Source organism: Tachypleus tridentatus, chromosome 7 (assembly GCF_004210375.1).
Source record: "Tachypleus tridentatus isolate NWPU-2018 chromosome 7, ASM421037v1, whole genome shotgun sequence".
NCBI lineage: Eukaryota > Metazoa > Arthropoda > Merostomata > Xiphosura > Limulidae > Tachypleus > Tachypleus tridentatus.
In genome coordinates this window covers 9392181-9464269 of record NC_134831.1, presented here as the reverse complement: position 1 = coordinate 9464269, position 72089 = coordinate 9392181, and the positions used below count along the sequence as shown (strand labels likewise).

Here is a 72089-nt window from a genome sequence, read left to right as displayed (position 1 = left end):
ATAGAAGTGCTTAAGTCAATAAGTAAAAGAAGTAAATAGAAAGATCGGTTTCATCAATCACAAAATAAAAAAACTTAATTAACGTAATGGTCGAGATGTTCGTAGAACAGCCTGAAAAAAGGTAGAAGTTCCATGCTGATAATAACGGCAATATTTTAAATGTTATTTAACAGTACGTACAGCAACGTTGCAATTAGAGAGATTACGTAATTGTATGTTTTGTTATAGCAAAGCCAGAGAGGGCCATGTGCTGTGTCCACAGAGGGGAATTACAGAACTTACAACATGAACTAAAGAAAAAAATAAACATAATTACAGACTTCGGTAAACTTAACTGCACAACTTGTAACTTGATACACACGTAAACTATCTCAGTTCCTGAAAAAAAATTGTTATATATAAACAAACTATTCACGGCGTAAGCACATTATGTATGTATATATATATATATATATACGAACTATAGTTGCAGTTGTAAACACAATATGCATACGCGAAATGTAGTTGCAGCCGTAAAAACTACACACACACACACACACGAACCTTTTTATTTTGTAAGGTTTACATAACTATTTTACTACTTGACATAAGTTGATTTAATTTGTTTAAATATCTCGTCAGCCCGTTTACGGAAGCAGACACTCTGTTTGTTTATTGCTATGTTCTGTAGAAACTAGCGAGTGCGTTTAAGATCTCTGTACAGGTATGTTCTTAAGAGCAAAGATGCACTTCGATGCACGCTGATAAACCTTGCTTTAGATACTTTCAATTGATTGCATTCTCGAACCAGGTGGTAACCCACGAACAAAGCAGAGAAAGAGTTATTATATTTATATAAGAGACGAAGAAAACTCAGCTTTGACGTTAGTATGTGATTTGAGATATCTTTATTAAGGTGCATAAAATTCCAGATGGTGAATTAAAGCTAGTCCTTTTGAGATGTGAGTGTTTAATGAAAACCGTCTTGTGTTAACCATCTCTGTAATGAGATAAAACTTGAAAAGTTAAAGTAATCAAACTTCTTGAATTTGTGGATGAAGAAAGTCACGGTCTTTCTTTGATGTTCATATGATATTAAGAGAAAGGACTTAAAAATCATGAATAGGTACATAGAGTAAGAGCTTCTACGTGTCTCAACTGTAGAATCTACATTGTCTAGTTCTGCTCATAACCGTCTTCTTAAATATAAAAAAAATATTTTGTTCAACAAACAGTGGACAATGATAAAGTGTTTGCGAGACCAATAGTGTGTTTATTGTTGTATTAAAGAGTAGACAATGATAAAATGTTTGTGAGGCCAACAGTGAGTGTGCTTATTGTTGTGCTAAAGAGTAGACAACGATAAAATGTTTGTGAGGCCAACAGTGTGTTCATTGTTTTGTTAAGCACTAGACAACGATAGTGTTTTTGAGACCAACAGTGTGTTCATTGTTCAGTTAAAAAGTAGAGAATGATAAAGTGTTTGTGAGACAAACAGCATATTTATTGTCCTGGTCAACAGTGGACATTGATAAAGTGTCTGTCGGAACAACAGCATGTTTTTTGTCCTGGTCAACAGTAATGAAATGCCTGTCAGAACAACAGCATGTTTTTTGTCCTGGTCAACAGTAATGAAATGCCTGTCGGAACAACAGCATGTTTTTTGTCCTGGTCAACAGTGATGAAGTGCCTGTCGGAACAACAGCATGTTTATTGTCTTGGTCAACAGTGGACAATGTGGAAGTGCCTGTCTGAACAACAGCATGTTCATTTTCTTGGTTAACAGTGATGAAGTGTCAGTCGGAACAACAGAATGTTTATTGATAGTAGACAGTCATATAATTTATTTAATAATGATAAACTTTTATTATTTGGAAGAGATATGTATGTAGTATTATATATTGTAACCATTTTAACCTGAGAAAGTTGTTACTTTACCAGAACTGTCTACAGGTAGTGATATAGATGTGGGACGTTTCGTGCTTCAACAACTACATCTCGCAGCGTGTTTTGTATATATCTTAAACCTTTATGGCTATAATTAACTAGATGCTTTGATTTGATGTTTTTATCGCAGTCCTTTCTTTGCGATTTTGTTTATTCATTTGGCTTCATATGGATGTAACTATTTAATTTCACTAAAATAGCGCGTGACGTACATTGATAAAACAACATATTTGTTTGGATTTTTTTTTTTTTATATTTCCTTTAAGCTAGTGAATAAACGTTGGTCTGTAAAATTTCGAACATGTTAATTAATAATGTTGCATGAATGAAGGTTGATTTGAATAGTGTTATTATTTGAAGTACTTTTGTGTGGGTTCGTTGTCATACGAGGCTGAAAAGACGAACGAGTAACTCTACTAGAAATGTTAAGTACACTGTACACTGTAAAATAGCTGAGGTAGTGTAGGAAAGTACTGTACACTGTAAAGTAGCCGAGGTAGTGTAGGAAAGTACTGTACACTGTAAAATAGCCGAGGTAGTTTTGAAAAGTACTTTACACTGTAAAGTAGCCGAGGTAGTGTAGGAAAGTACTATACACTGTAAAGTAGCTGAGGTAGTGTAGGAAAGTACTGTACACTGTAAAGTAGCCGATGTAGTGTAGGAAAGTACTGTACACTGTAAAGTAGCTGAGGTAGTGTAGGAAAGTACTGTACACTGTAAAGTAGCTGAGGTAGTGTAGGAAAGTACTGTGCACTGTAAAGTAGCTGAGGTAGTGTAGGGAAGCACCTGTACACTGTAAAGTAGCTGAGGTAGTGTAGGAGGAGCACTGTACACTGTAAAGTAGCTGAGGTAGTGTAGGAGAGAATTACTGTACACTGTAAAACAGCTCGAGGTAGTGCAGGAGAAGTACTGTACACTGTAAAGTAGCCGAGGTAGTGTAGGAGAGCACTGTACACTGTAAAGTAGCTGAGGTAGTGTAAAAAGTACTGTACACTGTAAAGTAGCCGAGGTAGTGTAGGAAAGCACCTGTACTGTACCGTAAAGTAGCCGAGGTAGTGAGGAGCACTGTACACTGTAAAAGTAGCCGAGGTAGTGTAGGAGCACTGTACACCTGTAAAGTAGCCGAGGTAGTGTAGGAAAGCACCGTACACTGTAAAGTAGCCGAGGTAGTGTAGGAAAGTGCTGTACACTGTAAAGCAGCCGAGGTAGTGTAGGAAAGTACTGTACACCGTAAAATAGCCGAGGTAGTGCAGGAGAGTATTGTACACTGTAAAACAGTCGAGGTAGTGTAGGGAAGCACCGTACACTGTAAAGCAGCCGAGGTAGTGTAGGAAAGCACCGTACACTGTAAAACAGCCGAGGTAGTTTTGAAAGCACTACATTAACTGTAAAGCAGTCGAGGTAGTGCAGGAAAGCACTGTACAACTGTAAAGTAGCCGAGGTAGTGTAGGAAAGCACCTGCAACAACTGTAAAAGTAGCCGAGGTAGTGTAGGGAAGCACCGTACACTGTAAAGTAGCCGAGGTAGTGTAGGAGCACTGCGCATGCACTGTAAAGTAGCTGAGGTAGTGTAGGGAAGTGCCGTACACTGTAAAGTAGCTGAGGTAGTGTAGGAAAGCAACTGTACACATTGTAAAGTAGCCGAGGTAGTGTAGGAGAAGCACTGTACACTGTAAAGTAGCTGAGGTAGTGTAGGAGAAAGTACCGTACACTGTAAAAGCAGCTGAGGTGTGTGTGGGAAGAGCACTGTGCAACTGTAAAGAAGCTGAGGTAGTGTAGGAAAGCACTGTACACTGTAAAGCAGCTGAGGTAGTGTAGGAAAGCACCTGTACACTGTAAAAGCAGCTGAGGTAGTGTAGGAAAGCACTGTACACTGTAAAGAAGCTGAGGTAGTGTAGGAAAGGTGCTGTACACTGTAAAGTAGCTGAGGTAGTGTAGGAAAGTACTGTACACTGTAAAGAAGCTGAGGTAGTGTAGGAAAGTGCTGTACACTGTAAAGTAGCCGAGGTAGTGTAGGAAAGTACTGTACACTGTAAAGTAGCCGAGGTAGTGTAGGAAAGTACTGTACACTGTAAAGTAGCCGAGGTAGTGTAGGAAAGTACTGTACACTGTAAAATAGCCGAGGTAGTGTAGGAAAGTACTGTACACTGTAAAGTAGCCGAGGTAGTGTAGGAAAATACTGTACACTGTAAAGTAGCTGAGGTAGTGTAGGAAAATACTGTATACTGTAAAGTAGCTGAGGTAGTGTTAACTGACACTTAACTTATAATAAAAAGATATATTTATTCAAAATGATATTGTTAACTGAAACTCACTTTGTTAAGGTTGCTTGGTAACGTTTGATTTTTCTAAAGTGAAGTAATGAGAATTTTTAAAATTTAAAAAAGCAACACAACATTCGTCATTTATAGAATGTAATATTGAAATATGAAGAAAATACTCATTGTCCCATTTCCATTGATCAGTTTTGATTTAGGATTGGCTATTTCTGAATCTAAGAACCTTTGTTCTGATCTTTTAGCACAGACGTGTTCTAAGGTGCTGTTCGATTTGGAAACAGTAATTCAAATTTGTAAAGAACAGAATTTTTTCTGGAAATGGTTGGCCAAGCGCATGTGAACTCCATTATCTGCACTTATTCCATGCGATTTTGGTTAACACATCCTTTACAAGAGTTTGGAAGTATAAGTAATCACATCTATTTGCAATAAGATCATCTTTTTATCTGCTGTTGCCCATAAGTCGCTCACTGCAGCTGTAATTGCAGATTCCTCGAGCGTTGAATTTCGGGCGAAGAAGGATTTACAGAGTTCACATGAGACAATATTTTTTTCTATTTATTACCTGTCCTGAAGTGTATAGTTGACGACTAAGGCTGGGTTTCACTATACCTAGATGAAGGTGAGGTTTAACTAGACGAATAAGGTTCGGTTTGACTACACCTGGATAAAGGTAAGGTTTGACCAGACGACTTAGGCTGGGTTTCGCTACACCTAGATGAAGGTGAGGTTTAACTAGACGAATAAGGCTCGGTTTGACTACACCTGGATAAGGCAGGGTTTGACTAGATGGACAATGATAGGTCTAACATCATCGTGTGTAGAAGATGATAGGTCTAACATAATCGTGTGTAGAGAGAGGGTGGTGGATTTAACATCATATCGTGTTGGTGAGGTTAATAACATGGCATGAGTTTCGATTGTATCTTTTTTAAGATACCTATCATTACCTTATTCCAACAACTTTGTTACAAATCTCTTTTTATTACGATCTAGAGTATAGAGCAAAAATAGAATTTTATCGATGAATTGGAGTATTAAACAGAACAGAAGCACGTTAATAACATAATATAGTAACAAACCTTCATTATGTTCCCTTTTCTAACACTAATGTTCATGATTTAGCAGTATGGTATTTTTAATCAAATCACCAGCCTTCATACTTATCGAGTTCCAGCTCGATTAGTGTTGAAGAGATCTCTACTCACATGAGTTACGTTTCCTCACTGCTCTCTGCTGTAGGCTAGTATCACCAATTTTCCTGCATGTTCCAAGGATGAAAGTCTGTGTCAGAAACAATTCACCCCAAGTATTGAATAATTCTCTCAAACTGCCATTATGGAAGATGACAAAAATTAGAGGGCTCGGTAGATTAATATATGCGTATATAAAGATTCTAAGATACATATACTTAATCTGTTATTGATTACCATTCGTTGGTTGAGATTCATTTTCAACATTATTATCTTAATTTTCTTTAAGTTAAGGTATAATAAATTAAAAACTGTTGTTAGGTAATAAATTGTGTAAACTTTGTTAAACAATATCCTAAGATAAACTTTGGTACATAATGTGCAAAAATAAACCTTGTCAAACAATATGATAACAAAAACGTTTCAAAATATTATGGTATTGTATATTGTATATTTTGTTGAACAATAGATTAAGAAAAATTTTGGCATTATTCAGTATTAGGAGAAAAGGAAACCAGGCAACTCTATAGAGTATATTTACAAAGGTGACGTTAGTTTGTTTGTTTTGAATTTCGCATAAAAGCTATCTGCACTCTAAGGTAACGTTGGCACCATTCAGTATGAAGAGAAAAGGACAGCAGGAATCGTTTTGAAGCCAATGTTGATAATGTCTTATATCATAACAGACCAACTCTCTGGACATACTTGGTGTGACTAAGGGTTGGTCTACACTTCTTCATGGACTAGATCATCATCCATTAGACTGAAAACAAGCCCAACGTGGTGTTTATTATGTTGTCATAATAGTATAAAGTTCACGTTCACCGTCGCGATTATGATGAAACAGAAATGGGTCAAGTTCCAAATAAGAGTAAATGTTTGTCTTCTGTGTGAAGTGAGACTTTTCTGTTGAAAGATTGTGTTTTCACACATTTCTTCACTGGATATATCCTTGGTGCCATGTTGTGAAATTTCTTCTAACCATTTGTCCACTGACAATCAATGTCCAGTTGTGGCTGCGGACATTTGATTCATCTGGGAACTTGTACCCTACGGTTGAAACGAACTAGAATAAACGGATAGAGTTTGTATGTTTATGTCAAGACAATAGGCTGAACTGTCCAGATGTCAGAGCAACCATGCCATTGGTTTAGAAGTCACACGTTATACCACCCAAACTCTGAGACACTTGGAACCAGTGAACGACAGTGAACTCTGATTAGCTGTATCGTTGCTTTAAAAACAGGTCCACATTTTGTTAACGGCCCTTAAAGATTACAGCCTTTTATGTCCGGTTGATGATTCTCCGTGTAAGTACACCAATCAAAAGTTTTGTCTGAAACCAAAGCATGGATAATGAATGGTTTCTAGAATAACGAACTCTTGTGACATGCTTCAACCGAAACCGTGTTCTGTCAAGTACAAATGAAACTTACATTTCAAGTCAGATGTCCGATTATCAAGGGACTGAATTTCATAATAAAGACATATTTCAACAGCATTTGTTTTACTAATCAAATTATGAATTTCAATTATATTAGAGATATAGGCATTTATTTGTTAATATATATCAATGAAGATGTCTTCACAACTGGAAAGTTAAGTCATGATATACTCTACTTGTTATCCGAGGCTGGGAAGTGGAGTGAAGTTTATCAGATTCATCTATCGGTGCGTTATAAGAGTGACAACCTGTTCTACTGTTTCGGTAAGAGAAGCGTCTTAAAGCAGTAGGTGTTACTTACTGAAGAAGTGGGTCTTCCTGACCTTGCTGTTTGATCCATCTGTGTTGTTCGGATGAGCAGAGACGTGGAAGCAATCGATATTAAAGGAATTAAAAAAGACAAGAAAATCGACTTTTAGGACTTCAAATGAAAATTGCCAGATGCGTATAAATGTTATCTACTTTTTGTATCGATATGATCCAAGAAAAGATTTGCCAAATGGAAAAATTGAGTATAGCCATTTTCTAACGTCAGACAATTGCTGTCTTTATCTCTAATAATATTCTGACGTCAAACAGTTGCTACATTTCAAACACATCTTTATCTCTAATAATTTTTAACGTCAAATAGTTGCTACCATAGAAACACATGCTTATCTCAAACAATTTTCTGACGTCAAACAGTTACTACGTTACAAGCGCATGTTTACCTTTAACAATTTTCTGACGTCAAACAGTTGCTACGTTACAAGCGCATGTTTACCTCTAACAATTTTCTGACGTCAAACAGTTGCTACGTTACAAGCGCATGTTTACCTCTAACAATTTTCTGACGTCAAACAGTTGCTACGTTACAAGCGCATGTTTACCTCACAATTTTCTGACGTCAAACAGTTGTTATGTTTCACTAACTACGACTTGTAAATCTCTTTATTTTTATACTAACTCGTTCTTACACTAAATATAAACAGGAACTGATTTCACTATATTATAAGATAGTTTCAGTTAAGTTAAGAAACTTTTTCTTGTCAAATTAAAATATGTGTGGTGTGTTCGAGTTCACACACTAGTAATCTAACTTTAGTCTTGGATTAAATATTATGTGAAATATGTTACTTGGTAGATCAATTGTTTATGTTGATATTAAATATTTCTTTTATTTTCACCAAAGGAATAATATATATTTTTTAATTTCATTAAGCTGTGTTGAAGAGATGAAGAATACATAGGGTTTGTAAATCACATATTATATTTTCAATTTTATCTTTGGTTAAAAAGAAAAGAAATCTATAGCATCGTTATTATCGGAGTTGTGTCAATCTTATAATATAGAAAATAACAGTCATTTAGCTGAAAGAGTGAAATATGAAAGTACACATCTATAGAGAAAAATTATACGAGAGCGCTCTGCGCTAGCCGTCCCTAGTTAGAGCAGTGGAAGGAAACTAGTCATCACCACCCACCGCCAATTTTTGGGCGACTCTTTTGCTCTTTTACCAACGAATAGTGGGATTTACCGTAAATTTATAATGCCCTTCAGCTAAAAGGGTGAAAATGATCAGCTATAGAAGTGTATTGTGTACTGGTCAGCTATAGAAGTGTATTGTGTACTGGTCAGCTACGGAAGTGTATTGTGTACTGGTCAGCTACGGAAGTGTATTGTGATTGTCATCTTCGTTACTTATAAGCTGGCTGTTTCGGTTTGATTGCTGATTTATTAGCTGATTGATTAAAGTTTTACAATGTTTCTTATATATTATTAATACTGTGTAATGTTAGAATAAGTAGGGTTTTGTTTTCTCTTTATATCCGTAATCGATATAAGACTGTTTTCATTGTGCCCATAAAAGTTTTTTCATACTTGTAATGGTTTTCCCAATACAGTGTTTAGAATAATGATTTATTATAAATCTTTGAGAACGGTAAGAATATAGAGAATATTTCTCTGAGCCCGTTTCTTTAATATCACGAGAAAGATCTTAAATGATAAACCTAAATACCATATATTATCGATCAGTGTTAGGTGATATCGAAAAGTTCGATAACAAATTCCAGTTTATCTGACAGTAAACTGTAGTTTTTTTGTTGTTTATCTTACAAATGACACATTCAATAGTTGTCACAACAAATTATACTTTTTTGTTCCAAACCAGTTTAGACAACGCCTAATAATTTATAATTTATATACAAGTAGAACGTAGCTTTTGAATATCCAAACATTGTTTTTATTTTAAGTAGTTTCACAAACATGACCCCCCCAAAAAAAAAGAAAACCTTCTAACGGTCTCCAGTTGCTGCTTTCCTTAAATAGGACGAAATATTTGTGATGAAAACAATAATATTTGTAATTCAACATTTAGTCTTAATACTACAGCAAAGGTATGTTTCTTCAACGTCGTGTATTATTACAGAAATTAGGTCGTTTCTCCATAAGACTTATACAACTGTATTTTAGGTTTTGGTAGAATACGTTTCATGAGATGTGTGTCTCCTCAGTGTGTTGTATTGTTAAATTAATCATATTGTTTTTCTAATATTTACTACGGACAAGACTGATGAAAAGTATGTCTCTTCAATTTCTTTTTATTATTAAATTAATTATATCGTGTTTTTAAAACGTAGTAGGATAAGATTGACGAGAAGTATGTATCCTCAGTGAGTCGTTTTGTTAAATTAATTATATTGTTTTTCTAATGTATGGTAGGATAAGGTTGACCAGAAGTATGTCTCCTCAGTGTGTTATCCTGTTAAATTAACTATATCGTTTTTCTAAAGTGTAGTAGGATAAGTTTCATGAGAAGTATGTCTCCTCAGTGTGCTGTATTGTTAAATTAATTATGTTGTTTTCCTAAGGTTTACTAATGATAAGGTTGATGAGAGGTATGTCTTCTGAGTGTGTTATCCTGTTAAATTAACTGTATTGTTTCTCTGACGTTTGGTGAGCTCTGCAATTTTTAAAGATTTTCTGATATTTTGTATCATTATAACATATTCATACATCTTATGGTTCTTCTGGGATGTGAAATGTTTATCTATCCTGTCACCGAGTGATAACAAGGATGTCGATAAGAAGACATTGACTTGCCTAACACCAAGTGATAACAACGATGTCGAGAGGGAGATATTGTCTAGCCTGACACCAAGTGATAACAAGGATGTCGAGAGGGAGATATTGTCTAGCGTGATACCAAGTGATAACAAGGATGTCGAGAGGGAGATATTGTCTAGCGTGATACCAAGTGATAACAAGGATGTCGAGAGGGAGATATTGTCTAGCGTGATACCAAGTGATAACAAGGATGTCGAGAGGGAGATATTGTCTAGCTCGATACCAAGTGATAACAAGGATGTCGAGAGGGAGATATTGTCTAACCTGACACCACGTGATAAGAACGATGTCGAGAGGGAGATATTGTCTAGCCTGACACCACGTGATAAAAAGGATGTCGAGAGGGAGATATTGTCTAGCCTGACACCAAGTGATAACAAGGATGTCGAGAGGGAGATATTGTCTAGCTTGATACCAAGTGATAACAAGGATGTCGAGAGGGAGATATTGTCTAGCCTGACACCACGTGATAAGAAGGATGTCGAGAGGGAGATATTGTCTAGCCTGACACCACGTGATAAAAAGGATGTCGAGAGGGAGACATTGTCTAGCCTAACACCAAGTGATAACAAGGATGTCGACAAGAAGACAGTCTACCCTGACACCAAGTGATAACAAGGATGTCGAGAGGGAGATATTGTCTAGCTTGATACCAAGTGATAGGGAGATATTGCCTAGCCTGACACCAAGTGATAAAAAGGATGCCGACGAGGAAACATTGTCTAGCCTGACACCTAGTGATAACAAGAATGTCCACAAGAAGAAATTCCTAGCCTGACACCTAGTGGTAACTCCTGTATATGTATTTATTTTAAGTTTTATTTCATGATGCCATTTCCTAAAAGGCTTAGTAAAAGAGGGATGACTTAGCATGCTCCTCTCATTCAATTAAGATAGAGGACCCTTCTCTTAATTTGCGTATATATCTCCTACTTTCAATAGTTATGTTTTTGTGTTTGTCTTCTTTCACTGGTGCTACTTGTAGTTTTGTTTTAGGTTATTAACGTTATATTTATTTATCTTACTTGTTTACTTGTTATTTTTACTTTTTGATCTTACAACATTTTTGTAGTAACAAGAAGTGTTCGAAAAGGCTCGTTTTCTCGTGTATAAAACATGCGAGTTCCCTGGTCTAGTAGAGAGTAAACCAAGATACGAACAGCGCATGATCACAAAAAAAACCCAGTTTCTCTCTACAAAGTGATGTGAGCCTACTACGCACCATTTGGCTCTCAGTCTTACTGCTGGATCACCAGGAGGCTGAAAGGAAAGGAAGAAACATTTGAAAAAAATAAAAGAGCAAAACTTATTTATGTTAGTTATATTTAGCAGTGAAGCCTTTTTCGTAGTGAAATATGAATGAACAGCACATCTCTTCATGATAAACTTAAAACATCTTACTCGCGTATATTTATATATATAGATTACCTCGTTAAACATGCTTGTTTTACTTTACTTGACCAGGGATATTCTACAATGATTGGTCCACTTGAACCAACTTGTCAAAGAAAACGTGCTCGAAATTACCTGAATTTATCAACGCCCCGCCCCTAAAAAGTAAGAGTTGGGTTTGCACGAGAAAGCGAAGTCTGGTGATTTAATGAGCGAAGAACTAATTAACTATGACACGAAATATGCAAATAAGAGAGCAAGCGAGAACTGGTAGCTAGAAAGTGATCGATTACCGTTAAGTTTCAGGCTTCCCTAAACACGCTGGAAGACGTTATTTGATCATCACGCCTTGGTGCGGTGAACGTCTGTCTCATGGCACATTCGAGTGAAATAACTTTAATTAAATCACCGAAATTTCGAGTTTATCCTTCTAATAGGAATCCGCATCAATCATTTTATTTGCTACTTACACTAAAAATAGTTTTCCTAAATGTTTAAACCAATTGTTAAGAGTACACAATACAACCCAGACAAGAAAGAGTAGTTCCACAATAACAATGATAAACTATACGATATAACCCAGACAACAGAGTAATTTAAAAATAACAGTGATTGTTAAGAGTACAGCGGTATATAGTACACACCTTTGACTATAGTGGTATACAGTACATACTTTGACTATAGAGTTATATAGTACATTCCTTGAATACAGGACATACTTTGACTATAGCGGTATACAGGATATACTTTGACTATAGCGGTATACAGGATATACTTTGACTATAGCGGTATACGGTACATACATTGGTTATAGCGGTATACAGGATATACTTATAGTGTTATGCAGTATATTCCTTAAATAGAGAACATACAGAACAAGCGGTATGCATTACATACTTTTGATTATGGTTGTATAGTGTAGATACCTTGACTGTAGATACGTTAACTATAATGACACACAGTGCATTCTTTGGGTATAGAGGTATACAGTACATACCTTGACTATAGCGGTATATTGTTCATAATTTGGCTATAACGGTATATAGAAATACTTTGACTATAATGGAGTATATACGTTGGTTTTAGTGGTATATAGTGTATAGTGAAGTGATGTTTATCGGCGAGAGGCAAAGAACTTTATTTTTCTATTTCGATATTCCTTTCACCCTTACAGTTTTTGTGTGTTTCCACACAGGGCAATCGAATTCTTAATTTTAGCGTTGAATATCCGAAGACTTCTCTGTGTCTCACAAGGTAATTGTCAAGCCTTCTGAAATGTGTATCATACATACAATGATTGTAGTTGAAAATAGTACATACTTTGACTATATTAGTATGTAGTGCATACTTTGATTATATCTGTGTACTGTACATACTTTGACTATAGTGGTATACCGAACACACTTTGACTATATTGGCATACTGTACATTCCTTGACTATAGTGGTATAGGGTACATACTTTGACTATAGTGGTATACAGTACTTACCTTGTCTATAGCGGTGAACGGTACATACTTTGGCTACAGCAGTGTACGGTACATAACTTGACTATAGAGGTATACATTACATACTATGACGGTAGCGGTATATAGTACATATCTTGATTGTTGCAATATACAGTACATAACTTGACTATAGTACTTTCCTTGAACACAGATCATACTTTAGCTGTAACGGTATATAGTACATTCCTTGACTACAGTGATATACAGATCATACTTTGAGTATAGCAGTATACACTACATACTTTGACTATAATGGTATTCAGTACTTACTCTGGCTATAGTGGTACACCGGGCATGGTTTTAAAATAGAGGTATACAATACATACCTTGACTATAATAGTATACAGATCATACCTTGGCTGTAGTGGTACAGAGAACATACTTCAGTTATATAGGTATAGACAATATAATTTGGCTATAGTCGCACACAGTACATACTTTGATTATAGTGGTATACAGTACATTTCTCGGTTAAAGTGGTATACAGTAGATACTTTGATTATAGCGGTATACTGTACTTACTTTGACTACAGCGGTATGCAGTACATAGTCTTGCTATAGCAGTATACAATATATATTTTGACTCTAGCTATAAAGTACTTTGTTTGAGAATAGTGGTATACAGTACATACATTGACTTTATTGTTATATGGTACATTCCTTGAATACATAATGTACTATGACTATATCGGTCTACAATACACAGTTTGATTATAGCGGGATACAGTACATACCTTTAGTATTGCAGTATACTCTATATACATTGGCTATAGCGGTATCCGGTATATAATTTGACTACAGTGATATATGGTAGATACATTGGCTATAGCGGTATGCGGTATATAATTTGACTATTGTGGTATATAAGTATATACCTTGACTATTATTGAATGTTGTACATACTTTGACTCTAGCGGTATATATACTGTACATACCTTGACTATAGCGGTATACTGTACATACTTTTAATGTAGTGGTATACAGTACATAGTGAAGCGATATCAAACGGAGAGAGCCACAGAGCTGTATTATTCTATTTCCATGTTTATTCTACGCTTACAGAATTTGTGTGTGTGTTTCTATTCAGAGTAATCAAATTTTTAATTTTAGCGTTGTAAATTTGAAAACTTACTAATGTCTCACCAGGTGACTGCCAAGCCTTTTAAAAGGTATTTAGTACAAACTTTGACTATCGTTGAAAACTTACATAGTTTGACTATAGCGGTATACAGTACATACTTTGATTATAGTGGCGTGCAGTACATACTTTGAATATTTTGGAATACAGTACACACCTTGATTATAGCGGTGTATAGTTCATAATTTGACTCCAGTGGTATACAGCATATACTTTGACTATAGTGCTAACTTAGTTTGACTACAGTGATATACAGAACATGCTTTTTCTACTGTGGTGTAAAGTACATAATTTGGCTATAGTGGTTTATAGTACTTAATTTGAGTACAGTGACAATTAGATGTCACTATCTATGTATAATTATAGGATTATGATACAAGAATCACAACTGTACAATCAGTTGTCACTATCTATATATAATTAGAGTACTATGATACAAGAATCACAACTGTACAATCAATTGTCACTATCTATATATAATTACAGGATTATGATACAAGAATCACAACTGTACAATCAGTTGTCACTATCTATATATAATTACAGTATTATGATTCAAGAATCACAACAGATGCCATTACCAACACCTGATTGCAGTGTACGTTTTGAACGTAAAGCTGTTTATGTTTAAAATATGTATCGAGGTGAGATTAACGTTTCAATCAATCATCTTTGTCACTTTCATATCAGAACTTTTCTGGACAGGTTGTCGTAGGTTTTGACGTGTTTGGGGCTGAAAGCTTGGACTAGGAATGAATAACAGTGACAGTTATTGATACAGGTTATGTTCACTTGGCAATGTGAATGTGACTTTAAAAGAATGGGGAGCAGTTTCTGTATTTCTTCTTAGGTAGACTGCAAAATAATTCACTGAATGAATTACCGGCTGCATCAAACTAGTTTGAAAAGTTCTTTCCACACTGTTAGATCAGGTGGTCAGGTATGATAAGTGAATGGCAGTGCTGCTCGAGGTAGTTGTCGCCATCATTTAGAGATAACTGTGTACATGTGAACGACCCCTGTATATGGGGAGAACACGTTTTGATGCAGGGAGTCTCTTAGAACGATGTGAACACGGTGTGTGGAAGTGAGGAGTTAGAGATAACCGAGACGAAAAGGAAAAGTCAAATAACCTTATAACAATATATATATATATATATCAGTAGCGTTTTTCCCTTTCAAAGTAATATCCTTCCAGTCTCTACTACTACTAATAATATATATATATATATACTTTGTTTAAATACTTTAAAGTTACATGCCTGGGTGAATGATTTAGACAATCGTTTGGTAAACTCATGGACTAAAGTATGTAAGATTAAAACTCTATCTGACACTGATCTTGTAAGTACCCGGATCATGTGTCAGTGGTTATAAGAATATTTTATTGTATGAATTACTCATTTAATAATATTATTCGTCTGTAAGTATCTCTTTATTGACGAAATTTAAAATATGAACAAAACGTAAAAGGTAATAGTCTTATTAGCAATTACAAAAATAATAGTCTGTGAATGTGTACCATTTACATTGTAAGTTCATAGTCAAGTGACGTTCACTTTTTGTACGATAAGCTGAAGCTCCTATGGTCGTGTAGTTCTTATATGGACCATTGTTTCCAGACCACCATTTTATTTCCATGTTTACATGTCTATAAAGTGACTACACGAACCAAGGTTTCCAGCCCACCGTTTCGTTTCCATATTTACATGTTTGTTCAATAACTACATGAACCATTTTATTTCCATGTTAACTTGCCTGTTGTAAGGCTAGTAGATCCATCGTTTCCATGATGGACTGGGACTCCGTAAACCCTTGCTTTGAAACCACCATACTATTTTATTATTGATAACCAAAAAAAGAACATAATTATCTTCTTCCGGCGAAATTGTAGGAGCTTGACCGAATTAGGACATTTTATTAATTGTATCATTTAATATTTCAGTACCAATTAAGAATTGAAAATTAGACACTCGAAGCGATCTTTAGCTTACATATACGAAACTACGTTAAACATTTTATTAGTGATGTGTGTCTACCTGTGATTTGTAATTTTACATTACTTTGATATAGCGTACATGATGGATTTGTTTCTGTTCCATTCAATTAGAATGTAACCTAAGGAAATGTTGGAAGTGTTTAGATTCTATACTTACTGCGCTGTAGGTGGCATTTAGACTCTATACATATTGAACTGTTATTTGAGTTTAGATTTCATATTTACTCACCTGTAGGTAGTGTTTAGATTCTACTTAATGAACTGTTCGTAGTGTTTAGATTTTATGCTCAATGAACAGTAGAAAGAATTTAGAATCTATAATAACAGAAGTGCAGGTAGCGTTTAGATTCTATACTCACTGAACTGTAGGTAGTGTTTAGATTCTATGCTTACTGAACTGTAGGTAGCGTTTAGAGTCTATACATAGTGAACTATAGGCAGTTTTTAGATTCTATAGTTAGAGAACTGTAGGTAGTCTTTCTATTCTACATATACTGAACCATTGGTTGTGTTTAGATTATATAATTATTGAATTGCAGATAGTGTTTAGATTTTATTCTTACAGACTTGTTGTTAATGTTTAGGTTTCTTATTTACTGATGTGTAGGTAGAACTTAGATTCTACTTACTGCACTGTTTGTAGTGCTTAGATTTTATACTCACTGAACTGTAGGAAGAGGTTAGGTTTTATACTTACTGAACTGTAGGTAGTGTTTAGATTCTATACTCATTGAACTGAATGTAGTGTTTTTATTCTATAGTCAGTGATATGTACGTAGTATTTAAATTATATACTTACTGAACTAGAGCTACAGTTTTTATTCTATAGTCAGTGATATGTACGTAGTATTTAAATTATATACTTACTGAACTAGAGCTACAGTTTTTAACTATATAGGTAGTTTTTATATTCTATACTTAGTAAACTGAGGGAGTGTTTAGATTCCATAATTACTGAACTGTAGGTAGTGTTAAGATTGTATACTAGTTGAAGTGTAGGTAGAGTTTAGATTGAATGCTTATTGAACTGTAGGTAATGTTTAGATTGTATAATTAGAGAACTGTTGGTAGTGTTTAGATTCTATAGTTATTGAACTGTGGGTAGTGTTCAGAGTGTCTACTAAGTTAGCTGTAGGTAGTTTTAGATTCAATACTTACTGAGCTGTAGGTAGTGTTAAGATTTTATACTTAAAAAAGTGTTGGTAGTGTTTAGATTCTATACTTACTAAACTGTTGGTAGTGTTTAGATTCTATAATTAGTGAACTGTTGATAGTGTTTAAATTATATAGTTATTGAACTGTAGGTAGTGTTCAGATTGTGTACTAAGTAAGTTGTAGGTAGTTTTTAGATTCTATACTTACTGAGCTGTAGGTAGTGTTCATATTCTATACATATTGAACTGTAGGTAGTGTTTAGATTTTATACTTAGTGAGCTATACATAAAATTTAGATTCTATATTTAGTGAACTGTTGGTAGTGTTTAGATTCTATATTTTGTGAGCTGTACGTAATGTTTAGATTCCATAATTACTGAACTGTAGGTAGTGTTAAGATTGCATACTAAGTAAAGTGTAGGTAGTGTTTAGGTTTTACACTTACTGAACTGTTGGTTGTATATAGATTCTATACTTATTTAACTGTAGGTGGTGTTCATATTCTATGATTTGTTGGTAGTATTTAAATTCTATACTTAGTGAAATGTTGGTAGTGTTTAGATTCGATACTTAGTGAACTGAAGGGAGTGTTTAGATTGTATCCTAAGTGTAATGTAGGGAGTGTGTAGATTCTATACTTAGTGAGCTATACGTAATGTTTAGATTCTGTAATTACTGAGCTGTAGGTAGTGTTTAGATTGTAGACTAAGTGAAGTGTAGCTGAAGTTTAGATTCTACACTAACTGAACTGTTGGTAGTGTTTAGATTCTGTACATACTGAACTGTAGGTAGTGTTTAGTTTCTATACTTACTGAGCTTTTGGTTGTGTTTAGATTCTATACTTTTTGAAATGGAGATGGTATTCAGATTTTATGATCTATTGGTAGTGTTTAAATTCTATACTTAGTGAACTGTTGGTAGTGTTTAGATTCTATACTTAGTGAACTGTAGGTAGTGTTTAGATTGTATCCTAAGTGAAGTGTAGGTAGTATTTAGATTCTATAAATACTGAACTCTTGGTAGTGTTTAGATTCGATAATTACTGAACTCTTGGAAGAGTTTAGATTCTATACGTAATGTTTAGATTCCACAATTACTTAACTGTACGTAGTGTTAAGATTGTATAGTAAGTGAAGTGTAGGTAGTGTTTAGGTTCTATATTTACTGAACTGTTGGTTATGTTTAGATTCTGTACTTCGTGAACAATACGGAATGCTTAGATTCTATCATTAGTGAACTCTTGTTAGTGTTTAGACTCTATACATAGTGAATTGTTGGTTGTGTTTAGATTCTATATTTAGTGTACTGTAGGCAGTGTTTAGGTTCTATATTTACTGAACTGTTAGTTGTGTTCGTATTCTATTCTTATTGAACTGCATGCAGGTAGTGTTTAGATTCTATGTTTAGTGAACTATACGTAAAATTTAGATTCTGTACTTAGTGAACAATTGAAAGTGTTTAGATTTTATACTTATTGAGCTATACGTAATGTTTAGAGTCCATAACTACTGAACTGTAGGTTGTGTTAAGATTGTATACTAAGTGAAGTGTAGGTAGTGTTTAGGTTCTACAGTTACTGAACTTTTGGTTGCATTTAAATTCTATACTTATTTAAGTGTAGGTAGTGTTTAGATTCTATAATTAGTTAACTGTTGCTAGTGTTTAGATTCTATAATTAGTTAACTGTTGATAGTGTTTAGATTCTGTAATTATTGAACTGTGTGTGGTGTTAAGATTATATACTAAATGAAGTGTAGGTACTGTTTAGGTTCTGCACTTACTGAACTATCGATTGTGTTTAGATTCCGAACTTAATGAAGTGTAGGTAGTCTTTAGATCCTATGAACTGTTGGTAATTTTTAACTTTTATACTTAGTGAACGCTTAGTATTGTTTAGATTCTATACTTAATGAACTGTTGTTAGTTTTTAGATTGTATACTTAGTTAAGTGTAGCTAGAGTTTAGATTCTACACTTACTGAACTGTTGGTTGTGTTTAGATTCTATACTTACTGAACTGTAGGTAGTGTTTAGCTTTCATACTTACTGAACTGTTGGTTCTGTTTAGATTCTATAATTAGTGAACAGTTGGTTGTGTTTAGATTCTATATTTAGTGAACTGTAGGTAATGTTGAGATTCCATAATTACTGAACTTTTGGTAGCGTTTAGATTCTTTAGTCACTGAACTGTTGATCGTGTTTAGATTCTGTACTTACTGAAGTTTAGGTAGTCTTTAGATCCTATGAAATTTTGGTAGTTTTTAAATTTTATACTTAGTGAACACTTAATAGTGTTATATTTTATACTTAGGGAACTGTAGGAAGTGTTTAGATTGTAGACTATGTGAAGTGTAACTAGAGTTTAGATTGTCCACTTACTGGACTGTTGGTTGTGTTTAGATTCTATACTTGCTGAACTGTGAGTAGTGTTTAGATTCTATACGTATTGAGCTATACATAATATTTAGATTCCATAATTACTGAACAGTAAGTAGTGTTAAGATTGTATATTAAGTGAATTGTAGATAGTAGTTTGGTTCTACACTTACTGAACTGCTGGTTGTGTTTATATTCAATACTTATTGAACTGTAGGTGGTGTTCAGATTCTAAGATCTGTTGGTAGTGTTTAAATTCTATACTTAGTGAACTCTTGGTAGTGTTTAAATTCTATACTTAGTGAACTCTTGGGAGTGTTTAGATTCTATACTTACTGAACTCTTGGTAGTGTTTAGATTCTATAATAACTGAACTCTTGGTAGTGTTTAGATTTTATAATCACTGAACTGGTGGTAGTGTTTAGATTCTACACATACTGAACTGTAGGTGGTTTTTACCTTCTATACTTACTGAGCTGTAGGTAGTGTTTAGATTCTATACTTAGAGAACTGTAGGCAGTGTTTGGGTTCTATATTTACTGAACTGTTGGTTGTGTTCGGATTTTATTTTTACTGAACTGTATGTAGGTAGTGTTTAGATTATATGCTTAGTGAACTGTTGGTAGTGTTTAGATTTTATACTTTTTGAGCTATACGTAATGTTTAGATTCCATAACTACTGAACTGTAGGTTGTGTTAAGATTGTATACTAAGTGAAGTGTAGGTAGTGTTTAGGTTCTACAGTTACTGAACTCTTGGTTGCGTTTAGATTTTATACTTATTTAAGTGTAGATAGTGTTTAGGTTCTACAGTTACTGAGCTCTTGGTTGCGTTTAGATTTTATACTTATTTAAGTGTAGGTAGTGTTTAGATTCTATAATTAGTTAACTGTTGATAGTGTTTAGATTCTATAATTAGTTAACTGTTGATAGTGTTTAGATTCTGTACTTATTGAACTGGAGGTTTATGTTTAGATTTTATATTTAGTGTATTGTAGGTAATGTTCAGATTGTATACTGAGAGATCTGTAGGTAGCGTTTAGATTAAATACTTACTGAACAGTTAGTTGTGTTTAGTTTCTATAATTACTGAGCTGTAGGTCGTGTTTAGATTCTATACTTTCTGAACAGTTGGTTGTGTTTAGATTTTATACTTAGTGAACTGCAGATAGTATTTAGGTTCTCCACTTACTGAACTGTTGGTTGTGTTCGGATTATATTGTTACTGAAGTGTAGGAAGTGTTTACATTCTATTCTTGCAGAACTGTATGTTGTTTGTAGATTTTATACTTATTGTACGTATTTTATATTCAATACTGTTATGTACAGTGGTAAGCACAACACTAAAGCTGTATATTTTATTAGTAGTACTTGAATCTACAGTGGATAAAACAACAATTCTACTTATTTAATTATCACTAGTTCTATATACCATGCTAGATAAAACAACAATGCTACATATTTTATTATCACTGTTTCTATTTTACGTACTGAGGTAATTAAAACAACAGTGTTATTTATTTTATTATAAATATTGTTATGTACAGTGGTAGGGAAAACAACAATGTTAGATATTTTCATATAAATACTGTTATTTACAGTGGGAGGTTAAGAACAATGCAATATATTTTTATGTATACTTTTAGATGCAGGGGTAGGTAAAACAACTATGTTACCTTTTTTGTTGTCGATACTGTTTTGTACAGTGGTAGGTAAAACAACAATGTTACATATTTTATTGTGAATACTGTTTTGTACAGTGGTAGGAAAAACAACCATGTTACATATTTCATTACGATGCTGTTACGTATAGTGATAGAAGACCAACAATGCTACATAATTCAATATATACTCTTCAAAAAAAGAAACGCAAAAGGCAAAATTTGAGACATATTGTTAACAAGTTTATTCCGGGTAGTTCTGTATGACATGTGTGAAACTTTGCACATTCACTGCTGAACATCCAAAGTCTGCAAAGGCGAAGTCCACGCTCACTAGTTGAGGTTTAAGGTCACTCAACGTCAATAACGAGTATGCCCCCCGAGAGCATTAATAACTGCTTGGCATCTCCTGTCCATGGAAGCGATGAGATGACGAATCACATCCTGTGGAATGGGTGTCCACTCAGCCTGCAAAGCTGCTGCAAGCTGAGGTAGAGTCTGCGGTTGAGGTTGTCGCCGTCGCAGACGTCGGTCCAACTCGTCCCAAAGATGTTCGATGGGGTTTAAATCTTGTGATCTGTAGGGCCAGGGAAGAACGTTGATGTTGTGGTGTCTCAAGAAAACAGTGGTGAGTCGGGCTGTGTGAGGACGGACGTTGTCATGTTGAAAAACGTCGTTGACGTTCACCATGATGGGTTGCGCATGGGGCCTAAGAATCTCGTCGACGGTTGCGTACAGTCTGATCGGAAATCCTACGCAGCCCTGGTATGGTTGAGGCAGTAGACGTCGCAGTGGTGGTCCTATCCCGAAGGTGACGTAACCGGATGTTGCGATCTTGTGCGGGCGTGGTCATACGAGGTCTGCCAGATCGTGGACGGTCACAAGCTGATACATGTTATTGGTGACGATTCCATAGCCTTGTGATGGTGCTTGGGTGGACATTCACAGCTCTGGCAACATCTGATCGAGATTTGCCTGCTTCCAAGCGACCAATGGCGTTGTTGCGTTGTGCTTCAGTCAGTCTTGACGTAACTGTATTGCGTGTCGGTGGCTTAACACTGAGTTATGGAAACCGAGAACCCGTCACTTTTATAGGGATTTTGCACATGTTGTACTTGACGAACATGCAGATCTCTCAAACAAATTTATTGGACACCAATGCGTTTTGGCGAAAAATCCGATGTTTTCCTCCGTTTTCAAAGTGCACAACTTTTATTGTCATTTTGGTCTGACAATCAGTGCCTTAACACGTGTAACATTACATACTCTGAGCTTGTAACGTTATTACATATATTTCTCTTTAAAATAACAAAAATATCCCTTTTGCGTTTCTTTTTTTGAAGAGTATATATTCTATTATGTACAGTGGTAGGTAAAACAACAATGTTACATATTTTATTGTGAATACTATTTTATACAGTGGTAGGTAAAACAACCATGTTGCATATTTTATTACGATACTGTTACGTATAGTGATAGAAGACCAATAATGCTACATAATTTAATATATATTTTATTATGTACAGTGGTAGGTAAAACAACAATGTTACATATTTTATTATCACTAGTTGTGTGTACTATGGTAGATAAAATAACAATGCTACACGTTTTATTATAAATCTTGTTATATACAGTGGTAAGTAAAACAATGCTTTATATTTTATTATCTATACAATTATTCACAGTGGAAGGTAAAACAACAATTTACATAATTTATTATCAATTCTGTCATGTACAGTGGTAGGTAAAATAACAATTTTATATATCTTATTATAAATTCTGTTATGTGCAGTGGTTGGTAAAAGAACAATGCTACTTATTTTATTATGAATATAGATCTTAAGTGGTAGGTAAAAGAACAATGCTACAAATTTTATTATTACTACTGCAATGTACTAGTGAAGATAAAACATAAATGTTACGTATTTTATTGTAAATACTGTTAGGTACAAAGGGAGGTAAAATAACGATGATACATATTTTATTACAAATACTTTTATTTACGTTGGTAGGTAAAGCTACATTGTTACATATTTTAGCATCAATAATTTTATTAAGTGGTAAATAAAACAACAATGCCACATATCTTGATATTAGTACTTCTATGTACTAGTGTAGATAAAACATCAATGCTACATATTGTATTATTACTATTTCTATGTACTAGTGAAGATAAAACATCAATGCTACATATTGTATTATTACTATTTCTATGTACTGGTGTAGATAAAACATCAATGCTACATATTTTGTTGTAAATACTATTATGTACAGTGTAGTAAGACTGCAATGTTTGATACTTTATTATCAATACTGTTATGATGAGTGATAAATAAAACAACAATCCTACTTATTTTATTATCACTAGTTTTATGTACTATGGTAGATCAAAAATTATTCTATATATTTTATTATAAATTCTCTTATACATAGTGGTAGGTAAAACAACAATGCTACATATTTTATTATTACTATTTCTATATACTAGTGTAGATAAAACATCAATGCTACATATTTTGTTGTAAATACTGCTATGTGCAGTTGCTGGTAACCCACCAATGTTATTCATTTTATTATCAATCCTGTTATGTATTGAAGGAAGTAAAACAACAAGTTTACATATTTTATTATCAATACTGTCATGTGCAGTGGTAGGTAAAGCTACAATGTTACATATTTTATTATCAATACTGTTAGGTGCAGTGGTAGGTAAAAGAACAGTGCTACCTGTTTTATTGTCAATATTGTTATTAAGTGTTAGGTAAAACAACAATGCTACATATTCTATTATTTCTACTTCTATGAAGTAATGGAGATAAAACATCAATCTTACACATTTTATAAGGAATGCTGTAACGCACAGTGGTATGTAAAACAACAATGTTAAATACTTCATTTTCAATACTGTTATGTACAGTGGTAGAAAAAACAAGAATTTTATATTTGAGTATAAATTCTGTTATGTACAGTGGTTACTTAAACAACAACGTTATATATTTTAATATCAATACTCTTAGGTGCAGTGGTTGGTAAAAGACCAATGCTACATATTTTATTATCAATACTGTTATCAAGTGGTAGGTAAAACAACAAAGCTACATATTTTATTATTTCTACCTCTATGTACTACTGCAGATAAAACAACAATGCTATGTATTTTACTCCAAATACTGTTATGCACAATAGGAAGTAAAACAGCAGTGTTACAGATTTTATTATCAGTACTGTTATGTGCACTGGTATGTAAAACTACAATGCCACATATTTTATTATTACTTCTTCTATGAACTAATGTAGATAAAACAACAATGCTAGACATTTTAATATAAATGCTGTTATTTACAGTGGTAGGTAAAACAACAAAAACACATATTTTATTTTCAATACTGTTAGGTACAGAGGTAGTTAAAACCACAGTGTTATTTATTTTATTATAAATAGTGTTATGTACAGTGGCAAGGAAAACAACAATGTTGCATATTTTCATATAAATACTGTTATGTACAGTGGGAGGTAAAACAACAATGCTATATATTTTTATGTATACTGTTATATTCAGGGGTAGGTAAAACAACTATGTTACATATTTTATAGTGAATTCTGTTTTGTACAATGATAGGAAAACAACTATGTTACATATTTTATAGTGAATTCTGTTTTGTACAATGATAGGAAAACAACAATGCTACAAAATTTAATATATATTCTGTTTTGTACAGTGGTAGGTAAAACAACAATGTTACACATTATATCATCACTAGTTGTACGTACTATGGTAAATAAAATAACAAAGCTACACATTTTATTATAAATTTTGTTATGTAGAGTGGTAAGAAAAATAATGCATTATAATTTATTATCTATACAATTATTCACAGTGGAAGGTAAAACAACAATTTACATATTTTGTTATCAATTCTGTTAAGTACAGTGGTAGGTAAAATAACAATTTTATATATCTTATTATAAATTCTGTTATGTGCAATGGTTGGTATAAGAACAATGCTACATATTTTATTATGAATATAGATCTTAAGTGGTAGGTAAAAGAACAATGCTACAAATTTTATTATTACTACTGCAATGTACTAGTGAAGATAAAACATACATGCTACATATTTTATTGTAAATACTGTTAGGTACAAAGGGAGGATAAACAAGAATATTACATATTTTATTATCAGAACTGCTATGTACAGCAGAAGGTAAAACAAGAATGTTACATATTTTATTACAAATACTTTTATGTAGAGTGGTAGGTAAAGCAACAATGTAACATATTTTATTCCAATACTGTTATGTACAGTGATAGGAAAAACAACAATGCTACATAATATAATATATATTCTGTTATGTACAGTGGTTAGTAAAACAATAATATTACATATTTCATTATTACTAGTTGTATGTACTATGGTAGATAAAATAACAATGCTACATATTTCATTATAAATTTTGTTATGTACAGTGGTAAGTAAAATAATGTTTCACATTTTATTATCTACACAATTATGCACAGTGGAAGGTAAAACCACAATTTTACATATTTTATAATCAATTCTGTTATTTATGGTGGTGGGTAAAACAGCAATTGTTGATATTTTATCATCAATAGTGTTATGCAGAGTGATAAGTAAAACAAAAAGTCACATATTTTATCATAAATACCGTTATGTAGAGTGACATGGAAAACAACAATCATACATATCTTATTATCATTAGTTCTATGCACTAGGGATGATAAAATAATAATGCTAGATATTTTATTCTAAATACTGTTATGTTCAGTGGAAGGTAAAACAACATTATTACATGTTTTATTATCAATCCTGTTATGTACTAAGGGAGGTAAAACAACAATTTTACATATTTTATTATCAAAAGAGTTATGTACAGTGGTATGTAAAAAACAATGTTAATTTTTTATTGTGGATACTGTTTTGTACGGTGTTAGGTAAAACAATAATTTTAACTTTTTTATTGCCAGTACTGTTATGCATAGGGATAGGTAGGAGAACAAGGCTACATATTTCATTATAAATACTGTTATGTACAGTGATAGGTAAATCAACAATGTCACATATTTTATTATAAATACTGTTTGGTAAATTTATATTTAAAACTACAATCCTACATAATCCACTATCACTAGTTCTATGTATTATGGTAGATAAAAGAAGAATGCTACACATTTTATTATCAATACTGTTATCTATAGTGGAAGGTGAAACAAAAATGTTTCATTTTTTTATTATCAATACTGTTATGTACAGTGGTAGGTAAAACATCCATGTTAATTTTTTTTCCATACTGTTATTTAAAGTGGTAGGTAAAACAGCAATGGTAGATATTTTATTATCAATGCTGTTATGCACAGTGGTGGGTAAAAGGACAATGCTATGTATTTTATTATCCATAATGTTATTAAGTGGTAGGTAAAACAACAGTACTATATATTTTATTGTTATTACTTCTATGTACCAGTGTAGATAAAGCATCAATGCTACATATTTTATTATAAATATTGTTATGTACAGATGGAGGTAAAACACCAATGTTACATATTTTATTATCATTACTGTTGTGTACAGTTGTTGGTTAAACAACAGTGCCAGATATTTTATTATTACTACTTCTATGTAGTAGTGTAGATAAAACATCAATGCTACGTATTTTATTGTAAATACTGTTGTGTACATTGTGTGGTAAGACAACAATTTTAGATACTTTATTATCAATACTGTTTTGTACTGCTGGTGGTAAAAGAACAATGCTAGATATGTTATTATAAATACTGTTATGTACAGTGACAGGTAAAAGAACAATCCTATATATTTTATTATAATTAGTTTTACGTGCTATGGTAGATAAAAAGAATGCTGCATACTTTATTATAAATTCATTTAAGTACTGTGGTAGGTAAAACAACAATGTTACGTATTTCATTATCAGTACTTTTATGTACAGCGGTTGGTAAAACAACAATGTTAATTTTTTTTATTGTCAGTACTGTTTTGTACAGTGATAAGTAAAACAACAATCCTACTTATTTTATTATTAATTCTATTATTTACTGTGGTAGGTAAAACAAGAATGTTAAATATTTTATTATAAATATTGTTATGTACAGTGGTAAGTAAAACAATAGTTTTCCATGTTTTATTATAAAAGTTTTATGTACAATGGTAGATAAAACCACAATGCCACATATTTTATTATAAATACTTTTGTGTACAATGGTAGGTAAAGCAATAAGGTCAAATATTTTATTATAATCAATTTTATGTACAGTGGTAGGTAAAACAACAACGTTACATATTTTTTTATAATAATGTTATGTACAGTGGTAGGGAAAAGAACAATGCTACATACTTTATTATTACTTCTTTTATGTAATAGTGTAGATAAAACATCAGTGCTATGTTTTTTATTGTAAATACTGTAATGTACAGTAGGAGGTAAAACAGCAGTGTTACATGTTTTATTATCAATACTGTTATGTACAGTGGAACGAAAATCAACAATGCTACATATTTTATTATTACTACTTCTATATTCTATGGTAAGTAAAACAACAATGGTACATAATTTATTATAAATACTGTTATGTACAGTGTTAGGTAAAACAGCAATATTAAATATTTTATTATTATTTTAGATATCTACTGTGATACATAAAACAACAATGTTACATATTTTATTATCATTTATGGTACGTACAGTCGAATGTAAAACAACAATGCTATATATTTTGTTTTTACTACTTCTGTGTGCTAAGGTAAATAAAACAACAGTGTTGTATATTGTATTACAAATACTGTTAGGTACAATAGTAGGTAAACAACAATGCTACATATTTTATTATAAATACTTTTGTGTACAGTGGTAGGTAAAGTAACATCGTCAGATATTTTAGTACAAATTCTATTATGTTACATATTTTAATATAAATACTGTTATTTACAGCGGTAGGTGAAACAAGAATGCTACATGTATTATTATTAAAACCGTTGCGTACAATGATAGGTAAAAGAACACTTCTATGTATTTTATTATGAATACCGTTATTTACAGTGGTAGGGAAAACAACAATGCTACATATTTTATTATTAATACCAGTATATAGAGTTTTAGTTAAAACAACAGTGTTACATATCTTATTATTAATACTGATATTAACAGTGGTAGGTAAAACATGAACGTTACATATATATATATATTTCACAAGATGATGACACTGGATATAATTACTGATACATTAGTAGCTGTCTTTCCATTACGTAATTTATGATATATTAAAAGTTATTTTAGCAGGATATAATTACCGGTACATTGTAGCTGTCTTCGCAAGATATATTTACTGTTATATTGCTAGCAATGTTAGTGGGATACAATTGCTTGTACATTGCTACGTAGCTGTCTTAGCAGGATATAATTACTGGGACATTGCTAGCTGTCTTCACAGGATGTAATTACTGCTACATTACCAGCAATTTTAATGGGATACAATTGCTTGTACATTGCTAGTTGTTGTAGCAGGATGTAATTACTTAATATTAATATCTGTCTTAACAGGATATAATAACTGGTACAGGGGTAGCTTTTTAGCAGGATATATTTACTGGTACATTGCCTTGTATCTTAGCAGAATATAATTACTTGCTAGCTATCTTTTCAGGATATAATTACTAATTCATTAAAACCTGTCTTTGAAGGATGTAATTACTTGTACATTACTATTTGTCTTAGCAGGATATAATTATTTGTACATGCTAGATATTTTAGCAGGTTGTAATTACAAATACATTTCTAGCTGTCTTAGCGTTATATGATTTCTGATGTATTACAAGTTGTTTTAGCAGGAAGTAAGTATTGATACATTACAATCTGTTTGAACTGGATATAATTACTGGTACCTTACAAGCTGTTTTAGCTTGATATAATTACTAATACATTGCTAGTTATTTGTGGTTATTTTGCCAGTAACTATACTGGAATGACAATATGACTTGTTAAAGATAAAGAAATATTGAGATTTTGTTATAAACGTCTAGTAATTAAAGTATCATGGAGAATGTTTTGTTTGACGCCTTGTATTTGTGTTTTTCTTTCTTATTCCTGAGCTTGACTTGCTAGCTATAAGTTGCTTATTCTAAGAAACGATCTTTTTTTGTGAGGTTGTTCGTAAATATTCAATAAAACATGACTGCAACTGCCAAAACAGTTTGTTCATTTGTTTTGAATTAAGCACAAAGCTGTACAATGAGCTGTCTGTGTTGTATTCGAAACAATAAAGGAAGTTAGTAGCTCTTTCTTTTATATTTTAGCATCAACTTATTTAAGTAAATACACAGTGCAACTTTTCATACACATTTATCAAGTAATTAGACACGGAGTTTGTTGCGGGGCTAACTTATAAACTGAAATTTCTGTTTCATAAATAAGACTATAGTTACGGAGAGCTTTTGTTAACAATTTTTATACTGAACTAAAGACAACTTCACAATAATAAACTTTGAATTTGGAAATGAGGAACCGGAATAAGAAAAACAACTTAATACTGAAATTACGTAACGATCAATCGTGTTAACAGATAACCATGGTTGGGAAGGACTTTCTTTACACCTGTAAAGAATATTTTCGAAAATAGACCCATGAATGTTTTTCATTTTTACGACATTTTATAACAAGTACCTTGAGATGTCGTTTGTTTTTTTTACATTTGTTATCAAGATTTCGGAATACAAACCTGAGGGACATTTTTTAATATCCTATTTTACTACGTGTGTTATGTTAGCCTTGACGTTAAGGCAAGTTAGTATTCACCTTTGGCCATTGGCTGTTTTGCTGACCAGAATTGGGAACTGAACTTTCAGACACTAAAACTTTATATATATCTACTGTTTCAAGAATGTTCATGCTGTTAACATTATTTGGTGTCGTGGTTTTCTGTACGTAATATATTTGTTGATAACGCTATCTTTACACGATGCTACTAACACTACCTGATGTCGTGTGATATTATATTTGTTGATAACGTTAACTTTACACGTCATTCTCTACTTACATCTACACAATGAATAGCGGATTTTATGTTAGAAACTAGCAGTAATGAAGCTGTAACTTGCCATAGTGCTTTCTCGACATTATGAAGACTTGGGCAGAGCATTCGTTTGTAGAAGTAGGTGAATGTTTATTACGTACAGATGTATAATAAAACAAAAGGTTCAAATTTAGTTTTTCTTGTCTTTATACTGGGTGTTAAATGTTAACAAATGTTTACATTTTAACATAGGAAATTAAAAGAACAGGTTCTTAACAAGAAATTTAGAATTAAACACACATATATATATATTTATATCAGACTAAGAGTATATTTATATATGTCTATAATTAAACACATATACATTGTATATATATAGAGAGAATACATAAAGTCTACCAAACTACCTTATGTTGAGAGTGTATCTGAATACAGGATGTATGTATATATATCTATATCAGACTTACAGAATGTACATATATTATATATCTATCACATTTACAGAATGTTTGTATATATATATATCTGTATCAGACTTAGAGTGTATGTATATTATACATTTGTGTCAGACCAGAGTGAATGTATATATTATATACCCGTATCAGACTTACACAGCGCATGTATATATATATATATATATATATATATCTGTATCAGACTTACAGAGAGTATGTGCTTTTATACATGCAACAGATTTACAGAGTGCATGTATATATGTATCTACATCAGACTTACAGAGTGTATCTATATATATGTATCAGACCCACATACTGTATCTATATATATGTAACAGACGTACAGTGTATGTATATTATATATCTATATCAGACTTACAGAGTATAGGTATATATATATATATGTATCAGACATTCAGAGTGTATGTATACATATATCGCTATCACACTTACAGAGTGTATGTATGTATATATATACATGTCTGTATCACACTTACAGAGTGTATGTATGTATATATATACATGTCTGTATCACACTTACAGAGTGTATGTATATATATGTATCAGACTTTCAGTGTGTATATATATATCTGTATTAGGCTTACAGAGTGTATATATAAATATGTATCTGTATCACACTTACAGAGCTATGTATACATATATATATGTATCTATTAGATTTATAGAGTATATGTTCTAACTTTTTCACATGACTGTATCTGTATCAGACCAGTATGTAGGTATATATTATATACGTGTATCAGACTTACAGAGTGTATGTATATTATATATCTGCATCAGACGTACGTAATATATATATATATATCTGTACCAGACTTACTTAGTATATATATATATATGTAACTACTATCAGACTTCCAGCACATGTATATATATATATCTGTAACACACTTACATTGTGTATGTATATATATATATCTGTATCAGACTTCCAGAGTGTATGAATATATATTTGTATCAAACTTACAGATGTGTATGAATATATTTATATTTGTAACAGACGTACAGAGTGTATGTATATATATATATATATATGTATCAGACTTACAGAGTGTATGTTCAGTATATATCTGTATCAGACTTACAGATGTGTATGAATATATTTATATATGTATCAGAATTACAGAGTGTATGTATATATATGTAAAAATCTGTATCAGACTTACAGGGTATATGAATATATAGGTATATTTATCAGACTTACAGAGTGTATGTTGATATATATATGTATGTATGAGACTTACAGAGTATCAGACTTATAGAGAGTATGCATATATATGTATATCTGTACTAATGTTCATTCCTATTTATATTCAGGAAGTGTACAAAATGTGTCCCTCTTTAAAAATGTTTTAATTTGTTATATATTTTATTATATAAGAGAAAAATAAGCCAAACTACATGGTTTTAGTATTCGCTTAACAACATCTATTTAAGTATGATCTCAAATCATAGTTTTAACATTGGTTGTTGTAAATACCTGAACTTTTCATGATTTTAGTTACACGGTATCACACAGTGTTGCACACCTGCTGTAGTTTCTTAGATCTTATTATTCTAATTTTCCTGCATTTTTAAATATTCCTTTGTAGTCTTAGCTTTACTAAGTTATAGATATGTTTCAAGAAATAGAAACTATTAAAATATTAAACTAAACTAAAATAGTAAATGTTCACCAATTACACAACTTAAACTGTTGTTAATGTCGGATGATATATATACTACATTCTGGAGATAGGGGTTGTTCTTTTGCTTCTATTTATAAAAGCACGAGATGAACTGTGCACGAGGAGCTGGATAATTATAGCAAGGATTTTAATTATAGTGAAAATAGTACATGATAAAATAAACAGGTACGTGTACCCTTGTGGTAGTAATAAAAGTTTAGAGGTGAAAATGAAGTTCTTAAAAACCAAAGAATTTTAATATCTGTAAATATCTCTAAAGTGCTTATATAAGAACAACGACTTGTGCATCAATGTTGTCGCAGATGAACTGGTTTATTCACTAGAGGTTGTAAATATCTGTCTTAAATTACATCTTGATACGGGATACTAAGTAGAGACAGTAAAATAAATAAAATAAGATAAAGCTAGTTACCGTTTTGAATATCGTTACCCCACAGTCACATAGCGGAATACCTGTGGATTTACAACGATAGAAACCGTGTTTCGATACCCGTGGTGATCAGAGCGATCCATTGCGTAGCTGTGTGCTTGTCTCCAGAAAGTGAACATTATAAAAGTACCAAGTCTTGGATATTTAAAAAAAATGCAAAATTTATATCGTTTATAATGATGCAATAACATAGATATTATTCTATAGTGTTTCGTGTTGTTACATAAAACTGCCACTTTACTACAGTTTATTGAAACATTAATGCTACAAAACATGGTTCAATAACATACAGTCGTAGTTGCTGATAACAGCTTATTTCGTAAGTACTTTCTATTCTAGAGATCTGTATGAACACAGCATTTTTCTATAGCTTACTTTCTCAAAACACTTTATCTGCTTTTCTTTAAAGAAGAAACTAATCATCCGTCTGGTGGCGTTTTTTCTGGTTGCGGGAATGTGTCTCACGGTTTTTTATCACTTACAGTTGACAGAACTGGGAACTTTCAGGTAGGTCACATGTTTTCACACTCGATGTTCTCAAAAAGTTAATCAAACGAGAAATTCCACTAAGAATGTCACACGATTCAGTTTAATCTAACAAATAACCGACCACGAATAACTTATATATCTATATCAGACTTACATATCTGAATCAAACTAAAAGAATGCATATATATATATATCTGTATCAGGTTTACGTTTCAAGTATATATATATATGACTTGCAATGTATATATCTATCTATCAGACTTAGTCTATGCATATATATAAATATCTATATGAGACACAGCTTTATGTGTATATACATATATATGCACCAAACTTACAGTTTATGTATATATATCTGTATCTGACTTACAGTTCATGAATCTATATATATCAGACTTATAGGGTATCTACATTTGTATATTTATAATGGTTACAGGTTATGTATATATATATATATCTGCATCAGACTTACAGTTTATGTGTATATATATCTGTGTCAGACTTACACTTTATGCATGCATATAAGACTTACACTGCATATATATATATCCATATATTTGTGTCAGACTTACACTTTATGCATGCATATAAGACTTACACTGCATATATATATATCCATATATTTGTGTCACACTTACAGATATATATATATATATATATACACTGCTGGCCAAAATCTTAAGGCCAATGAACATAAAGAAAAAATTGCACTTTGCGTTGTTAGACTCAACCACTTATTTGAGTAGAGTTTTGAAAGACGACAATAAGAAACAAGGAAAAAAAAACTAAACTTTTTTAGCATTTAATATGAAAAATGTGAACACTACAAAATTAGCCTAAATACTAGCTGGTCAAAAGTTTAAGACCATACTGAAACGAAGCGTTAATCGGTAAACACGTAACGAAATTTAAATTTAGTCATTTGTGTTCAAGCATTAACGTTGTCAACAACTTCCACTGACATCTCCTGTGCTACATTGGGTAAAAATATGCCAAAGGCTAAAAAGCTGACAGAGTTTAAACGTGGCAGAATTGTCGAGCTGCAAAAGCAAGGTCTTTCTTAACGTGCCATCGTTGGTGAGATTGGGCATAGTAAAACTACTGTTCCAAATTTCTTAAAAGACCCTGAGTGGATACGGAATTCGTGATCGGACCCAGAAAATTTCGCCGGCGTTGAGCAGGAAGATTCGACGGGTTGTCCGGCAAGACACCAGCCGATCGTCGAACCTGATTAAGGCCCTTACGGACGCAGAATGCAGCTCAAGAACAATAAGAAGGCATTTACGAGAGAAAGGCTTTAAGAACCGTAAACGTGTTCAAAGGCCACGTCTCCTTCCATACCACGAAACAGCTCGGTTACACTTTGCTGAGAAATACCAAACATGGGACGTAGAAAAGTGGAAGAAGGTTTTGTTTCCTAAAGAGAAAAAACTAACCTGGATAGTCCAGATGGCTTCCAACATTACTGGTACGATAAGGATATCCCACTGGAGACATTTTCTACACGACACAGTGGAGGATGCTTCATCATAATCTGGGTGCTTTCTCCTTCCATAGAACAATGGAGCTTCAGGTTATACAGGTGCGTTAAACAGCAACTGGCTACATTGGCATGTTGGAGAGAGCATCCTTATTGACTGAAGGCCCTCGCTTGTGTGGAAATGACTGGATCTTTCAGCAGGACAATACTGCAATCCACAATTCCCGTAAGACAAAGGACTTTTTCATGGCGAATAACGGGATTCTTTTGGACCATCCAGTGTGTTCCCTCGAACTGAGTTCCATTGAAAATGTTTGGGGGTGGATGGCAAGGGAAGTCTATAGAAATGGACGTCAATTCCAAACAGTGCATGATTTTCGTGAAGCCATCTTTGCCACTTGGAATAACATTCCAGTCAGCCTTCTGTAAACGCTTATATCGACCATGCCAAAGAGAATGTTTGCAGTTATTCGCAATGACGGTCGTGCAACTCCCTACTGAGACCGCTTGCGTAGCATTTCCTACCATGTTTAGGACTTCTTTTTGGTATGGTCTTAATCTTTTGACCAGCTAGTATTTAGGCTAATTTTATAGTGTTCACATTTTCCTTATTAAATGCTAAAAAGTTTTTTTTTTTTCCCTTTTCTTATTTTCACCTTTCGAAGCTCTACTCAAATAAGTGGTTAAGTCTAACAACGCAAAATGCATATTTTTTCTTTTTGTTCATTGGCCTTAAGATTTTTGCCAGCAGTGTATGTATATATATATATATATATATCTTATAGTGTGTGTGTGTATATATATCTGTATCACAATTACAGTGGTTGTATGTATATATGTCTGTATCAGACTTGCAGTGTATGTATATATATATATAACTGTATCAGACTTACATTATATATATATATCAGACTAACTGTTTATGTATATATATAGCTATATCGGACTTACAGTTTATGTAAATATATATATCTTTATAGGTTTACACTTTATGTATACATTCAGATCTACAGTACATGTATTATATGTATATCATACTTAGACTTTATGTATATATATATATATATCTGTTTGAGACTTACAGTGTATTATATATAAATATCTTTATGAGCTTACAGTTTATGTATATACATATGTGTGTGCATCAGACTTACAGAGTATATATATATATGCATATATATCAGTAACACATTTACAGAGTATATATATATGACTTACAATGTATATATCTATCTATCAGACTTAGTCTATGTATATATATAAATATCTACATGAGACTTACAGTTTTATATATATATATATATATATATATGTACCAAACTTATAATTTATATATATATCTGTATCTGACTTACAGTTTATGTGCATATATATATTTATCTGTATCAGACTTACACAGACTTACTACCAGAAGAATGTACTAGTTTATACACTACGATTAATACTACTTCTAGACCAATTGTACTAGTTTCTACAGTAGAGATACTAATACTAGAAATATAGTACTAGTTTCTACAGTAGAGATACTAATACTAGAAATATAGTACTAGTTTCTACAGTAGAGATACTAATACCAGAAATATAGTACTAGTTTCTACAATATAAACACTGCTACTACTACTATTGAAACAATGATGTTTTTTTCGGCCATGCAGATACTTTTAATGTTAAAATTTGAATTCAAGAAGTAATCTGTGATGACGAGAAACCCACTTGAAGTAAAATTGTACTTCAGAACGGCTGGCATGAGTATTAACAGTTTTATCGAAATAAGTCAGAGAGCAACGTTTCGACCTAAGAAGTTTGAATGGTCTTATAAACATGACATAAGTTAAAGCGAAACCAAACTGAATGTTTTTATAAAGGTGAAATAGCTCGAAATAAAATCAGTTTGATTGTTCTCGTAAACATGAAATAAGTTAAAGTGAGACTGTTTTAAATGTTATTGCAGATATGAGATAATTATTTGATGTTTAAAGATCAGAAGGATGCTTTAGAACCGTTAAGTTTTGTGGTTCTATAATCTATTTAAATACGATGTCTTATGTAGTTGTATTAATTTCTTAGCGTAAAATTTTGTTTGTTGTTTCAAGGTCAAAGGTTAAAGGTAAAGTGCCATGCCGTAGTTCCCCTTGTCATCCGGTCACCAACATCTTCTTCCTGAAGACCCACAAGTGCGCTAGTTCAACTATTCAGAACCTTCTGATGCGTTTTGGTGACAAACGCAGCTTGAATTTCGTTCTACCATCTTCAGGAAACTATATCTCTTACGAGAGTAAGTTGAAGCAGAAAGGTTTGTCAAAAGATGTTACTCCTCCGTGGGGAGCTAATATTTTTTGTCATCATACTAGGTTTGATTTAGAAGAAGCCAAAAAAATAATGCCCTCAGATACTATATACATCACTGTTTTCCGACATCCACTTAGACAGCTTAAGTCTTTGTATTCGTATTATAGTCTTGAACAAGTTATTGGTCTGAAACTCGAAGATTTCTTGAAAACCCCAGAAAAATGGGATTATCTTTCCAGTAGTCGAATTTGGAATAAACTTGGCCAGAATCAAATGCTTTATGATTTGGGGTTTGAAAAGAAGACTGGGAGACAGAGGAACTTATTGATGAAGCCGTAAAGAAGGTTGAAATGTGGTTTGATTTTGTGTTAATCGCAGAGAGGTTCGAAGAGTCCTTGGTGCTACTGAAGGAACTTTTATGCTGGGATATACTGGATGTCGTGTTCTTTCACCACAACAAAAGACTGGCTTCGTCTTCTGATAACCTTTCCTCAGAGGCTGAAAGGCGCGCTCTTGAATTCAACAAAGGGGACTGGAAACTCTACCAGCATTTCTCTTCAAAGTTTGATAAGTTAGTGGAAGACTTTGGTCGCGAAAATATGGAACAAGAAGTGAGAAATATAAAAATGTGGAACGAGATTTTTTACCAAATGTGTATATATGACATGAATGTTAATAACCACACACCATCACACCCAGAAATGAAAGTTCTCTACGATAATGTATTTAGTTTTACTTTGAAAGAAGAAGAAAAGCCTGATTTGTGCCTTAAAATGGCTACACAGGAGATTCCATATACTGAAAAATTAAGGAAAAGACAAAAACAATCAATATTGCATTGGAAAACGTTTGGAGAAAAATGTGAAACATGATGTAGCGTATTTCAACAGAAACAATGATAAGTTGTTCTTAAAAGCGTTTTACTGAAACACTAGTAAGAAATGTAAAGTAATAATTGTTTACAAAGCAGAAGTCAATTGATCCTAAACCTTGGCAACCTTACAAACCACAGTACTTTACCTGTAGAGTCAACGTACAAATATTTAGATGTCACGATTTTATAATATTCTTTTGTTATATGCTTAATGCATCAAGACGAAATTATAAAGTGTCTACTATGAAAGCAATATTTAAATCTCTCTACACAGGCTAGGTCGAAATGACTAACAACTTGACCACTTTATGTTCGTAAAAGCAACTACCTTTAAATATAGTATGTGTATCTTTACGAAGTTTGACTGACTTTTAGTTAACTTATATTTGTACATATAAAAAATCATATTATTTGTGAAGTATTTTCATAAACTAAAAAAAAAAATGTCAGTGAATGTATTGAATATTTTCTTTTCTTTCTCTCTCGGCTAGTTCGAGTGAAAAGTGATTTCAGGTTAAAATTAAAAATAATTTTCTATCTTATATTTTATTTGTGTAATTTCTAAAACCTCCTAAGTACATTTCAAACGTTACTTTTTCAATAAAACTGTATATTGTATCTATTATCATCTCTACCATAACTCTCTACAAGGTTAGTCACTTTGAATGACCTCGTAACCACCACCAAAAAAAGGAGCCTCCACAGTCGTATGACTCACACCATTAGAAATTGGATTTCGATATCCGTGGTGTGCAAAACCAGATAGCTCATTGTGTAGCTTTCTTTGTTATTAATTCTAAACAATAAACATAAAAAATGAAAGAACTCTAATTTACACTTTATTCTCTAGAACGACTTCAAATTGCAACATGAAACTCCATTTGTTTACCCTAAGTAGCTTTAAGTTTGTAACAATGTACATCAGTTTATACTGAAATTGGTTATTTTACTTGCATTTGATTCATGTCTAATTACTATTCACGCCATTAAAAGTTGAAGCTACATTACGGCCGAACTGATCGATCAGGAGCTTCGAGAAAATTTTATTGTATAATACAGTAGAGAACAAAGCTTTACACTTCGTTATAATTATTTTCTCTTGTTAAATTATTGTGTCACAGGTGATATATCAAAGAACAAAGTTTTACACATCGTTATAAATAGATTTTCTTGTTAAATTATTCTGTCACAAGTGATATATCAATAAACAAATCTTTACACTTCGTTTTAACTTGATTGTCTTGTTAAACTATTGTGACACAGATTATATATCAATAAACTAAACTCTACACTTAGTTGTTATTAGATTATCTAAATAAATATTGTGCCACGTGCCATATAACATTGAAAAGAGCATTATACTTTGCTATAATTAAATTATTTTAAATTATTGTGTCACAGAGGATATGTCAATGCACAAAGCTTTACACTTCTTTATAGTTAGATTGTCTTGTTAAATTATTGTGTCACAGAGGATATGTCAATGAACAAAGTTTTACACTTCGTTATTATTACGTTCTCTTGTTAAATTATTGTCTCACATGTGATATATCATTGAACGAAGCTATGAAATTCGTTATAATTAGATTCTGTGGAAACATTATTCTGACACATGTGATATATCAATGAAAAAAGCTTACACATCGTTATCAATAAATTCTTTTGTTAAACTATTGTGCCACATGTGATATATCTATGAAGAAAGGTTTTCACTTGGTTATGTTAATTTCTCTTGTTTAATTATTGTGTCTCAGGTGAAATATCAATGAAGAAAGGTTTACACTTCGTTATAATTAGGTAGACTTCTTAAAGTATAGTGTCACACGTGGTATGTAAATTAACAAAGCTTGTACTTCGTTAGAAATGAGATATTATTGTTAAATTGTTGTGTCACATGTGATATATGAATGAAAATAGCTTTACACTTCGTTTTAATTACATTTTCTCGAAAAGTGAAATAAAAAATCTTTATCTCGTTATCCTGGGATATAGGTAGGGATATAGAGATTTTGTTTTCTTTGTAAGGTTCCGACAAATAGAATTCATGTTGAATAAGACAGTTAAGATTCTTATAATATATTCACTGGGTAGAAGAGTTTTTTCAACAGGACGAACAGTAGGTAAGGAAAATGATATAGTCATCAGAGTGAATAATTGATGAAAGTTTTATAGTGAGAATAAGGAGCATTTTGTGAAATTACTACTCATGAAAAAATGTTGATATAAGTGCTATCGCGGGCAAGATGTACAATTGGTAAAAGTTCTCTAATATACAACATATCCAGTCATTAATCATAAGTAAGCCGAAAACAGTTTAGTGCTTAGATAGCACATTTCCTATATGGCCGCGATGTGTTTCTTAACATGATTAAAACTGTTGTATAGACTCCGGGTAAACACAAAGAACTGCCACAAGGGATAATATTCCTGCTAAAATGTAGGTCTATATATATGAATGGTGTGACAGAGATACAGATCACAAAATAAACCAAGTTTGTCCAAATGCTTGAATCATGGACCATACCAATCATTTCTGTAGGTGGTGGTAATGAAAATTAGAATAAATAAAAAACTAAAAGATATAAAACACATTATACCATTATATATTTAAAAATTCATAGTGTTATGTTACAGTTTGCCTATCATGATAGTTTTATTTAAATTTATTTTGTTTACATATACACACAGTTTAAGAATCTCATTTGATGTTTCCGGAACTGTACACAAGGATTATCTGCGTTATCCCTCTAACTTTGAAGTGAGAGTCAAGAGGATATTTAATATAACTCCTCTTAATACCTTACGTCTAGCTACTTTTCTTTAAAGATGCTTGATACGATTTTTTTTAATATAGTCCATCTTGTAAACCTTTATCTTTTTCCTTTACCTCAATTAATGTTTCCAGATTCTCTAGTATCTAATTTCCTACAAAAATCTTATAAGATGTTGATCTGCCTTTTTCTTCTTTTAAACATGTTAAGTCATTTGCTGTCTTTCTAACCAATACTCTTTATTTTCTAACATTTCTCCATAATTCTATTTCTTCTTACTATCCTCACAAATCATCCAAGATCATTCGACATTTTACTTCATACTTCTATATACTGTGACTCCATGATTTTCCAACACAGAGGTCTCAAGCAAATTGTTCGTAGCCATGTTCAGGAAGTCATGTGTTATCAGGCTTGCTTCAATTCGTTAACGTCGTTTACTTAATTGTTTTAAGCTGTTTACGCAGCGAAAGTGTACTCCATTCTATGATATTCTGGTAGATGGTGTAATTACTCCTTCGTCTTTGAACAAGGTTGATCAATTTGCTTTTTTCATTGAACATCAGGGCTGAAATTAGAAAGTGTTAGTTTCAGAAATATCCCCTTATCGTCGGTTCATTGTCCGACAAGAAGGATCCATTACATATTCATTAGTGTCTTCCTGTATATATATAAATATAATAAAATATTCTTTTGAAATCATTAGAACTATTAGAAAAAAAAAAAAGGTGAGTTTGGTTAAAATTCGTATTTTATGAATTTATTTATATCTCAAAAGATGGCGCGCCGTTCATTATATTCATTGAAAAAGCTATTATTTGCGGTCAACTAATGTGTAGTAAGTGAATTTTTTTTTTTTTTTTTTCCAAAACTACTACGATGATAATAATCTCTGCTATTAGCTAGTAAGGTGCGAGATGAATAACATCCCTGTAAATGTTTAGTTCAGATATTGTGATGTCATTTTTATTGTCAATTCATGTCTTACATTAATTCAAGTTTTGTTAATTACATATATTACAAATCACGCAACTTGTTACATTATAAGAGGTTTTACTGTATAGGAAGTATAAAATATATATCGACCATAGAAAAGTGCGACAATTTTAATATAGTCAATAATAACTAAGCTCGTTATCCGATTTTATATTTCGTTTGAAGTCTGTAACTGTACTGTCCATTTGGTTCAACTATGTACATTTACTGAGTCTATAACTGTACCGTCCATCTGGTTCAATTGTGTACAGTTACTTACTCTATAAGTATAATGTACATCTGGTTCAGTTATGTACAGTTACTGACTCTATAACTGTAATGTCCATCTCGTTCAATTATGTTCAGTTACTTATGTTATATCTGTAATGTTCAGCTGGAGCAATTACGTACAGATAAATTATATTGTTACAGGTAGTATATCGTTGAACAAAGCTTTACACTTCGTTATAATTACATTATTTTGTTAAATTATTGTGTCACAGGTGATATATTATTGAAAAAAACCCTTACACTATCTTATAATAAGATTGTCTTGTAAAATTATTGTGCCACATGTGATATGTTAATGAAGAAAGCTTTACACTTTTTTATAATTAGATTGTCTCATTAAATTATTGTGTCGTTGGTGGTATACGAAAAAACAAAGCTTTACTCTTCGTTATAATTAAATTATCTTGTTAAAGTATCGTGTGACATGTGACATATCAATGAAACTAGCTTTACACTTCGTTTTAATTACATTTTCTTGTTAACTTTTTGTGTCACTGGTGATATTTTAATCATGAAAAGTGAAATAAAAAATCTTTATCTCATTCTCGTTGTATACAGGTAGGGATATAGAGATTTTGTTTCCTTCGTAAGGTTCCGACACATAGAATTCATGTTGAATAAGACAGTTAATATTCTTACAATGCATTCACTGTGTAGAAGGGCTGTGTTCAGTAGGACGATGCGTAGGCAAGGGTAATATTATAGTCAGCCGAATAAACAATTGATAAAAGTTTTATGGTCAGAATTATGAGCTGTTTGTAAAAATACTTTGCTTTAAAAAATGCTGATAAAAATCTATGGTGGGCAAGATGTACAGTTGGTAAAAGTGTTCTAATCGACAACATGCGCAGTCGTTAATCATAATTAAGCCAAAAACAGTTTATTGCTTAAATAACACATTTACTATTGGGGTGCTATGTGTTTCTTAACACCACTGAAATTGTCACACATACTCCGGGTAAACACAAATAACTGCCACCAGAGTATTCCATCTAAGATATAGGTATATATATATGAATGGTGTGACAGAGATACAGATGAGAAAATAAACCGAAGTTGGGCCAAATGCTTAAATCATAGATCATACCATTTATTTCTGTAGGTGGTGGTGATGAAAACTGGATGAAATAAAAAATATTAAAAGTATAAAATAAATAATACCATTATATAATTATAAATTCATAATGTTATGTTATAGTTTGCATATCAGGAAATGTTCTATTTACATTTGTTTTGTTTATATATATACACACAGTTTAAGAATTTTATTTGATTTTTATCGGTTCAGTGTTCCGACAAAAAGGATCCATTACGTATTCATTGGTGTCTCCCTGTAATGTAAAAATAAAATAAAATATTCGTATCAAATCATTAGAACTACTTGTAAAAAATATTAAGGTGAGTTTGAATAAAATTCGTATTTTAGGAATTTATTTATCTCTCAAAAGATGGCAAGCCCTTCATTTCTTTCCTTAAAAAGCTATTACAATGAACAAAGCTTTACATTTTGTTATAATTAGATTGTCTTGGTAAATTACTGTGTCACAGGTGATATGTCAAAGAAGAAAGCTTTACTCTTCGTTATAATTAGATTTTCTTAATAAGTTCTTGTGTCTTAAGTGATATATCAATGAACAAAGCTTGACATTTCGTTATGATTATATCGTGTTGTTAAAGTGTTGTGTCTCAGGTGATATATCAATGAACAAAGCTTTACACTTCGTTATTGCGATATAGTCATGTTAAATTATCGTGTCACAGGTAATATATTAATGAAGAAAGCTTTACTCTTCGTCGTAATTAGATTATATTGTAAAATTATTATATTACATATAATATAAGAATAAACCATGCTTAACATTTCGTTGTAATTTTATTGTCTTCTCAAATTATTGTGATATGCCATTAACATAGCTTTATATTTCGTTATAATTAAATTGTCTTGCTAAATTACTGTGTCACAGGTGATATATTAATGCACAAAACTTCACCCTTCGTTATAATTAGATTCTTTTTTTATATTCTTGTGTCACATGTGATATATCAATGAACAAAGCTTCACACTTCGCTATTATTGACTATACCATTCATTTCTGTAGGTGGGGGTGATGAAAACTGGATGAAATAAAAAATATAAAATAAATAATACCATTATATATTTAGAAACTGATAGTGTTACGTTATAGTTTGCATATCATGAAATGTTTTATTTAAATTAATTTTGTTTATATTTACACAGAGTTTAAGAATTTTATTTTATTTTACCACAACTCTACACAAGGATTATCTGCGTTATTCGCGTTTCGACTATTTACTTAGATCACCATCATGCATAAGAATAGGAAAACGTAAACGTTCATAGTTGACAGCTTGTCTTTGTTTGTTGATAAGTACAAAACTATCTTTAGGCTACCGTGTTGTGCTCATCACGGGTATCATATCTGACTTTCAATGTGATAAGCCTTAAGGCTTTTTAAGTCACTGAAGAGAGGACAGATTGTCCAGTTTCACTGACCATTCAATATTAATCTTCTATATAACTTAAATAGCACTATGTAACAAAATTTTTACTTTTTCTTGTTCCTGGGCAGAAAGTGTTATTTCCCAATCGCTTATGCCCAAAGTAAATGGAAAAGACCTATTTTTCTCTTCAAACTTTGCTTTTGTGATCGGGGTAACGACATTTTCAAAATTACCTATTACATTCCAAGTAGATTGAGTGCAGAGTAGCCGATAGAGAATTTTCTCGAACTTACAAGAATTTCAAGAACTTTCTAGAATGTAGTAGAACTTACCACAATTTTTAAGAACCTTTTAGAATTTTCTAGAACTTTCCATATATATGCAGAGGCTCACCACTCACCCCTTCAGTTTATTTTTAGCTGCCTATCTGATTTTATCAGAAATGGTACCAAGAAGTTGCAAGCATTCTCTAGACGCATTCTGCTTTGTATGTGGCCAATTTATCAAGACAAGAACGAAAAAATTATCTGTGACAGCATCTGCTAAAATGTGTGAAGCTTACAAGACATATTTCCGCATGCTTGTCGGGTATCAAGACAAACCCTGGGCACCTCATTTTATCTGCGAGCACTGCATAAAAACTCTAGAAAGTAAGACGGACGATTTTTGTTTGCATAAATCGTAATATTTTATATTAGACAAATTTTAGACCTTTTAAAATTTAAATATATTTTAATTTTTTAAACATTTTCCAATAGTATAGTATGAACCTCTTACACATTAGTTGTGGATGAAATAAATTTATTTTTCATAATAACAATTTTATTTTGCTCTTTTGCAGGATGGTACAGAGGGGAAAAGAGAGCCATGAAGTTCGCTATTTCAAGAATTTGGTGTGAACCCAAATGCTACTTATGCATGGTGGACTATTCCAACTTTTAATAATTTTATATAGCAATTCTCCCTTCACATTTTATTTTCCTTCAGGTCTGTTCACTTGTAAAAGGCCTGTATTAATTTGTAAAGTGTGTTTCTGTAAATGTTATGCTTTAGCTGATGATTTAAACTCAAGTCCTCAAAGAAAGTTTAGTGTTGCACAACACATATTTTATACTGGAATCATGATTTACGCTTTTTATTGTTCAAACTTGTTGAAATGAAATGAAAGATAGTAATAACATTCCATAAGTATGCTGAAGAAATGTTTTTTTAGTTTAAAATATTAAATCTTTGTACCCTTGTTATAACCACCAATAGATGTCGGTTACAACCTGGACCGAGATACGCAGTCAGGAATTTACAGAAGAATCAAAGCAAGTGAATTTAATACTGGATCTGACTACGTGACCCAAGTAATTAAGGATCAATGGAAGATTGTTAGCAAGAAACCAGTAAGTAAATTAATTACTTATTTCTTTGTGTTAACATATGGATTGAGTTTTCTCTTCGTTTCTGTTAATGTTTTCTTGACATTTAAGACTTCTTGTTGAATTCTTCGTTGATTAAAGAGCCCAAAAATATTATCTTGAAACTGAAAACAAACTGCAGAACAAGTTTATAGAAACTTTGTCTGCTTGACTTTTTTATAATAATTGAATTACAGACACTAGTCGGCACTCAGAATAGAAGTTTTTTTTCTACTCAAGACATTTATAGTGATATACTCCTCAAATTACAAGTTACCAATCATTAAATGATCCTCAATGTTTAATGTTGTATAAAAAAATAATAAAATACTCATAATATAACACAGTAACAACTATATTCTAATAAAATCTGGTGCTTTTTTAAAGTAAAAGTTTACTGCAATGATGATTTTAAGAATGGGATGCATATTAATAAAATGAATCAGTTGTGTTATCAAAGTTTAATAATTGATTGATTTAACTTTCCAGAACTTAGCCCAGCCTCACAGAAGACTGGCTGCTTATTGTTGACTGTATGAAGCTGGTGATGTAAACCAGAAAAAACCTTAATGATATCCTTATAGTAAGGATAATGGCTTATGTCAGACCACTTGAAGCTACATATTTAATTGTGTAAATCCATTGCTTTATTGCTCTGTTTTAAATTCAAGTTTAGTTTGAAATATTTTCATCAAACATGCTCATAATAGAAATTTTATTTTGTACTAGTGATACAAATCTTGTGTTCTACTTTATTATGTGATAATTTTGAAATTTCCCATTTTATTTCATTACTAAATAATCAAAATGTTTTAATGTCACCATTTCTTGCTTTGTTTCTATGCAATAAAAATTTCAAATTCTGTTTTATTTAAAGATGTTTAAGTTTACTTAACTTGTACAGAAACTTGTACTCACTATTGAAAAAAAGTTTATACTGCAGTATGGCTGTTAGATAATTCAAAGTGAAAAGGAAATCTTATAGCACAAAGCTATCAATATTTCAGTTACATTAGGTATGTGTGTTTTCAGATCTCTGAAATCTGCAGTGACAAGAATACCAGAATCACCTACAAGTTCAAGCAGTCCTTTCTGCTCTGTGAGATCAATGTTACCCTCTCTGAAGCTCCACGTAAGAGGATATTAATATATTTTTTGTTTATTTCACATTATTTCTGAAATTTATTTATCATGATCAGGGCAAACTGCTATTTTTGCAGAAAGTTTTCCATTTTATGGATTTTCAGTATTTGCTAGTAAAGACACTGATCAGGAGTTTCAGTAGCAGGTGGATTGGTGGGGTGTCAAAGAGGATATTTTCTTCCACCCCTATCTTTCCTCTATGGTCACCAAGAGCTCCAAGATTCTGGTCAAAATATTAAGAAAAATGTGTAAATTAATCCACTTTTTAACATTGGTGTGTATTGTCATCTGATTTATTTCACTAACTGATAAGTAATGTATAAAATATATCTGAGGGTCCATAACATACCTACTTACCCCTCTCAAGTTTTACATCATCTCTAAGACTTTTTTTTTTTAAGGTATTCACTTACATTAACATAACTTCAAACATTTATTGTTTAAATAAAACCATTTAGCTCCCCGCTAGTACAGCGGTATGTCTCTGGATTTACAATGCTAAAATCAGGGGTTCGATTCCCTTCAGTGGGCTCAGCAGATAGCCCGATGTGGCTTTGCTATAAGAAAACACACACTCAAAGCATTTAGAGTCATATACGAAAGACAAACCTCATGCTGAATTTACTAATTAAGGTTAATTAACTAGTTTAATGTATAGTATACTTGATGACTAGTTCAGATACATCATACATTAAAAGAACATTGGTTGTTCTTTGGTTATTACATAGTATTATACTTTACTTGTTTGTTAATAATGAAGTATTTTAGATATGTTAAACAACGTGAAAGATGAACAACAGTAAACATTAAACTTAAGATTAAAGAAAGCTCTCATAATTGTCAAAATAACTTGTACAACTGTACTGTGTCCAGATTATTCACATTGAATTAGGCTTTCATAGGGAGTCAACAATAAAGTCCCTGTAACATTCAATGTTAGAAATGAAGATGATCATACAAAGTTTGTAGATAATCTGTTTGAAGCTATTCAAGAGGTGAGAATTCTTCATTTTAAAATTCTACATAATAAAAAGTTTTAAAAATTTGTAGGATCAAATAAAAAATTAACGTAATATGTTTAGAACCATTCATTCCTTAGATTACTGTTTTTGTTATTTGATATTCGCTTTAATGTTGGTTTGAATATTTTCCTACTGTTAGATTAATTTGGTCTGAATATTTTCTTACTGTTAAAGTAACCTCTTAAACTATTCTTTTGAGAAATTAATCCTTAGGTTAGGGTTTTTCACATTTTGAGTATTTTTGTGTATCCCATGATAGACTGATACTGTTTGATACTATGGTTTCTTATCTGTGGTAATGGAGGGTAAAAGGGAGTCTGGATAATGCGAAACAAAGAAAAACTTGTATGTATCTATGTTTCTGTGTGTGTGTATCTGCGTGTTTTCTCTGTGTGTGTGTGTGTATCTGCGTGTTTCTCTGTCTGTGTGTGTGTGTATCTGCGTGTTTCTCTCTGTGTGTGCGTGTATCTGCGTGTTTCTCTCTGTGTGTGTGTGTCTCTCTGTGTGTATCTGCGTGTTTCTCTATCGTGTATCGTGTTTCTCTCTGTGTGTCTGCGTGTTCTCTGTGTATGCGTGCGTGTTTCTCTGTGTGCGTGTATCTGCGTGTTTCTCTCTGTGTGTGCGTGTATCTGCGTGTTTCTCTCTGTGTGTGCGTGTATCTGCGTGTTTCTCTGTGTGTGTATCTGCGTGTTTCTCTGTGTGTGTGTGTATCTGCGTGTTTCTGTGTGTGTATCTGAGAAAGACGAAAATAATAGAAGTGTAGTTTAACCTGATATTCAAACTTGCAGGTTTCACTATAATCATTTAAATTCTCCATTTGTTTTATTTGATTTTATTGGATTTTAGAACACAATTAGTCTAAAAGTGGTTCTGATGTTTTATATAACATCCTGTTGGATTCTCAGGATTCTGTTAAAAGATAAACTGGATAATCTGTTCATGGATGATTAACTTCTTGTAAAAAGACATTACTTAACCATATTGACTTTTTAAACACATTTGTAAACTGTTTATACATGACATGATGATTCTAAGAGCGTGTTGTTTACAGAATCCCTAATTATGCATAAGTCGTCAGAAATACATCTTGCTCCTATCTGGAAAGTGAAAAACTTAATTATTTCCTTATTCATTCAACATATCTGTATGAATTTTTATTGAACTTATAATCTCATTCTAGTCTGTCTTCTATCTCTAAACAAATTTCTTGGGATGCCCATGTCAGTATTGCAATTAATTCCACTAATTACTGCTAAGGTGCTTCTGTAACTTGTATAGACATTATATAGTTTCTTCAAGCTTTGTGGGCTAGCTATTTATAATTGAGTGTTGTAACAAACAAAACTTACATTGCAGTATGTGGACATTCCAGACAGCAAAGAGTGTGGAAACAACTAAGATATTTCAGGTTTAAAAAGGTTTTTTCAATCATTCTTGTCTTAAGAAACTTCCAATAAGATAATATGAATCTGAGTATGATTCTTTCTGAACAGATGTTATTTCTTCAGAAATCTATGAACAGTAGGTAAACACAAAGAGGAAAGGACCATGTTGTTTAATTTTATAGAACTATTGTTTCAATTACATCTAGATTGAGAATCATTATAACAAATGCAACAAATATATTTTTATCATTTTATGACTTACATAATAGTATTTTATAATTTAAACTTAAACATTTTGTTACTGTGTGGTATAATTTTTTCTTAACATAGATGGTTATTTTTCTTTTAAATTAGGTTTTTATACAACTGATAACATTTTTGAGGAAAGATATTTTCATCAATCTTGTAGATGGATGAAATGGGAAAAAAAACACCTTAAAATATAGACAGAAATAGAAGAACAGAAATATGTGAGAAACAGTGTCCCAGAGAACATAGACTGGTGTTGCAGGTATAGAGATTTTCCCAACACCCAGCCAAGACAAAAACACTCTCCTGGTGGACAAGGTTTAAACATGAAACATCTTGCTTTGTTAAATTATACGCTTGATCTGTACGATGGACACAAGTTTAATTTGTAACATTAACTGTCCTTAAACTATAGTTATCCCTTTCAAACTTTAAGCTATTTTAAATAAACTGTTTTGATTTTTGGTTACAATTTGCAGTCATTTTAGAAAAAAGGGATACTTAAGATTTATTTCATAATTTTAAGTTGTGGTTACCAAGTCAGTCTAATGCAGTATAGAGTGATGACAGACAAAATAACAGATACAATGTAAAGTTTTTCTGAAGAAAAACATTTTGTATTTATTTAGGAAATTTGAATGGTTATGTAAGTGAAGGTTGAAAATCTTGAGAACATGAAAATAATTTTTATTTTAACATGAAAAATCATTTTGCATTCTAAGCAGTCAGTTCTTTTACTTCCTGTATTTATGGACAAAAGTTTATTAAACATCCCTAACTGAAAATTCTTGTTTTTTTGTTTATGAAGGACATGTACACTGAAATCTACATTGGGTGCTGTCAGTTTTGTTATGCATATACATTAATGGTTACATGGTGATTACAAGGTTATGTAAATTAATTTAACACTTATGGAAGTGTTAATTTCAGTATCTGCTTTTATCTTGTGCATTATTATTATTCTGTAAACCTATAAAATTTGGTATGGAACTTTAATTTTAAGATATTTTATTGTAGTATTTTTACTTCTAGGAAATCGGGAACAGAATACATTTTAAAATTTCTGTAGAGTTCAAAATTCACATCCAGTGTGTCTTTATATTACAGCAGTCATCTGTTTTGTTTTGTCATTTGGTTTGTTATGAGCCATGTTTCTTGCTTTTTGCTTTCTGGCATCAGACAAAAGCCATTGTAAATTCATATCAGCCAAGGTGACATGACATTTTATCAGATGACACTAAGTAAATAGTGTTTTTCTTAATTATAAAATGTTTATTTTAGACTTTTCCATTAGAATCAATTAATTGAGATAATGAAGTTATTTGAACAGTATCAAATTGTGTTATAAACTTTAGACACATATGAGGAATTACAAAGTAAGTAGGTCCTAGTGTTTTATCTTTCTTGTTTGTTTGTAGGACACTTAGTTGAAAATCCTTTTCATTTCTTTCTCTACTCAAGAACAAACTATCTGAAATTGTCTCTCTTCTCTCTCTCTCTCTCTCTATATATATATATATATATATGGTAAGGTCAAAGGTCAGTAATTTATATATAAGTTATAAGCCAATAAACTTTTATATAAAAAATAGGGTAAATGCTGCAAAATGCAACAAAAAAATAAAAAGAAGACAACATGTGATGTAATGTTTCTATAGATAATAAAATCATATGTTTTTGGTATGACACCTCTTCATGATCAATAACTGTAAAATTATTCTCTACATCCGTGTATGGTACTTTTAAGGTCATACCTAAAAAACATCTACTTGATCTCCACAAAGTCTACAGAAAAGTAATGTATGTAATATTTACATATTAAACATCAAGAAGTTATCAATATAATGTAGTTATAACAAGAACTTTACTGTGTCAAAGATTGACATATCATAATAGTTGAGTACATATTCTAGGTGTTTGTATCTGTGTTAGAATACAGTGTATCTTGCAATATTTTTCATTTATTATCGACTTTGGAAACACATTACTCACATTTTGTCTTCATATTTGATTACTTAATGTTCTTTGTGGTAACATTCACTTTTTGTTTACCTTTAATTGCATGACAAAGTTAAGTATTGCTGGTATTGATTAAAATAAACTGAGTTGCTATAATGTTACACACTGTAAACTTTCAACTTTATTTGTGAAAGATACATTTACTTTAACAAATTATGTATCATATACAATTATTAAAGCAAAATATGCCAGAAAGTAATTGAGTCCTTCAGGCTAGTTTCATCTAAGAAGAGGAGTTCACATAGCTATGTCTGACTCTGGATTATTTATGGAGAAGGATAGACTAGAATAATGGTAAGTGTATAAGGAATAAAAAGTTTTTACATTCTGTACTTCTGATTATGCCTTCCAGATTGTTTGAGATGATGTGATATCCTTTGGTATAAATATTGTTAGTTTTGTGAGACATACAGAAACTTGTTTGAACAAATAAATGACTAAATGACTGCAACATTGCCTGCTAGAACATTGTTTAAAATGTATATAAACAAACATATGGTTTTAAATTAACTTGAGAGTCTACTATCAGTTAATAATTTAAAAAGGTAATTGTTTAGTATACATATTTTTCTGCATTTATCAGAAGGTGACTTGTTTAATTTTTATTGTCCAATCTTATTTTGGTCTTGTTTTATTCAGCTTCTACACCATTATCATAATTGGGTAATTATATTTTATTCTGTACTTCCAGAAAAAGCTAAAGAACTCTTTAGAATTATGAGAGACTTTTGAAAGAGTTATTGACCACATGACTAAGGTGGTAAGTTATTGTTATTATTAATGTTGTAAAAGTACAGAAAATGGCCATTATTTCCTTCAAACTTTGCTTTTGTGACTTGGAAATTAACCTATTTTTTCTGTAAAAATGGGCAAATTTGCACATTTTCATTTACATTAGGTCTGAATAAAACAACATATGAATCAAGATTTACATGTATTTATACAAAAATGTTTATAAGTGGGTAGTTTTTTGAGATTTGTGACTGTAATGTAAATCACTTTCAAGTATCAGCCCCCAAATAGTCTCCCATCATGTTTTTATTATATGCTCTTTGGTAGTGGCATTCAAAGTCCAGTATATCTTGGTGGAAGTGCTCACCTTGCTCCTCTGAATATGCTCCCATGTTCTCTTTGAACTTATCAAGATGAGCCTTAAGGATATGGACTTTCAGGAACATTCTGCACTCGATATTGCCGAAGTTCTTCACCAGAACCTCAACCAGTTCCACATAATTTTCGGCCCTGTGATTGCCAAAGAAGACCTGAATCACTGCGACTAAGCTGCCCCAAGATATTTTTCATTCCTACTGAGCTTTCTGGGGAATTCTGTGCACTTCAAGATCTTCTTTATTTGTGGTCCAGCAAAGACACTAGCTTTGAACTTTGCCTCAGACAGCTTAGAGAAGAAGTCTTGAAGGTACTTGAAGGCTGTAGACTCCTTATCAAGAGCTGTGACAACTTGTTTTATAAGACCCAATTTTATTTGCAGTGGTGGGAACAAAACCTTCTGGAGGTCCACTAGTGGCTCACACTTGACACTGTGCCTTCCCATAGATAACTCGGTCTGTTGTGGCCAGTGCTTCCTGTTGTAGTATGCTCCGGTGTCCCTACTGTCCCAAAGGCAAAGATAACAGAGAAACTTGGTAAAGTCTCCTTGGATACCCATCAGGAATGTCACCATTTTGAAGTCTCCGATAACCTCCCAGCCATATTCATCATACTTCAAGGCAGATGCTGTCACAGAGTACTTTTTTGCTCTTGTCTTGATAAATTGGCCACATACATGGCAGAATGGATCTGGAGAATGCTTGCAGCTTCTTGATGCCATCGCTGATAAAATCAGACTGGTCTTTGTAGGCAGCTAGAAGTAAACTGAAGTGGTGAGTGGTGAGGCCCTGCATATATACTATTATGAAAATTTCTAGGTTCTTGAAAATTCATGCAAGTTCGGGAAAATTCTTTATCAGCTACTTAGCACTGAATTTACCTGGAATGTTCTGAAAAATGGGTAAATTTCAAAATTTCATTACCCATGTCACAAAAGCAAACTTTGAAGAGAAAAATAGGTCTCTTCCATTTACTTTAGGTATAAGCGATTGGGAAATAACACTTTCTGCTCAGGAACAAGAAAAAGTAGAAATTTTGTTATATAGTGTAATGGATAAAGAATATATTTGTAAACAAGAAATGAAGTAATTACTTGTCGTTTTTTCTCTTGTTATTACTGACTCTTAATACGATTTTTTGTACTAATTATTACAGTTCACTTAATAATATTTATCCAATTATAAATTAAATAACATAGAATAATATTTAATAAGCAAAAAAATGTCCCATAATTATCACAACTCTTCTAGCTCTCTAACTATGTGATAAGGGTAATTAAAGAAAGATTCGTGCTGGCAAATAAAACTAGACTCCTGTCACATTCTGTATTTTTATTTATAACCAGCAAATATTGAAGACTATGAAAATTATGCTTTGTCTCAGTGATGAAGATATAATAATAAATATTTTACATATTGAAAGAGCATTGAATAAATTATAGAAGAGGGAAAGTCTTGAGAAACAAACGTCACATTTCTCACCCAGGGGAATAAAGTTTGTTTAAAAATTGAATTATAAAAGTAACAACTATAGACTGTTAAAACATGGATTATTAGCTAAGAGTCTATACTGTGTTGCACACGGAAGGGTCTAAACTCGATGGAGGAAGATTATTAGCAAAGTGTTCATAGGTTATGTGTGAGTGTTATTCTGAAGTTTTGTTAACTTCGTAGTTACAAAGCTAAATTTCATACAGAAATGTTATGAATGTTATATGAGTGTGTGTTGTTCTGAATTTTCCTCAACTTCATATTTACAAAGCTAAATTTCATACAGAGATGTAATGAAAGATATATGTATGTGTAGTTCTGATTTTCGTTAACTTCATATTTAGATGGATAAACTTCATACAGAAATGTAATGAGTGTTATATGAGTGTGTGTTGTTGTGAATTTTTGTTTACTATATACCTACAAGACTAAGTTTCATACAGAAGTGTAATGAATGTTATATGGGGGTGTGTTGTTCTGACTTTTTTTTATCTTCATATTTACAAAGCTAAATTTCATACAGAGATTAATGAATTTTATATGTGTGGTTGTGTTGTTCTGAATTTTCGTTAATTTTGTATTTACAAGGCTAAGGTTCACGTAGATATGTAATAAATGTTAGTGTTATTCTACATTTTACTAAGCTTTAAAATTTATAAGGTAGATTTCATAGAGAGATGTAATAAATATTACATTTGTGTGTTCTGAATTTTCTCTAATTTCATATTCACAAGACTAAATTTGATACAGAGATATAATAATTATATGTGGGTGTTCTGTTCTTTATTTTGATATTTAAAAGGCTCAATTTCATTGAGTGGTATAATGAATGTTACAGGTGTATGTTGTTCTGAATTATCTTTAAATTCATATTTATAAGGCTAAATTTCATACAGACATTTAATTAATGTAAAATGTGTGTGTTCTGAATTTTCCTTATCTTCTTATTTACAAGGCTGACTTTCATACAGAGATGTAATTAATGTTATACATTGGTGTCTTGTTGTGAATTTTAATTAACTTCATATTTAGAAGACTAAATTTAATTCAGAAATGCAATGAGTGTTACATGAGTGTATGTTCTGAATTTTCTTTGTATTTGCAAGGCTAAATTTCATACAGAAACAAAATGAATGTTATATGTTCTTATGTTTTTGTGACTTTTCGTTAACTTCATATTTAGGAGGCTATATTTCATATAGAGATGTAATGAATGATGTATGTGTGTTCTGAATTTTCTTTATCTTCATAATTACAAGACTAAATTTCATACAGTAATGTAATGAAAGTAATATATTGATGTCTTGTATTGAATTGTGGTTAACTTCATATTTAGAAGACTAAATTTAATTCAGAAATGCGATGAGTGTTACATGAGTGTATGTTCTGAATTTTCTTTGTATTTGCAAGGCTAAATTTCATACAGAAACAAAATGAATGTTATATGTTCTTATGTTTTTGTGACTTTTCGTTAACTTCATATTTAGGAGGCTATATTTCATATAGAGATGTAATGAATGATGTATGTGTGTTCTGAATTTTCTTTATCTTCATAATTACAAGACTAAATTTCATACAGTAATGTAATGAAAGTAATATATTGATGTCTTGTATTGAATTGTGGTTAACTTCATATTTAGAAGGCTGTATTTCATAGAGAGATGTAGTGTCTTGTTGGAGTGTTGTTCTGAATTTTAGTTAACTACATATTTACAAGACTAAGTTTCATAAAGAGGTGTAGTGAATGTTATATGGGGATGTGTTGTTCTGAAGTTTCTTTATCTTCACATTTCCAAAGCTAAAATTCATACAGATATATGGTGAATATTATGTGTGTGTTGTGATTTTTCATTAACTTCATATTTAGGAGGCTATATTTCATTTAGAGAGATGTAATGAATGATGTATGTGTGGTGTTCTGAACTTTGGTTAACTTCAAACTTCCAAGATTAAATTTCATAAAGAGATTAATGAAAATTCTATGTGTGTGTGTGTGTGTGTGTGTGTGCATTCTGAATTTTTGTTAACTACATATTTACAAGGCTATGTCTCATACAGAAGTGTAGTGAAAGTTATACATTTGTGTCTCATTCTGAATTTTAACTTCATATTTAGAAGTCTAAATTTCATACAGAGATATAAGCAATGTTATGTGATGATGTGTTGTTCTGAATTGTCTTTAAATTCTTATTTCCATGGCTAGATACGTAACAAATGCTATGTGTATTGTTCTGAAATTTAGTTAAATTTATGTTTACAAGGCCTAATTTCATACAGAGATATAATCAGTTTTATGTGTGTGTTGTACTCAATTTTCGTAAACTTAATATTTTAGAAGATGAAATTTCATACAGAGATATAAGCAATGTTATGTGGGTATGTTGTTCTGAATTGTCTCTTACTTCATATTTACAAGGCTAAATTTCATACAAAAATCTAATTAAGGTTATATGTGTGTGTTATTCTGAATTTTCATTAACTTTATATTTACAAGAATAAATTTGATACAGAGATGTAATGAATATCGTGTGTGTTTTTCTGAATTTGCTTTATCTTTGTATTTGCAACTTTAGACTTCATACAGAGATGAAATAAATATCATAGGTGTGTGTGTATGTTGTCTATTTTTGTAAACTTTATATTTAGAAGCTAAATTTCATGTAGAGATGTAGTAAATATTATGTGTGTGTGTGTGTGTTGTTCTCAGTTTTCTTTAAATTCATATTTAGAAGGCTAAATGTAATACAAAAATGCAATGAAAGTTGTGTGTGTTGTTCTGAAATTTTAACCTCATATTTACAAGGATGACTTTCACACAGAGAGGTAAAGAATAATGTATGTTTGTGTGATGTTCTGGATTTTTTTTATCTCCATATTTACAAGACTAAATTTTATAGAAATAAGTAATGAATGTGATATGTTTTTGCTGTTCTGAATTTTAGTTAATATCATACTTAGAAGGGTAAATTTCATACAAATGTTACATGTGTGTTTTATGAATTTTCTTCTTTGAAAGTGCTCAGTAATATAAAAGGCACCTTACTGAGTTAGAAATCTTTTCTGTTTAAAAAGGTATTTTATATTTTAAAGTCCTCATCAATTTAACATACACCTAATTGAAACCAATTCATTTTAAATGTTTTTTAATATTTGACAGTCTTAGGAACTTTAAGAGACACCATGATGAATTACACACTTATTCCAGCAGAGAAAGTTGTTTAATCTCTGAATGTACTAAAAAAAATCATTGATAATTTCTTGAATTCGAAACCTATTTCTTTTGAAAAATATATTTCATATTTGTATCACCTCAGAAAGTTATTTAACATTTTTATGAATTTCAAACCTGTTCCATTTAAAAAAAGCACTTTTTTTCATTGAAAGCCCTCAGAAACTTAAGAGCCACCTTATTGAATTAGGAAACTATTCTATTTAAAAAGCTACTTGAGCTGTGATAGTCAGCAAAATGTTATGTGACACTTTGCTGAATGAGAAACCTATTTCATATAAAAAAGTTATTTCACCTTCAAAAATCCTCAAAGTTCAATGACACCTTTCTTAATTAGATCCTATTTTTTAAGGTGTTTTAACTTTGAAAGTTTCCATAATTTGAAGATATACCTTGCTGAATTTGAAACCTATTTATTTTAAAAAGATATTTTATTCTTCAAAGTTTTCTGAAATTTACATGACAATTTGCTGAATAAGAAACCTATTCGATTTTATAAAATATTTGAAATTTCAAAGTTATCAGAAATGTTGGTTGTACCTTGCTTAATAAGAAACCTATTCCATGTCTGAATGTTTTTGTCTTTGAAAGTGTTCAGTAATATAAGAGACTCCTTACTGATTTAGAAATGTATTCCATTTAAAAAGGTATTTTATATTTTAAAGTCCTCTTATATTCAAGAAACACATTCTTGAAATCAATTCATTTAAAAAGTTGTTTGATCATTGACACTCGTTGGTAATTTAAATGACACCTTCATGAATTACACACTTATTTTAGTTGAAAAAGGTATTTTATCTCTGAATGCCCTAAGAAAGTTCAGTGATAAATTTTTGAATTAGAAACCTCTTGCTTTTGAAAAACATATTTCATATTCATATGACCTCAAAGTTATTTGACACCTTTATGAATTTCAAACTTATTCCATTTAAAAAAGTGCCTTTTCTTTGAAAGTTCTCAGAAATTTAAGAGACACCTTGTTGAATTACAAAGTTTTTCTATTTGAAAAGGTATTTTATCTCTGACAGCCCTTGGAAGGTTACATGATAATCAGTATAATCAAAAACCTATTTCATTTCAAAAAGTTATTTCACCTGTAAAAATCTTCAGAAAGCTAATTGACACCTTTATGAATTAGAATTCTATTCCTTTTTTAAAGTGTCTTAACTTTGAAAGTTTCCATAAATTGAAGTTACACCCTATAGAATTTTACACCTTTTCCATTTAAAAAAGTATTTTACATTTGTCAGTTCTGTGAAATTTACTTCTTATGTTGCTGAATTGGAAACCTATTGAATTTTTAAATATATATTATAATTCATAGTTATCACATATTTTATTGATACCTTGCATAATAAGAAACCTGTCTCTTTATAAATCTATTTTATCTTTGAAAGTCCTCAGTAATATAAGAAGCCCCTTATGAAATTATTCAAATGTTTCATTCAAAAAGGTATTTTATTTCTTTGACAGATGATAAAACATTACATGACACCTTGCTGAATAAGAAACCTACACCATTTAAAAGTTTCTTCTATTAAAGTCCTCATCAATTCAAGAAACACTTACTTGAAACCCATTCCATTTGAAAAGTTATTTTATCTTTGACACTTGTCAAGAATTTAAATGACACCTTGAAGAATTACACAGTTATTCCACTTCATAAAGTTTCAAAATCTCAATGTCTTGGGATAGTTCCGTGAGAACTTCCTCAATTCGAAAACTATTCCCTTCAAAAATGATATTTAACTTTTAAAGACTTTAGAAAGTAATTTCACATCTTTATGAATTTCAAACCTATTCCATTTAAAAAGTACTATTTCTTTAAAAGTCGTTAGAAATTTAAGAGACACCTTATTGAATTAGAAAGCAATTATTTTTGAACAGTTACTTTTATTGTGACAGCCCACAAAAAAGATATTTTATAGTTCTCAAAAAACAAGAAATACGTATTTGAAACCTATTCCATTTAAAATGTGATTTCATCTTTGATACTCATTGAAAATTTAAGAGACAACTTGAGGAATTGCACACTTGTTCCACTTCAAAAAGGTGTTTAGACTCTCAATGTTCATTGATAACTTCTTCAATTAGAAACGTATTCCATTTGAAAAAACATATTTCATCTTTAAAAGCCCTCAAAACGTTATTTGACACCTTTATGAATTTCAAACCTATTTTATTTAAAAAAGTATTATTTCTTTAAAAGTCTTCAGAAATTGAAGAGACACCTTATTGAATGAGATAGCTATTCTATTTCAAAGGTTATTTCAGCTGTGACAGTCTGCAAATTGTTATGTGACACCTTGCTGAACCAGAAAACTATTTGATTTTAACAAGTTATTTCATCTTTGAAAATCCTCAGAAAGTTAGATGACACCTTTCTGAATTAGAATCATATTTCTTTTTCAAACGGGTCTTAGCTTTGAATGTTCCCATAAATTGAAGTTACACTCTGCAGAATTTGATACCTTTTCCATTAAAAATATATTTTATTTTTGACAGCTTTCTAAAATTTACTTGACAACTTGCTGAATTAGAAATCTGTATAATTTTTTCAAATATTTGAAATTTCTAAGTTATCAGAAATGTTAGTAATACCTTGCTTAATAAGAAACCTATTCCATTATAAATGTACTTTATCTTTGAAAGTGTTGAGTAATGTCAAAGAAACCTTACTAAATTATAAAGCTATTACTTTTAAAAAAGTATTTTATCTTATAAAATTCTTGTAAAATCAACAAACACCTACTTGATACCAATTCATTTAAAAAGTCATTTCATCTCTGACAGTACTCAGAAATTTAAGAGACACCTTGATGAATTACACGCTTATTCCACTTGAAAAAGGTGTTTAATCTCTTTATTTCCTAAAAACGTTCAGTGATAACTTGTTGTCAGAAAACTATTCAATTTAAAAAAAAATTATATTTTAAAGTTGTGAGAAATTTTATTCATATCTTGCTTAATAAAACCAATTCCATTTATAAATGTATGTTATTAATGAAAGTCCTCATTAATATAAGAGACACTTTACTGAATCAGAAGCCTTCTCCATTTTATAAAGTATTTCATCGCTGACAGTCCTCAGAACGTTATATAAACTTAATCCATTTGTTCTCATAAATTGAAGAATTCATGTATTAAAAACCCATTCTGTTTAAAAAAAACATGTTTCTTTGAAAGACCTCAAAGTTATTGGACACCTTTATGTATTTCAAGTCTATTCCATTTAAAAAAGAACTTTCTTTGAAAGTCTTCAGAAATTTAAGGGACACCTTATTGAATAAGAAACCTATTCTATTTGAAAAGTTCTTTTGTCTGTAACCGTCTGCAAAATGTTACGTGACACTTCGTTGAATGAGAAACCTATTTCATATCAAAAAGTTGTTTCACCTTCAAAAATCCTCAGAAAGTTCAGTGACACCTTTCTTAATTAGATCTTATTTTTTAAAGTGTTTTAACTTTGAAAGTTTCCATAAATTGAAGTTACACCTTACTGAATGTAATACCTATTCCATTTAAAAAGATGTTTTATATTTGTCAGTTTTCTGAACTTTACTTGACAACTTGCTGAATTAGAAACCTCTTTAATTTTTAAAATATTTAAAATTTCAATGTTATCAATAATGGTTAATAAGAACCTATTCCATCTATAAATGTATTTTATCTTTGAAAGTGCTGAGTAATATAAGAAACACCTTACTGAATTAGAAATCTATTCCATTTAAAAAGTTATTTCATCTTTGACACTCATTGGAAATTTAAGTGACACCTTGGGGAATTATGCACTTATTCCAATTAAACTTATTCCAATTAAAAGGTGTTTTATCTCTCAATGCCCTAAGAAAGGTCAGTGATAACTTCTTCAATTAGAAAACTACTTCCTTTAAAAATGATATATTATCTTTGAAAGACCTCAAAAAGTTATTTGATACCTTTATGAATTTCAAACCTATTTTATTTAAAAAAGTATTATTTCTTTAAAATTCTTCAGAAATTGAAGAGAAACCTTATTGAATGAGAAAGCTATTCTATTTTAAAAGTTAGTTTAGCTGTGACAGTTCGCATAATGTTATGTCATACATCGTTGAATCAGAAAACTATTTGATTTCAACAAGTTATTTCATCTTTGAAAATCCTCAGAAAGTTAATTGAATTCATTCTGAATTAGAATCGTTTTCCTTTTTCAAATGGTCTTAACTTTGAAGGTTTCCATAAATTGAAGTTACACTCTGCAGAATTTGAATTTAAAAACGTATTTTATATTTGTTAGTACTCTGAAATTTACTTAATACCTTGCTGAAATTAGATATTTATTCAATTTTTAACATATTTTATAATTTAAAGTTATTAGAAATTATTGATACTTTGCTAAATTAGAAACCTGTTCCATTAGAAAAGGTATTTCATCTTTGAAAGCCATCAGAAACTTTTAAGTGACACTTTTTTTTAATTAGAAACCTATTCAATTAAAAACGGTTGTTTTATCTTTAAAAATCCTCATAAAGTTAAGTGACGCTTTGAAGATTTAAAACCTATTCCATTTTTAACATTGTACTATCTTTGAAAGTTATCTGAAATTTAAGTGACACCTTGATGAGTTAGACACCTCTTCCTTTTATAAAGTTAGTTTATCTTTGAAAGTTGTGAAATGTTAACTGATAATTTGCTAAATTAAAACCTATTCCTTTTACAATAGTAGTTTAATTTCGAAAGGTATCATACCTTTTAAGTGACATCTCGCTGAATTAAAATCCATTCCATTTAAAAAGTTATTTTATTTTTAAAGTCCTCAGAAATTTAAGAAACATTTGTTCTATTAAAATTTCTTTGATTTAAAACTTATTTCATACTTGACTGTCCTCAGAAATTGAAGTGACATCTTGCTGAATTAGAAATGTATTCCATTTTAAAAGTATTTTATCTTTGAAACTTCTCAGAAACTTAAGTGACATCTTAATAAATTAGAAACCTGTTCCATTTAAAAATGTGTTTTATCGTTGAAAGTCCTTATAAAGTTAAGTTATATTTCACTTAATGAGAAACCTATTTCTTAAAAAATAGTAGTTTATTTTGAAAGTTATCAAAAATTTTAGTGACACCTTGCTTAATTAGAAACTTATTCCATTAGAATTGGTATTTCATCCTTGATGGTGAACAGAAATTGAAATGACACCTTGCTGTATCACAAACATATTCTAAGTCAAAAGGTTATTTCATCTATCAAATTTCTCAGAAAGTTAAGTGATACTTTCATGATTTAAACTTATATTCCATTTTTGAAATTGTTCTTTTTTTAAAGGTGCATAAAATTTAAGTGACAACTTTATAAATTAGAAATGTGTTGCATTTATAGTTATACTTCGTTGAATTAAAAATATATTTCTTTTAAACGGCCCGGCATGGCCAAGCGTGTTAAGGCGTGCGACTCGTAATCTGAGGGTCGCGGGTTCGCATCCCCGTCGCGCCAAACATGCTCGCCATTTCAGCCGTGGGGGCGTTATAATGTGACGTTCAATCCCACTATTCGTTGGTAAAATAGTAGCCCAAGAGTTGGCGGTGGGTGGTGATGACTAGCTGCCTTCCCCTAGTCTTACACTGCTAAATTAAGGACGGCTAGCGCAGATAGCCCTCGAGTAGCTTTGTGCGAAATTCAAAAACAAAACAAACAAATTTCTTTTAAAACGATATTTTATTTTCGAAAGTTATTATAAATTTAAGTAACACCTGATTTAATAAATTATTCGATTTAGAAAGATATTTTATCTTTGAAAATCCTAAGAAATTTAAAAGGCACCTCACTGAATCAGAAATCTATTTTATTTGAAATAAAAAGTATTTTATTTTTGAATGTCTTCAGAAATGTAAGAAACACCCTGATTAATTAAAAACTTATTTCGTGTTAAAAAAAAGTATTTCATATTTGAAATCATTGAAAACTTAAGTGGTATCTTGCTGAATTAGAAACGTATTCTATTTAAAAAGGTATTTTTTTCCTGGAAAGTCCTCATGCTCTCAAATTAAACAAACATCTTGTTGAATTAGAAACCTACTCTATTTAAAAACGTATTTCTGCTTTGGATTGCAAAGTCCGAAGGATCAAGCCGCTTTGCACAAAATTCAAAATGAAAAGAAGTTTTGATTTTTATTTTTTCGCCACTTAATTATATTACAAACAGCTTTAGTTTCACTTACACTTTAATATACTTGAACACTTGATTATATTATTATTAACAGCAGTAGTTTCATGTATCGTATTCAGAGATGTTGCAAACAATTCTGACACATTTCAGGAGGTTTCCAGCACTTTTGGGAATGGAACATACTTGACTAGTCAAAACTTTGGTTTATTCAGACTTTTCGTTCGGTATTTCAGTCCTGGAACCCATAAATGGATTTACTTTTACTATTTTTACTGGGAAGAGTATCGCTATCTTTACTGTTGTTGGTTTCATTCCGATTGGTTGTTTTTCCTTTTGTTGAATAACAACCAATAAGAACGCAGAGTATTAACATCTGATAGTAATATTTGAAGTTCGTTTCCACACGATTAAGGAGAGATCCCGTTTGTACTGTTTTCACTCGCTCTTTCCATAATTATTGTCGGCACTTTACACCTAACACGTCTTTTACACTTTAGTAAATAATCTAAGGATATTTTCAGGAACTTTTAATGTACTTTATTAGATCTTGATGAACGTATAGCTTGTCATAAGTCCGTGAAGGTATCTTGATTTGTAGGAGTGCCCTCTACCTTTAAGAAAACAAGTTGTTTATATATTTATATATATATATATATTTAATGCAGTGAAATAATACAAGTTTTATCATTATATTTAATCCAGTGACTAACTTAAGACAAATCTCTTGGTATTTCACCCTGTTTACATGTTTATTCAACTATTAAACGCATAGATATTTTTTTTTTTTTTTTTTTTACCTTCAAACATGATGTATGACCACTTGGAGGTAGAAGTTATAGACATTTGAAAATCCTGCCTAAATGTACTTGTTGTTTTATAAGGATTTCAATTTTTTCAATGGACTAAAATTTATTTTCTGTTTCTAGCAACGAAAGAAACTCACAAAATGCATGAACATTAGTTTTACTTTAACATTAAGTTTCTAACTTATTTTGAATGTTGTAATTAATACTGTATAGTTCAAGAGTAATTATTTCAATGGAAAACACCATTATTAAATTATGTAGCTCAGCCAGTATTGTGAGGCTCATATAATACGAATAATAAAACTTATATAACCAGTATAATATGCACACTTCTGAGTATAGCTGAATAACAACCCATGCACACTGTATTACCCTCAAACAAGCAGCATGATACATATGCCACTTGATACAACCTCAATACAACCAACATAATATCTATGTCACTTAACATACCAAACAACAACCAGCATAATACACACATCATTTGGTATAACCTCAAATCAACCAGCATAATACATATGCCACTTGATATAACCCCAAAATCATTCAGCATAATACATACGCCATTTCATATAACCAGAAAACAAACATCATAATACATACGCCTTTTGGTATAATCTAAAAACGACCAACAAAATATCGATGCTTCTTGATATAAATGGGGGCGTTATAATGTGACGGTCAATCTCACTATTCGTTGGTAAAAGAGTAGCCCAAGAATTGGCGGTGGGTGGTGATGACTAGCTGCCTTCCCTCTAGTCTTACACTGCTAAATTAGGGACGGCTAGCACAGATAGCCCTCGAGTTGCTTTGTCCGAAATTACAAAACAAACAAACAAATCTTGATATAACACAACAACCAGTATAATATCAATGCTTCTCGATATAACACAGAAACAACCAGTATAATATCACTGCTTCTTGATATAACACAGAAACAACCAGTATAATATCAATGCTTCTTGATATAATACACAAACGACCAGTATAATATCAAATAACACAGAAACAACCAGTATAATATTCTTGATATTACACAAACGACCAGTATAATATCAATGCTTCTTGATATAACACAGAAACAACCAGTATAATATCATTATAACACAGAAACAACCAGTATAATATCAATGCTTGATATGATACAAACGACCATAATATCAATGCCATATATACAGAAACAATGTATAATATCAATGCTTCTTGATATAACACAGAAACAACCAGTATAATATCAATGCTTCTTGATATAAGACAGAAACAACCAGTATAATATCAATGCTTCTTGATATAAGACAGCAGTATAATATTCTTGATATAACAGTATAATACAGATATAAAACAAAACCAGTATAAGTATGCTTCTTGATATAACACAGAAACAACCAGTATAATATCAATGCTTCTTGATATAAGACAGAAACAACCAGTATAATATCAATGCTTCTTGATATAAGACAGAAACAACCAGTATAATATCAATGCTTCTTGATATAAGACAGAAACAACCAGTATAATATCAATGCTTCTTGATATAATACACAAACGACCAGTATAATATCAATGCTTCTTGATATAACACAGAAACAACCAGTATAATATCAATGCTTCTTGATATAATACAAAAACAACCAGTACAATATCCATGCTGCTAGGTACACTCAAAATTTATTCCTGTTACCGTTCGCCTTATGGTAACAAATATTGATTTATTACTGTATTATGACCCAAACACTGATAATTATAATTAATTCTAAAGATGTGTCTTTTTTAAAATGCTGTCCTATTCTATTTATTTTATGTAAATTATTAATCTTATATTTTAAATAATTAGCATTCCCTTAACAAAAGGCCATCTTTAAATCCATGAGAATACACACAACATTATCTTGTTCTCAGAATCCATGAACAACTTCTATTGGAAGGAAAAACAGTTCTTTTATTGTAAAGTAAAGTACTTATCTTCTTGACGTGAACAATTACATAACAAACTGTAAGAGCATAAAAAGAAAGTGTAAAAGATACAGAAAGAGTAAGTTGCCAAGCAACCGATAAATGGTTCCAACTTCTGTTTTACACTAACAGAAAAATGTCGCTTTTCAAAATAGGTGAAAGACAAAATGTCTTACAATGTCGATAGTCTAGGAAACGACCACTAGCTCAAACAAGAAGTATTTTATTTAGGTCACTTAATCCGAACTGGTTATCTTTCTTCAGTATCAAGATGCTTTTGACCAAGCTTCAGACATATCAGTCTCTACAGCGCTACTAATATAACTTTCACTTTGTCTGTGTTGTGCTGCAATGTTTTTTTGGCTTAGAGCAAATTGAAAAATGTAACTTAGTGGATGTTAACTACAAAAGTCGTTTAACAACGGTCTTAATTGTGCATTTGTTCATCTTACAAAGCTTATATCTTCAAAGTTTTAATTGCTTTAGTTCCATGTCTTTGTTAATTATCTTCTTACCAATAATATTGTACAGGTAGTTTGTTAGACATTGTGATAAAATGTTCGGAACAACAGTTGTAAATCCTTGATGTAATTAACTATATTGATCATGAACAGTATTGCAAACTGAAAGATTTTCATATAGAGATGTTAACTTTAATGATAATAATATCAAAGATTTATAGTTACATCTTATCCATATCCAAGATTTATAGCTATATGTTAAGCTCAAGTTCTAGGTAAAAACTACTCATAGTTATCTCATATTTTGATAGCTTCAAGTATTCGTGCTTCACAAGTGGTGTTAATTCTAAGGTATTTAAGACATTACACACATCTGCCAATACACACACTTGTGATTTCTTTTATTTTTACTTCATTTACAATGATATTACATTTTTGCTTCAGATAAAATAAAGCAGATTTTCTCTAATCTTCACCTGTCTATAAAAACAAACAAAAAAAGATCAAGACCATCATTTTATGTGTACACTATCTCACTGAACTGTACCGTTGTCACTTAACACTGTGGATGTATCTGTACACTATCTCACCGAACTGTCCCGTTGTCACTTAACACTGTGGATGTATCTGTAGACTATCTCACTGAACTGTCCCGTTGTCACTTAACACTGTGGATGTATCTGTAGACTATCTCACCGAACTGTACCGTTGTCACACCGTGAATGTATCTGTATACTATCTCACCGAACTGTACCGTTGATGTATCTGTACACTATCTCACCGAACTGTACCGTTGTCACTTAACACTGTGGATGTATCTGTACACTATCTCACCGAACTGTACCGTTGTCACTTAACACTGTGGATGTACCTGTACACTATCTCACCGAACTGTCCCGTTGTCACTTAACACTGTGGATGTACCTGTACACTATCTCACCGAACTGTCCCGTTGTCACTTAACACTGTGGATGTATCTGTAGACTATCTCACCGAACTGTCCCGTTGTCACTTAACACTGTGGATGTATCTGTGGTCTATTTTTAGCAATCTCAGTATCAGCAGTTTCTACTGTCCGGTATATATTTATGTAATTTTTGAACTATACAATATAACTGGTGATCGGAGAACAAACAAATTTATTTTTACTTACTTTACCAAAGACCCAAAACACAGCTGTCAATATCGTCAGTTTGAAGTGTTCATTATACAGAAGTAACCTTGACTTGAATCAACACGGCTGTAAATGTTAGATCACACAATTGATCATGTGATATCTTCGTTTCAAAATTAGTTGAGAAACGTAGTTAATTTTTTATAGATTTGATTGTGATGTACCTATATAAAAAAAAATCAAATTCCAGTTTGGACCTAGTTTTGAATAAATAAATTTATGGACTATCTGTGCTTTGTCTACTACGGGTATTTAAACCTGGATTTTAGCGCTGTGAGTCCGCAGACATGCCGCTGTGCAACTGGGGGGGGGGAAATGTCGCCAAGATATATATATATATATATATATGTTTGTCTATTTCTGTGTGATTTTCATTTTTGGAACTGATGTTATTCAATACTCTTCTAACGTACAATGTCATCTGTATCATTTCCAATATAGAAATATTTTCTGTTATATCTTTTACCTTCTCTAATTCCATAAGATGAATTTTTCCAATGTTATTGTTGTATGGTTTTAAATGAATACTTCCACAACTCTCTATGTAACAATATGGGCGTGATCGTTCAGTGAACCCGATTTCAACTGTTCCTGTCCCAATAACGCATATTCGCTTTGTGCGATTAGTGGTCGTTGACGAGCTACTGAAGGAGCAAATAAAATGTGAATTTTTAAATTATGACCATTATTCAAGATAATTTAAATTATGCTGAACATCGTATCGTATGTGAAAGGCAATCAAACGTCATTAAACTATTATAAAATTATTAATATAAACATAAAGTAAGCGGTGCTATTTACACCGGAACATCACAAGCTTACTTTTATATACAAATATCTAAATATGAAACTTTATCGAACTATTCTAAATATATTTTAACAAATAATACATCTCCCTTTTAGATATGCTTATAACCTTATTAAAAAAAACTATGTTAAAACGAAACTTAGGAACTAAACCGATAATCCGAAATATAGAGTCCTCTTTCACTTGCAAAAATCTGTCTAGTGATTTGCTTCAAAGCTTTAACTTTCTGTTTTATACTGTTCGTACTCATGGAAACTTGTATTTAATTTTTCGATGTTGTTCAAGGCACTTAAAGATAAAAGGATGAGTTATAGGAACATCGGAAGACTTGCCGTTTTTCTGAAATTTAGCGAGATCATAAAAATTAAAAAAATGTCGAGTTTCTAAAGACGAAAAGCTTCAAACTCGTTTTTATATTTTCATCCTTTCAAAAAGTCTCTAAAGTGACGGTCATTTAAACGAAAATAAATTTTAGTCAATTTTGTATTTTATGTCTAAAAGAAATTCCTTGTTTAAGATCATGAAATCCGTACAAGAATCCTAAAAAAGTTTTCTTGCTCAAAAGTGGAAAAGCAGATTTTTTTCTTTTCAACAAGAAAACTTTCTCTCACAAATGATTGAAAGATTGGAGTTTTCAATAGGAAGTGAAGCTTTCATCCGGTAATCCAAAATCCGGTTTTCATCTATTCAGTTTCTAGGTTTTGTGAAAAAAAAAAAAATTTTTGTTTATTTTAATGAATTCAGTTTTGTAAAGCTAAAATTATACTTGTCTAACATGTACGATGATATACCTATAGATTTAATTCAGAGATTATTCTAACAATGGAAGTTTATATTCAACATTCCAATCACTATCTTGTCACGTGCACGATGGAAATTTGAATGTTGTTTGCCATGCTGCTGTCACGTTGCCTAACGAAGCATTTTGCATAAATTTTATAGGGGATGTATTTAATACGATGCTTTCTTTATTACGATAGTGGTACAGGATACTCTGAGAGGGATCCTTACTAATCGTGCATTTATTGAATAGTTGATTTTATCAAAATATTAAATATTAAGTGGATTTCTTTACATTAAAACATTGCATGTTAGCTCTCTGTGAACGAGTTTTTAATTCTGAATTTCACTTCCTTTTTAAAAAAATGCAATGAATTCAAGAATTATGATGTATTTGCCATGAATAAATATCTAAATATTCTTGAAGTTCAATAAAGAGTCAGTGAATGTATGCCATCATTGCGTATAACATATTATATATTTCGCTAATGAAAACTGTTTATATATACGTAGATTTCATTTATTTTCCGTTTAGGGTGCGAACTAAATAAATTGTAGGTGCTATAAAACTCACATTTCAAACAATTTTTTTTTACTTCAATATTTTTGGATCAGAGTGTTTGTTTAACATAAAACTACACATTGGGCTATCTTTGCCGTGGCCGCCCCAGGTATCAAAATCCTGTTTTTAGCATTCAAAAGCCACACAAATGATTAAATAAAACAGGTATGTTACACAAAAACTGAAGAATATCTGTGTTGGTAACATCCGTATCAATATATAAGTTGTAATATAATTGAAGAAGTACATTTTAGATACATAATTTTGTGTAAATGACTGTAATGTTAAGAACATATAATAAACCCGTTCAAAGCCATTTCATCCAAAGTCTCTTTCTACTTTTCTTGGCAAATATTTCAGTCTGCATTTCAACATATTAACAAAATCGATACACAGTTTTGAAATAAACCTGTCACGTCTACATAAATCTGTCCACAACGTTTCTCTGAAACACATAATTAAGGTATCTGATACAAACATTTTCGTTAAACTTGAAATAAAATCAACAAAAATCTTTGGAAGATACATTTTTCTTTAATGAACTTGATTTTGATAAATAATTCTATTTTATGTTTTAAACGAATCTCTAGAAAACGAGCTACTTCTAGAAGAAATCGCTGACCAAGTCTTATATTTGTATTTATTCAATATTTAATAATATATGTATAACTAGAGAAGTTTTTGTACTGAAACATATAAAAAGTCATTTGATATGATTTCCTGTATAAGGTTACGAAAACTGAAACTAATAGATTTTTCCACACCGAAAACTCAGAATATTGCTTTGTGACTGAATTTCATGTTCCGGATACTCACTGTAACGCTGGCATGGCATAGCAAGGTGGTTAGGACGCTGGATTTGTAATATGAGGGTTACGGGTTATAATCTTCATCACATTAAATATGCTCGTCCTTTCAGCCACGGGGGCGTTATAAGGTTATGTTTATTCCCATAATTCTTTGGTAAAAGAATAGCCGAAGAGTTGGCTGTGATTTGTGATGGCTGTCTTCCCCATAGTCTTACACAGCTAGAAGAGTTGGTTGTGATTTGTGATGGCTGTCTTCCCCATAGTCTTACACAGCTAGAAGAGTTGGCTGTGATTTGTGATGGCTGTCTTCCCCACAGTCTTACACAGCTAGAAGAGTTGGCTGTGATTTGTGATGGCTGTCTTCCCCACAGTCTTACACAGCTAGAAGAGTTGGCTATGATTTGTGATGGCTGTCTTCCCCACAGTCTTACACAGCTAGAAGAGTTGGTTGTGATTTGTGATGGCTGTCTTCCCCACAGTCTTACACAGCTAGAAGAGTTGGCTATGATTTGTGATGGCTGTCTTCCCCACAGTCTTACACAGCTAGAAGAGTTGGCTGTGATTTGTGATGGCTGTCTTCCCCATAGTCTTACACAGCTAGAAGAGTTGGTTGTGATTTGTGATGGCTGTCTTCCCCATAGTCTTACACAGCTAGAAGAGTTGGCTGTGATTTGTGATGGCTGTCTTCCCCACAGTCTTACACAGCTAGAAGAGTTGGCTGTGATTTGTGATGGCTGTCTTCCCCACAGTCTTACACAGCTAGAAGAGTTGGCTATGATTTGTGATGGCTGTCTTCCCACAGTCTTACACAGCTAGAAGAGTTGGTTGTGATTTGTGATGGCTGTCTTCCCCACAGTCTTACACAGCTAGAAGAGTTGGCTATGATTTGTGATGGCTGTCTTCCCCACAGTCTTACACAGCTAGAAGAGTTGGTTGTGATTTGTGATGGCTGTCTTCCCCACAGTCTTACACAGCTAGAAGAGTTGGCTATGATTTGTGATGGCTGTCTTCCCCACAGTCTTACACAGCTAGAAGAGTTGGTTGTGATTTGTGATGGCTGTCTTCCCCATAGTCTTACACAGCTAGAAGAGTTGGT

The 72089-nt window shown here is 31.6% G+C and overlaps 1 protein-coding gene across 1 annotated transcript; it reads left to right on the top strand.

Moving 5' to 3' along the window:
• The first annotated feature begins 30218 nt into the window (after positions 1–30218).
• Positions 30219–51333, top strand: LOC143255066 (galactosylceramide sulfotransferase-like). The gene is given in 8 exon segments (XM_076510115.1): positions 30219–30356; positions 33222–33319; positions 36875–37365; positions 37368–45431; positions 45702–45835; positions 46340–46433; positions 46883–46982; positions 49810–51333. Coding segments are annotated over 4 exon segments (1197 nt in total). The 5' UTR covers positions 30219–30323; the 3' UTR covers positions 37943–45431; positions 45702–45835; positions 46340–46433; positions 46883–46982; positions 49810–51333.
• Positions 51334–72089: the final 20756 nt, after the last annotated feature.